Below are 72089 nucleotides of genomic sequence, written 5' to 3'. Positions count from 1 at the left end.
AATCCTCCTGCCTCAGACTTCCAAACCTCTGGGATTACAAGCATGCATAGCCATGCTCAGCTTTAGCCGGGTTTATGACTCTTTCATCAGGATTCTTAGTTACAAATAGAAGCATTTATTTTGATTAGTTTAAGCTAAAAAGGAATTTTCAAAAGTGCTTTATCTTATGGAATTTCCGTAAGTGCCAGAGAGCCATTCTTAGCTCTCCTGTCAGATAAAAAGCCCAAACAAACTGCAGATATTTATATAGAGAAAACACCACCAGTCCCCTCCACATGCTCAGCACTTACCAGACACAAGACTGGATCACCAAACTTGTTATTGTCACTACCTGCAGAACTGGGCACAAGTGTTTGCTAGATTCTGCAGAATTAATATGTGCATCTTCCTATCAACCTCCGTGGATACCTCTTCCTTCAGAATCTGTTTCACATGAAAGCCAAATACGTTTAGCAAAGCATGAAACAACTACAAGCAGTCATCAGTGGTCACAGAGTCACATTTTAGCACGACTTCAAAGGTGTCATAGACCTCCTATTTATTTTTCTGAATAAACATTGATCTCATGAAGAGTGAAGTACTCAAGGATGTGGGCCGGTAATGACCCACCGGCTAGGTACACTGTCATTAGCCATGATGAAAATGCCTCTGGATTTCCATGTCACTGCATATTGCCTGCCTTGCAAGGTATTACTCCACAGAAAAGAGAATTCAACCTCCATGTCTTGATCGGTCCAATCTCTATCAAGCAGACGGGGAGCCTGCTGAGCCAGCCTTGGGTTTCAATGCTGGCTTGGCAAGGGGGTGGACTCATTGGGATAACAATTCAAGTTAAAGATGAGTGCAGTGTACTTTAAGCAATAGCACCTGTCAGTCATAGAATGAGGATAAAAATAGTGTGACAAGAATGACCTTCAGAAGAAGATCCAGAGCACTTGATTTTAATGTCACTAGTCTTACAGAAAGTCCCCAGTTAGTTTTCTTTCCATGATTGTGTGATGTAAATTCATACAGTTACTCCCTGCAGGAAAACAAGTCAGATGGCTATGCCAGGCTTTTACTCAAAAAAAAAAAAAAAAAAAAGGCAAAACCTGGAAAACCCCAAGAACATGGATTAACAAACCCTGAGTGTGGAGGAAGTGGAATTGTGGGAAAATCATTTATCCTCTCTTGAGCCTCATTTTCCTCAACATTAAAAGAAAGAAACTGTGAAATATGCCATATGGTTGTTGTGAGGACTAAACTGAATGAATATGTTCAGAGGACATAAGACTGGCCCATCGTAGGCAATAAATTATGGATAGCTAGAATTATTAACTGTAAGCATGAGATATTTTTCAAATTAGTTTATATTTCTAATGACCTTAATTTGTTCTGTGTACTAGTTTTCTATGCATTCTCCACAGAGGTAGCATAGGCATTATTCCAGTCATTTAACAGGTATGAAAACTCAGAAAAAAATAAATCATTTGATTTAACTAAGAGGAGTAAAAAAGGAGCTTCCATTCTATGTTACATTTATACTCTTTCTTCTAATGGAGGGTAGTGGTGGCCTGCATGAAGGACAAGAGTTGTATGGTAAATGACATGAAGTAAACTTACAGGGGAAAGAAGGTAATTTTTAAACCCAGAGTCTTTCAGATGCATGATTCTTCTTTATAAAATCTTAGAGTATTAAAAGTATCCATTTTGGCTACCTATGGCATTCCTTTATCAAATGAGATAAAGCATTTCAAAGTCTTTTTTGAATTGTTCATGATGTCAATCTATAACAGATGTCATTTGTCCCTTATAACCATGCTTATCTTTTTTTTTAATGCAATAGAATTTCTGGCTAATCACGTGGCCACACAGAGACAGGTTTCATATCCCAGTTTTGCCTGAAATCAGGTAAACCTTGTGATAGAGGTCTGCCCGTGCACCAGATAAGAAAAGGCCTGTGTCTTCAGAGGAGGGAGTCAGCCTCCTGTTTTCTGTATCACCCATCAGTAGAGCAGAATCAGCCTTGGGACCATCAGAAGAAATATGCCCTTGAGGATGGCTGAGCAATAGCATAGGCAGGCTGCCTAGGTCTCTAGGAGGGTTGAAGCCAAATAAACTTAGAACTCTATATGAAAGGAAAACAAACTTGTGTCCCATTCAGATCATTTTAGCAGCTAAAATGATCCCTTAATGAAGCACGATGCAGCTTGCTTTTTCTCCCTACTACTCCTCTGTGCACAGCTGTATTATAGAATCCGAGAATATTGTCCGGGGTGGATAACCAGCCAGGTCGCAGTCTTTTCACCTCCACCCCACGTTGGTCAAGTGGAGAAGCTGAGACCATGGCCTAGCAGATGTCAGCATTTAAAAATAAATGTCCTAGTTTACAATTTAACATAACATAAATTTCACCTGAAATGTGCTTAGGTTTCTGTTTTTGCTTGCCTCTCCATTAAGTAACTAAGGAAATATCAATATAAACATATATTATTGATAATATGAATGTTTTATCTCTATTACTTATTTTATTTACAATTTTCTTCTAAGAATTTAATTTTAAAACTATTTAAGGACGTGGGTATCCATGAAAAATTATTTGACTCTAGTTTTAGGAGAGCATGTGTCCTATGTTCTAATTATTGCTTTGATAAATGCACATGCACATGTTTATCCATATTTGTAGAGATATGTGTGTATCTATTCAAAAATATATGGAAGCACAAATATTAACTTCTTAGTTACATCCTCTGGGATAAGAATTAAAAAGGAGATGGGAAGATATCTGACTTTTTAAAAAATTTACTCATGTATTAGTTAATTTTTCAAAAAATATTTTCAAGATTTTATGACTTAAATACAAAGAAAATACATTTGAATTATTTGAAAAATCCTCTAATATATAGAAATTTAATAAGAATGACCCAAAAGGGACAGTGCTATATTCAAGACATCAAGAGCAAGAATAGTGCAGGTAATTCCTGGTCTACTGATGAACCCTCAGGCCAAAGGTGGGCAAGGGGGTCGTCTCGGTGCACAAGTCCCAAAGCAAGAAAGGGTGGAGGAGATGACGGAGAAGGAGAAGGAGAAGACAGAGGAAGAATGGAAGAAAGACTTGGAAAGAAGACAAGGAGGAGGAGATAGAGAAGGAGAAAAAACAAGGAGGTTTAGGGCAGAACAATAAAGGCTAATCTGAATTTTACTAATCTCAAATATAACGAATATTTACAAATAAAAAAAAAAGTAAGTCTAACCTCACTAGCCAGTATCTGAATTTTTCAATTAGTGAACAAAATGACGAACTGTGTTCTGGATATGATTAAAAGTTGTATCTGTCATGTGAGAAATTCTAAAAGTATAGAACTTTATTTATATAACATAGAGCATTAGAGCTTTAGTTTATTCAGTAATTTAATGTACCAAAGCAATCTTTCACTGTTTTGGTAGAATTAAAGTAATCATAAAAAAAAAATTAGTAAATGCTCAAGTATAAAAAGCATGGCTAAAACAAAGGCCTAGCAAATAAACCTATGAATCTCATAGTTTGTATATTGATTCAGGGTAAAAAATACAACTTCTCTTCTGGTTGAATTGACCATTGAGAATTATGAGGAAATTAATACATAATGGATTAGTCATAAAATGAATGTATTTATATATTTTGCAAGCTTATAAAGAGCAAAGCTTTTTCCCCTTTTTAATCACTGTGGAGGGACTGGGGTTGTGGCTCAGAGGTAGAGCACTTGCCTAGCATGTGTGAGGCCCTGGGTTGAATCCTCATCACCACATAAACATAAAATAAGTAATCACTATGGATCAGGAGGAAAACAAAATTTAAATGATCAGTGATATTTATAACAAAACTTTAATATCCAGATATTCTGCTTTCAAAGAAGGTTCTGGAAAGTCTGAGGAACTAGAAAACATATAGGAATAAAACACAGAGGTGCAATGCTGATGTTAATCCAGAATAGTCTCTGCTTTGTTACGAGTTATTTTTTCCCATTTATATTTAAGTTCCTTTGAATCAGGTAGGGAAGAAAGGTCAGTTTCTAGTAGGAAACAGCACAGAAACTTCAGCACTGAGAAAGCTGAATTACAGCTGAGTGGTTAAAATCATTAACCTCCAAGGCAACCCGGGATATGTAAAGTCTATTGTTTCAACACTCAAGCTACAAATCTAGAGAAATGAATAGTTTCCATCATACAATAAAATGACTTTTAGTGTATAATTCAGCTGTAGGAGGAAAACCAAGGTTTCATTCTGAATAAGGGACAATTGAATGAAAATTGCCATGCAAAGCTAGGTAAAGATTCTTTGTCTTTCTTCTTGTACATTTATCTTTATATATAGATCCAGTTGAGTAATATAATTGATATTTTAATAACATGTTTTCTATTTTTGTCTTAGAAGAAGAAATATTTTAAAAAGCGAGAATGAAGAAGTATCCATTGCTCAGTTATTTTTCTGTCAGCTTTATCTGAAATGAGAAATGCTCTGATGTGACCCATTACCAACATCTGGTGCCAATTATCTCATATTACAGCCTTAATATCCCTGGATACAATAACCAATCTTTGTACCATTGTAGTGTAAATACAGTTTTTATTAAAGATTCTATAAATGTGTGTGCATGGAAATTTGTCTTATATAGAGGTGGAGTGGAATATTTGGTTAACTTAATTATCGAGAGCATATTCAGAAGCTTGTGCAATGCAGATAACACGTGGTATACAAAAGAAAGGACTGAAGAACATAAATATTGCAAAATAAATAGTAATGATAAAATGGATTAAATAGTTGGATAATGAATGTTTGTTTGAAATATTGTCATGTTTAAGGTTTTTTATTTTCTCAATATATATCATTTAGGTTTTTTTGTGGAAAATGATATGTTTAGGCAAGATATGTTTGACAATTCTTACATGTCATCATCCTATATTAACTATGGAATTAATAGTATTATCAAAAGTGGGAATAATCTACTAAAGGAAATATGAACTTTATCATGACTCATAGTAGAACACATATTCATTCATTTATTTATGCACTTTGATATATCATACATAGATGGGATGTAATTTCTCATTTTTCTGAGTATACATGTTGCAGAATCATATTGCTCATGAAATCACATACATACATACAGTAATAATGTCTGTTTCATTCTACTGTCTTTTCTATCCCCATATCCCTTCCTCTTCCCTCCAATTACTTCCTTCTACCTAATCTAAGGTAACACTATTTTCCCTAGTGCCCCCCGCCTTATTGTGAATTAGCATCCATATATTAGAGAAAACATTCAACCTTTGGTTTTATGGAATTGGTTTATTTTGCTTAGCATGATATTCTCCAACTCCAACCACTTACTGGCAAATGTCATAATTTTACTCTTCTTTCAAGCTGAGTAATATTCAATTGAGTATAGGTGCCACATTTTCTTAATCCATTCATCTATTGAAGGAAACCTACCTTGGTTCCATAGTCTAGCTATTGTGAATTGAGCTGCTGTAAAAGTTGATGTGGCTGTGTCACTATAATATGCTGATTTTAAATCCTTTGGGTATAAACCACGGAGTGGAATAGAAAACCCTGTGATTGAGGGGAATAACCAAGATACTGTGTTAGAAACAAATTCTGAAAGGGGTCGGGATCATTTTCAAAATCTCACTAAGAAGCTCAGGGAGTTGCTCATTGGGAAGGGGATTTATTAGATGTGAACTACAGGATAAGAAAAAGACTATGAGTCCAGAAAAAGAAAACAACAACAAAAAAATATAAGACCTGAATCTGGGCATGAGCTTCCTTGACACAAGGAAGACAGCACAGACAGCCTCACCTGGGACTGGTGGAGGCTGATTTGAAAAAAAAGGTGGGCAGGACAAGCACACCTTGAAGTGTCCTGGATTAATTCTATGTCTCAGAAGTTACTGCCAGAAGCCTGGGGGTAGACCTGCAGTCCTGCAGCCTAGAACTGGAAGGTGCCACAATCCTTTCCCCACAGTCCCATTTGCCATTTTGGGATTTGTGAGTGGCAATCTGTACCACAAAGCAATTTTCTGAAGAAGAAGAAGAAGAAAAAAAAATTGAGTCAGAGCCCGAGATGCTATTCATGAGCCAGTTAAAATCTCCACCATGATCCCTGTGCCTGTTTGGCAGGGTCAGGGCTTTGTGGAAGATTCGATTTGTTAGAGACCATCAAGAACCCTCAATTACTTTGTACATTAGAGTTGTCCTAAGTGTAAATCTGCCGTACTACAATACTCGGATTCAATCATTATTCCATCTATTTCAGTTCACTGACTGCCCATGTGTAATTAGTACACATTTAAAAATACATGTTTATTAAGCTATGGGCACTGCTATTAATGAAATCCTCTGAAACGAAAAGTGTTCTGAACCTGAGTAAGAAACTGTGGATTCTGTGGCAGAGGCTGTCACTACCACCAACTGGCTCTGTAACCTGGGGCAAGTCATTTAATTTCTCTGGGCATTAATTTTCTCTGAAAAAAAAAATGAGGAGACCAGACTAAATCATTGCTAAGGTCAATTTTGATTTCTGATGTCTGTCATGTGAGTGCTAAAATGAGGCCTGCTGAGATGATGGTGGCTAGATTTGCATTAATCAAGAAACAAGGATAATAAGTGGAGAACCATTTAGTGGGTCCAGGCCATTTGCCTGGTACAAAGTAAGCCATTTTGTATAGGTTATTTCTAACCATCCAAATAAACTCATGGAGAAACAGGTTCAGAGAGGCCGCGATTTGCTCGGTGCTACACAGCTGATAAGTGACAGAGGCAAGCTTACAGGTCACGTTTTCCCTGATGCATCTGAATCAGATACTGTGGTGCTTATCATTCCTCTGTTTATATTATTTTATTTGAAGAGTATGCCTTACAGGAATTGTTTAAACCCTAGATAGCCTTCAAGTTCCTGAAGCTATTTTGAGGAACTGCCCCTCAACTCCTAAAGAAATCACTTCAACCATCTACGTAGCATTTATTTTCAAATCTCATGTTTTTCTAATCTTCTGTAAATATCTCCTGTGCACCCACAGAAGACATAAATGCTCTGAAGGAGTGCTTGGAGAGTGTGTGGTGCCACCGGGATTGGAACTCAGGAGAACAGGCAAGAGTTAAAGTCGCAGGAAGTCTCACTCCCTTTTCCTGATAGCACAGCAACCACCTCACCCCAGACCTGGCCCTGAACAGCATAGAGGGGCCAGCTGCTGGGATGATCTGAAGTTCAGCAGCATCAGCTCTCAGCTGTGATGCCTACTGAAGTCTGGCTTTCCAGCGAGACCCTGTGTAGTACCTGGAGAATCAGCCCTAGTGGAGATAGAACTGAAGTCCATAAAGGCAGATCAGAGGTAGGGAGAGTGGGAACACCTTCTCTGGGAGCATGAACTTTCACTGAAATAACAGGTCACTGAAGAGATGAAACAAGGAGAACTGAGCAGGTATCTGCTGATGCAATGGTTCCCTGGAGCTCAACCCTAAAGGTGGAGTGTTATAGATGGAAAGTTTTCTAAAGCAACTTCTGTGGGTTCTCTCAGGCCTTGATGTGTGTGTGTGTGTTAGTCTGCTCGGACTCCGGTAACAGAGTGCCAGAGACTGGGCAGCTTGAGTAACAGAAATGTATTTTCTCATGGTTCTGGAGTCAAGAAGCCCAAGGCCAAGGTGTGGGCAGTTTGCCTTCCCCTGAGGCCTCCCTCTTTGGCTTACCAATGGCGTCCGTCTTGCTCTATGTCCACATACACTCCTTTTTCTGTGCTCATGCATACCTCCTGTCCCTGTGCATGTCCAAATTTTCTTTTCTTGTAAGGACACCAGTCAGATTGGATTAGTACCCAATATAATGGCCTCATTTAAACTTAAAGTTAAAGGTCCTGTCTCCAAGTACATTCCAAGACAACGGTGTTAGGGCTTCATATATAAATTGGGGAGGTGTCATGATTCATCCTGTATCACTGTAGATCTGGAGAATGGCAAGCTCTCAAGCAGGCATGCGTGTCCATAATGGCTGGCAGACAGCTATCCACATAAATAGGAAAGCACTTACTTCTTCACACTTCAAAATTTAATTCATACATCTAGGCAAACAATGAACTTTTGCTGAATCAACATCATTGATTGAATGATTAAATTTATTTACTGTCTTGGACAGTCACCATCAAAATCTGTAAGCAACAAAACTTAAAGTTTAGTTAGTGAGGTGGCTGAAATGAAAATCAATAAATCACCACCATCTTTTTATTTAAAAATGAATACTTAATTAAACAATTGAACTCAAACAATTTTATAAGTTGAAGGGTTGATGCTTATGTATAAAAACCACTCCTTTTTTAGTATGTATGTAGAACTGAACATTTTTCTTACTTTTTCTTTTATAATAGCATTTTCAGGCCTGATTTGTAAATTTAACTATGAATTGAATATTTATTACCATTAATCCTATAAGATAATCAGCTTTGGACCTCTGATTTCAGGTTTTCATGAAATAAATATGTTGCACTCGGTTTACCTGCTCCAAAGTTCTCTGCATCCTGCATACACACCCTAATTATTTGTTTAAACCATTACACAAATGATAGAAAGTGGTCAGTTTTTATCTATTTGTTGCATTTTTATCACTATACATCTCTTCATTAGCCAAAAACTTTGGGCCTTTTGCCTTGGCTTTCCTGCTCTATGATTCCCTGATCTCTTTTGCACATAGCAATGAAAAGAAAACAAAAACTAATCTTATAGATGTTCTCACCATCCACCACCACTTTTGTCTCAAGTCTGTCCAATTGGATATTATTTTCCAGTTGACTCTTAAAAAATAAAATGATGCATCATCACTTATCAATTACTAGCAGGAAAAACTGATTGGTTATTACTTGGAATTCAAAGTGAAGGTTTTACGTTTGGCAACAAGCAGCAGCTGAGCTCATGGTAGAAGCAAAGTTCTGCAAGGCACAATTTTGGAAAAGCATATATTTCTATTTGTTAAATTTATTTTTATGTTTTATTACTGAAAAGATTCGAAGCAGATTATAAATTATGAGATTAAACAGGATTCTTGTTTATCAAAAAGGCTGTGTCAGATTTAAAAGATACAAAAGACATAAATTCATGGATAGAAATAACCATTACAACCTTTCATGTTATAAATAAGGAAACTACAGCCTGTGTAGTGATGGAAAAGTTGAAAGCAGAAACAGAAATATGTTTCATCTTTATTTTTAAAATTTTATTTTAATTGAATGTAATTATTTTTAATTTATTTACTAGATTTTTATATTTTTTTGCAGTGCTCTACCACTAAGCTACATCCCCAGCCCTTTATAGATTTTATTCTGAGACAGGCTACCATTATGTTGCCTAGGTTAAGCTTGAACTTGAATCCTCCTATCTCAGCCTCATGAGTCACTGGGATTACAGGCTTGTGCCATCATGCACAGCCAGAGAAACGATCTTGTAGGGACTTTCATTTTTTAGGTTCAAACAATATTTTGGAGATATGTTTCAGGCAGGATGGTTGGGGAACTGGTGCCTTTGTCTGCAGGTAACATGCATAAACGAAACGTAAGTAGCTCCACAGGGGAGAGTGCTGAGGACCCGTGGTAGGTTCTGAAGCAAGGGAAGAATGAGTTTTGTGTACTGGAAGATGGGAGTCAGTTCAGAAATGGTACCAAGTTTAATATGACTATTATAGTTTGGATCTTGAATGCCACTTAAAGGTTCATATGTTGAAGGCTTGATCCCCAAGCTCATGATGCTTTGGGAGGTGGTATAACCTTTAGTATGTGGAGTCTACTAGAAAGAAATTAGGTCACTGGGGTTGGGCTCCTGAAGGGGCTGGTCCCTTCCTGTTTCTCTCTTTCAAGCTGCCACCATACAAACAGGTTCCCTATGCCACATGCTCCTGACATGATTTACTGGGCCATCACAGGTCCAAAGCAACAGGCTTAGTGACCAAATCCTCTGAAACTGTGAGTCAAAATAAAAACTTTCTTCTTTGTAAGTTAATTCATCTTAGGTGTTTGTTACAGTAAGGGAAAACTGCCTAACACAATAACTTAACTGCATAGTTTTTGACATGCCAGTTGACATATTTAACTAATGATGGGATAGTAGGGCTAAAGACACCTGTGAAATAATGATTGCCTTTGAATCAGTTGTGAATTAACTTGAATCTGAATACAGACTAATATGACCACAATGAAGAGAAGTGAAGCCGCAAAATGTGATGAAGAAAAAGGACTTGTATTGCACAGTCCCATATTAACTTCTAAGAATTGTCTCAAGTATCAAAATCAGTCATATCAAAATTTCAAAGGAGGCAAGAATCATTAAAAAAGACAATAGGAAAAAGTTGTCATCGAAGAGGATAAAGAGTGTCAAAGATTAAAACATTCCAAGCTTGGTATTCATAATTGTGTGTGTGTGTGTGTGTGTGTGTGTGTGTGTGTGTGCGTGCGTGCACGTGTGGAAAATAAATGAACCAAGCCAACTCTATGTTCAAGAATTATTGCACAAAAATGATTTAAAAATAATAAAAAGTGGCAGTCCTCTTATAAAAGAAAATGGAATATATATTTAAATTGCTCATGCAGAATGATGTTAAATGCCTCTGACCTTTAGTACTTCCTGAATACAGCAGGACTCTCAGTCCAGATCTGAACTCTCTTCTACATGACTTCACATATTTGCAGGGAGGAGGGCCAGGAGCAGTGGGGAATCTGTCTGCTTTCTCACATACTTTGTACCAAAGTTGCCGCAGTCTGGCTGGGCACAAATCACGGAGCTGCCACAAAGCACTTGTATGTTCAAACAGGAAACTTTATTGCCTGAACTCCACCAGCACTCCAGGAACACTCCCTGGGGGAAATCCCTGTGAGAACTCCAAAGTAGCGGAGTGTCTCCAAAGGACAGCAGGGGTCTATATACAATTGAATCAATCCAGCATCATCTTAATGGCTTGCCTCTCAACCATTACTTCTGGCAAAATGCCAGGGGCCATTCCGACTGGCTGTGGCTCTCAACACAAAGTTATTTGCCACCATAGAAAAACTCCTTTTTCGCTGGAAACACAATTCTTGGTTGGAACCCATTTTCTTTCAGTGTTTGAAATACGTTATTCCAGGATCTTCTAGCTTTCAGAGTCTGTGTTGAAAGATCAGCTGTTATCCTGATTGACTTACCCCTAAATGTGATCTGCTTCCTTTCTCTTGTAGCTTTTAAAATTCTCTCCTTATTCTGTATGTTGGGCATCTTCATTATAATGTGTCTAGGTGTGGGTCTCTTATGATTTTGCACATTCGGCCTCCTGTAGGCTTCTAGGATTTGGGATTCTGTCTCATTCTTCAAGTCTGGGAAGTTTTCTCGTATTATTTCATTGAATAGATTGCTCATTCCTTTGGTTTGAAACTCTGTCCCTTCCTGTATCCCAATGACTCTTAAATTTGGTCTCTTGATGTTATCCCATATTTCTTGGATGTTCTGCTCATGGTTTCTTAACAGTCTTGCTGAGCTGTCTATGTTCTTTTCAAGTTGAAATACTTTATCTTCATTGTCTGATGTTCTATCTTCTAAGTGTTCTACTCTGCTGGTAGTATTCTCAATTGAGTTTTTAAGTTGGTTTATTGCTTCCTGCATTTCTAGGATTTCTGTTTGTTTGTTTTTTATAACCTCTATCTCCCTGTATAGTTGGTCTTTTGCTTCTTGGATTTGTTTATGTAATTCATTGTTGAAGTGATCTTTCTGACACTTCTCAGAGGAGGACATACAATCAATCAACAAGTACATGAAAAAATGCTCACCATCTCTAGCAGTCAGAGAAATGCAAATCAAAACCACCCTAAGATACCATCTCACTCCAGTTAGATTGGCAGCCATTATGAAGTCAAACAACAACAAGTGCTGGCGAGGATGTGGGGAAAAGGGTACACTTGTACATTGCTGGTGGGACTGCAAATTGGTGCAGCCAATTTGGAAAGCAGTATGGAGATTTCTTGGAAAGCTGGGAATGGAGCCACCATCTGACCCAGCTATTCCCCTTCTCGGTCTATTCCTTAAAGACCTAAAAAGAGCATGCTACAGGGACACTGCTACATAGATGTTCATAGCAGCACAATTCACAATAGCAAGACTGTGGAACCAACCTAGATGCCCTTCAATAGATGAATGGATAAAAAAAATGTGGCATTTATACACAATGGAGTATTACTCTGCATTAAAAAATGACAAAATCATAGAATTTACAGGGAAATGGATGGCATTAGAGCAGATTATGCTAAGTGAAGCTAGCCAATCCCTAAAAAACAAATGCCAAATGTTTTCTTTGATATAAGGAGAGTAACTAAGAACAGAGTAGGGTCGAAGAGCATGAGAAGAAGATTAACATTAAACAGGGATGAGAGGTGGGAGGGAAAGGGAGAGAGAAGGGAAATTGCATGGAAATGGAAGGAGACTCTCAGAGTTATACAAAAGTACATACAAGAGGAAGTGAGGGGAAAGGGAAAAATAATACAAGGGGGACAAATGAATGTCAGTAGAGGGGGCAGAGAGAGAAGAGGGGAGGGGAGGGGAGGGGGGATAGTAGAGGATAGGAACGGCAGCAGAACACAACAGACACTAGTATGGCAATATGTAAATCAATGGATGTGTAACTGATGTGATTCTGCAATCTGTATATGGGGTAAAAATGGGAGCTCATAACCCACTTGAATCAAAGTGTGAAATATGATATATCAAGAATTATGTAATGTTTTGAACAGCCAACAATAAAAAATTAAAAAAAATAAAAATTAAAAAAAAAAAAAAAAGAAAAACTCCTTTTTCCCTTCCCAGTGGTGTGGATGGCGAGGAGAAAGGGTATTACCCCACGGTGATCATTTTTACTTTGTCATGGTGCTAAGCAGTCTACCCCAGAGGACCTGGAGATGGTGGGAAGCCTCAAATTCCAGTCATTTGAAATGGGAAGACAACTGTGGTGCTTTGCTGCCTTTTCTCTTTTCCTAATCTCTACCCTGTGTTTTTCAGTTCCAACAGTATGAACAGCAAAGCAAACTGAAACATCGTGAGTAACAAGGACACATCTCATCCACGTATGTCCGCACGAGTGAGTCATTAATCACATGTCACTTCTGAAAAGGGAGTTGAATCTGGGAGACTTCCTGAAAAGGAACTTACTGAATTGGGGTCAGAGAAATTACATGGTTTTTATCGCATGTTTTCAGTGACTGCCCCAAAGTGGTGAGATTTGGCAGTTCACCTGTATGAAAAACATTCTGAGACTGTTACCTCACTTCTATTGGTAGCAGACACTGTTTTGTGGAAAGCAGTGGCAGAATCCCAAGAATTACTTGATAATGCTCAGTATTTGGTGAAATTATGTTCCCTAAAAAGTCTATGTTAGAATTCTAACTTCTGATACCTGTGAAAATAATCTGTTTTAGTCAGCATTTTTTTTTTTTTTTTTGCTCCTGACCAAAAGACCTGACAAGAACAACGTAGAGGAATAAATGTTTTGGGGTCTCAGTCCATAGACTGACTCCATTGCTCTGGGCCCAAGGTGAGGCAGAACATCATGGCAGAAAGCCCTGGAGGAGGAAAGCAGCTTGGGACATGGTAATTAGAAGAGAGAGATCTTGACTCACTTCACCTGAATCGTACTGTGGTGACCTTCCTCCTTCAGTCATATACTACCTGTCTACATACCAACCAGTGAATCCATAGCAGTGGATAAATGCACCAATTAGGTTAAGGCTCTCATAACCTGATCATCTCACCTATGAACTTTATTGCACTATCTGACACATGAGCTTTGGGAGAAAGCTATATCTAAACCATAATATAACCTTATTTGGCGATAGGTCTTTGAAGGCAATCGAGGTAGGGTCACATTAGATTAGGGTGGACTTTAAATCCAGAGACTGATAGCTTCAAAAAGAAGAGAGACTTTGAAAATGCAGACACACTCACAGGGAAGACAGCCAGGAGGAGACGGAGTGAGGTACTGGAGCGATATAGCTATAAGCTGAGGAATGCAGAGGGTGTCTGGCCACCAGCAGGAGTGCGGAAAGGGAGAGGAAGAATTCTTCTCAGGAACTTTCAGAAGACTCATGACCCTGCTCCATTTGAGATTTCTATAGCTTCCACAATGCGAAACAATCATGTTGCTTTAAGTCATCTAATTGGTGGTAATTTTTGCAGTGATGCTAAGAAACTTATACATACTTTGAACTACAATTTTTCTCTGATTATAAATTTTCTGTTCATTGTTATATATGTTTATTTTAATTTCCACATGGTGAAACATTCAATTTTCAGGTTCTTTTTTTTTTGTGGGGGGAGTACCAGGGATTGTACCCAGGGGCGCTTGACCACTAAGCTACATTCCCAGGCCTGTTTTGTATTTTATTTAGAGACAGGGTCTCACTGAGTTGCTACACACCTCGCCATTGCTGAGGCTGGTTTTGAACTCACTATCCAGAAGCTGGAATTATAGGAGTGTACCACTGCACCCGACTCAGGATTTTTTAGTTAGAGGATATTGAGATATTTTTAGAACTACTTATAATCTTAGGGACTTCTGAACACAATGTGTGAATTCAAAGAGGAAGAAACGTTTTATCTTCCTAATGAAATCAGTGTCAATTGGGTGAAGACAGAGATCGTCCTTCCCACCTGCAGTCTGGCCTTAGCTTTTTCTGAAAGCACCCATGTACTAAACCATGAGCCCTGTTATCTTCTTGTGAATCCTAGAGGGAGGTGTTGATAATGACTGATGATGGTGATGGTGATCCAGTGATGGTAACCACTATAAACAGGTATATTCATAGCTTAAATATTTTTAATCATAATTTGCTAACATTTACCTATGTATTTCATTAATACATAAATGAAATATTGACTGAAGAATTGTCATAGGTCCTAAAAAGTTGTGCACAGAAAAATATGCCCATTTCCCCTAGCACACTGGAGCTGAGAGATGATCAATGCCTTGCTTGTGTGTATGTTTTGGTGCTGGGGATTGAACCCAGGGCTTTGCGTAGGCTAGGCAGGTGCTCTGCCCCTGAACTACACCCTAGTCCCAAATGTTTTCATTAAATTTTCTAAATTTTCATGCAATTTGTTACTGGCAATATATAGCATATACAGGATCAGTTGCCAAAAAGAAAGAAAGAGAAGAAGGGAGGAATGATGAAAGGAAGGGAGTTTTGCTGGGCTAGAAACTGAAGCATATGCTGGAACCTCATGTTTTGTGACTGAGTAACTGGATCAACAATCAAGCCTCTGAAGAGGTAGTGGGAAAGGAAGAAAAAAAGTGGTGGAGGGAGGTCATGAGTACCCCGTGACACACCTCATGGATGCCTCCCCCATGAAAGTATTGCCCCTGCCTACTCAGGTCAGCCCATGAGGACCTGCTGTTCTAAACAAATGATGTGTCCCTGGCAGAATGACTCTAATCCAGGGTTCAACTTCTCTTTTTTAGGTTATCTGAATAATTTAATAATATCTATTTTTTTTTCTATCCCCAGGTTCTCCAGCTTTGTTTAATTTAGTAACATTTTCGTGTCATCAATTCAATCCCACCCATAGGAAGTAACCAATAGGAGGTACAGATCTCAAATTCTTTGTCACTTTTCTCTTGTGCTATTTCTTTTGTGGATCATGACAATGATGCTAACAAAGTCGTGATACCTGACGGCCCCGCTTTCTGTATTACCAACGCGGCCACTGAGCTTAACCTTTGTTCCTAGGTGGCTAGAGACTATTGTTCCCATTGCACCAGGCAGACCTTTGATCTCTCTATTCTAAATTTATCCTTGGATTGGCTTGCTCTGTGCTTTGAAAGCTTATATCTGGGATAATTCCTCACAAGTTTATAACTAACCCAATTTAGACACTGACCACATACCATAAGCATGATAGAAGTCCAATCAGGGCATCCATAAACCTTCTGCATAGTGTCAGGATACCAGAGAATGGGTGAGTTGCTTTGTCTGCCAGAGCCTCAGTTTTCTCATCTGTCCAATGGTCATCTCTCCATGATAAGGTATCTGGGAGGTTCAAACAGTGTAAGTACTAACATTGCTTAGAACAGCGTGTGTGGCAAAAAGGAAATTACATATCAACTGTATAAATCATATAAACCTTCCAAAAAGAGAACAATCTTATTTCAGTAAATGATGTTCAGTTTTTCACATACATAATCTCACCCAAATGTGGCAAGAAATATCGAAGGGAAAATGGCAGGAGTGATTGAACTCATTTTATAGATGAAAGAGAGAGTTTTGAAAAGTTTAAATAACAGGCACCAAACCTGGGAAGGGTCAGGGCTAAGATTTGAATCTAGGTTTTTCTCAAAAATTTTTTTGGAAGCTTCTTTTGTGTGCTTCAGAGAAGCCAATAGGTACTAAGGCATTATCTTACTCAGTCTCTCCACTGTAAAACAAGGTACAGGTGATTGTGTGTGTGTATGAGCAAGAGGTGGTGGGGGTGTTTAAGAGCTCAACTAAATTAGAGGCAAGGGAAATAAGTGCCACAGAAAATCTAGTAGTTCATGAAGCTTGGAATGACACACTCCTGTTGTTCATTTCTTGTTGCTATTGTCTTATTTTATTTTTCCAATATCATAAATTCATAGAGTGATTGGCGGCCAGTGTTCAAGAGCATGGGAACAATGGTGCTCAGGGCAGCAGTTCCAAGTCTTTCTGGAGAGAGCAGTCTTGTGTTGTTTTTGCTTTAAGAGTTAGAAAATGTCCAATGTCACCATTTGATCGAATGAAATGAAACCATGAAATAAAGCAGGATGTACACCTCATATTTTGATGGCATTGGAATGACCCTTTCTGGTTTTATCATAAACTGATACATTGTTTCCATGTTTCCAGCTGCACAAAATGCAAGAACACAAAGGCAGTGCTCAGACTGATGGGGTGAGCCATGCGTTAGTCAATTCATGCAGGGCGTTCAATCCTTCCTCTCTTCCTGCACCATTGCCAGGAGCCATAGCCATCACACTTAAAAAATATCAGGAAAATGTACTGAAAAAAATATTCCAAGCCTGTTTTAATGTGTGGATTTAGTGTCTTTTATATTTTACTTTTTTATTTTTATAGGAACTCACTGTCAGCAGAGAGCTATCAGGTCCCAGTGTTTTATCTATAGCACCGGTGAAAGCTCCGCCTGTCTCCTTCTGGCTTGTGAGAGCATCTTTCCTTTGGGTTGGTGGCTGGTGCCAGAACGAGAGGAAATATCATGCCCTCTGAGAGTCAAGAGCAGCTGGTGCAGTGGCCCTGGCGTTTATGGGATATTATAGGCATAAAGACACATTGGAACTGGTTGGGGAAAGAACTTAATGCTTCTTTCTTTTATCTTTATAATCCACTTTCCTAGCAAGGATTATCTTGCCGTTTATACTAAATTTAGCAAATGTAGGCTTAAAAAAAATAAATAAATAAAATCCATGTTGCCACAAGGTGCTCTGAGAATGCAGTGTATGTACTGGGTAGATAAACTGCCTTTTATCCCAAGAAACAATAAAGACATTTTTTTAAAAAGCCTTGCTCCAGTTGTTTGGTTGTGTTTTATTTTTGAACAATGAAAGCTGCTTTTGTGAGAATTAACCAGAGGGAGTTGTGCATCTGGAGAGCGGTAAGCACGTTTGTTTCTGTTTGGGAGAAAACCGGCATTACTGCCAAAAAATTATCCATCTGTACTATGATCCAAATTTGTCAAGCTGGGAGACTCATGAAGAGGAATTTGCTACCAGAAATTTGCATTCCGTGGCATTTTCACTATTTCTTTTCAATGACATCTTTTATTTTGGGCAGAATTTCTATAATGTCTATTGAGTGATGAGCCACAGAGACTGGATACAATAAAAGTAGGGTCCTGCTGTCATAAGGGTGACGTTTTCCCCTAAAAAACTCTGGTGTCAGGCCAATTTTGCAAGTCACAGAAATTATTCCTCAGTGTTCTGTGTGCTGCTCTTCTATACTCTCATCCTTCCTATTCTTCTGTCCGATTATTTTTCCTCCTAATCATATAGAATGGATCACTTTGCTGCATAATCCTCACCCCCTCAATGAATGGCTATTATAGGGTGGCTATTATAGGGTGTTCCCATCTGCATTAATTAAATGATTAATTTGGCAAACAATTGAGGAGCATCTATGGCCCACAGACCTGGGAAGTCACTGAAACTGTAAAGATGAATCCATACCTACTTAATACAGTAGGATATGTGCTTAATAGAGGAAAAAGGAGGCCTAAATCTTCATCACGCCAGATTAGGCCCCAACTTCCTTAACAAGACTCCTAAAGTGCAAGAAATAAAATCAAGAATCAATAAATGGGATGGATTCAAACTAAAAATCTTCTTCTCAGCAAAAGAAACAATCAACAAGGTAAAGAGAGAGCCTACATTTGGGGAACAAATTTTTGCCACATGCACATCAGATAGAGCGCTAATCTCCAGGATATATATATATATATAAAACTTAACACCAAAAAAAAACTCCAAACAAATAAAAACAAAACAAAACAAAATAACCCAATTGATAAATGGGGTAAGGAGCTGAACAGATACTTCTCAGAAGAAGATATACATTCGGTCAAAAATATATAAAAAAAATGTTCAACATCTCCAGTAAATTAGAGAAATACAAATCAAAACTACTCTAAGATTTCATTGTAGGCCAGTCAGAATGTCAGTTATTAAGCATACAAACAACAATAAGTGTTGGTGAGGATGTGTGGGTGGGGGAGGCACACTCATCCATTGCTGGTGGAACTGCAAATTTTTGCAACCAATCTGGAAAGCAGTATGGAGATTATTTAGAAAACTTGGAATGGAACCACCATTTGACCCAGCTGTCCCACTCCTCAGTCTATACCTGAAGAACTTAAAAGCAGCATACTACAGGGACACAGCCATATGTTTATAGCAGCTCAATTCACAATAGCTAAATTGTGGAATCAACCTAAATGAATGGATAAAGAAACTGTGGTATATATACACAATGTAATATTACTCAACATTAAAAGAGAAGAAAATTATGGCATTTGCAGGTAAATGGATGGAGTTGGAGAACATCATGCTAAGTGAAGTAAAGCAATCCCCCAAAACCAAAAGTTGAATGTTCTCTTTGATAAGTGGATGCTGATCCATAATGGGTGGGGAGACACATGGGAAAGATGGAGGAACTTTGATTGGGAAAAGGGGAAGGAGTGGAGGAGACATGGAGGCAGGAAAGATGGTGGAAGGAGATGGGCAACATTATCCTAGGTATATGCATGACTGCACATATGGTGCAACTCTACATTGTGAACAACCAGAGAAATGAAAAATTGTGCTGCAATTGTGTACAATGAATCAAAATGGATTCTGCTGTCATATATAACTAATTTGAATAAATAATAAATAAATTTTAAAAAATTTAAAAATACAGCAGTGTGGATTTCTACTTTAAATATGTTGTATAAATGAAAATTATTAAATATAATGATATATGGTTGAACTTAAAGAAAAAAAAGCTATTAACCACTGTAATGAGAGCACATAATACCAGTGCAGTGAGCCAGCACTGAGGTCAAGGTGGGCTTGGGTTGTCCAACACAGGTTCAAACTTTATGGGGGGCCCGAACACCGATATTTATTTATTTATTTATATTTGTTCTTTTTAGATAAACATGACGGTAGAGTGTATTTTGACAGATAATATATACATGGGGTAAAATTTATACTAATTAGGAGCCAATGCTTGTGGCTGTACCTGATGTGGAGTTTCACTGGTGGTGCATTCATATATGAACACAGGAAAGTTATGTCTGATTCATTCTATTATCTTTCCTATTTCCATCCCCCCTCCCTTCTGTTCATTCCCTTTCATCTAATCCAATGAGTTTCTATTTTCCAAGCATCCCCTCCCCCATATTGTGAGTTAGCATCTACATATCAGAAATAATATTCAGCCTTTGGTTTTTTGGGACTGGCTTATTTCACTTACCAGTGGAACATGGATTTTAGTATCCAGATAAGGGTGTAAGAAGAGGTCCTCATGCCTAGGAAGGCATGAAGCCTCTGTATAAACTCAGGAACTATATGATGCCCTCCTCATTGTCCTACAAAATGGCACAGAAGCACTTGATCTACCTACAGCTCTGGCAGAAAGAGAGGTCTGTCCGAAGTTGGTCCCTAAACTTGCCCACTCGCAGCTTGGAGACTAAACTTTTAACTCAAAGTGTGTTGAGAGCATTTTTTGCTCCTCTCAGGGTCAAATTTAAAGACCATGTGTACGCTTGCATTAAAAAACAGACTATTCTCCCAAAAAAAGATGATGGGCACTGGAAATTCATACCATGAAAGTTGCCAAAATTACCATAATAAATGAACATCGGTTAAGTCAATAGATGCAACAAAGAAAAGCAGTAGGGATTTGACCATGAAACTTGATAAACATGTGTTCCTGAAACATTTATAATATTTGGACTAATTTTATAATTTATTTCAAAAAAATTCTTTTAAGATTCTTAGTTCTCAATTCTACACATGTCTATCTCTGGGCTCACCTTGAACTTCAGAAAAATATTCAGTTCAATGAACTTGAAGGGTAAGATTTCATACTTGCTCTGTTCACATTCCCTCAATAAGTATCTATGGGGAGCTATGTTGTATCAAGCACTGCTCAGCACGCTAAAGACACAGCATAAAAAATATACTCTAGTGTGGCTACAGATATAAAGCTTAGTGAGGTAGAAAGACAAATATATAGAAACTTATAATCCAGTGTGATATATTAATGATGTAAATAACATGGCATACACTGTTTTGAGTTAACCTAACTTTTCATAATCTAGAAACATGTTGAGCTTACCTGCTCAAGTTTTTCAGTTTATTGTATTAGGGGAAAAAATCCTAAGCCATCTGAATAAAACAAGAATTTGCCTTAATAGAAATTGCAGATCAAGTTATCCTTGAATTAGTCTCTCCTAAAACCCTTACTTCCAGAATACTTGTCCATGGCTATAGAATTCTTTCTTTTTTAATTTGTTGTTTTAGACATATATGAGAGCAAGGTGTATTTGTACATAATATTCATACATGGGGTGCAACGCATTATAATTTTGATCCCATTCTTGTGGTTGAACATGATGTGGAGTTACACTGGTTGTGTATTCATATATGAGAAGAGGAAAATTATATCTGATTCATTCTACTGTCTTTCCTATTCCAATCCCCCTCCGTTTCCTTCATTCCTCTTTGTCTAATCTGATGAACTTCTATACTTCCCCTCCCCACCCTCTCTTATTATGGGTTAGCACCCACATATCAGAAAGAACATTTGGCCTTTGTTTTTTTGGGGATTGACTTATTTCACTTGTTTTTCAGTGTTTTCCAGTTCCATCCATTTGTCTGCAAATGCCATCATTTCATTCTTCTTTATGGCTGAATAATATTCCATTGAGGAGCAGTGTGAAGAAGAGGCGAGAATGACCCCCGGACCGACCAAAGCCACGCCCAGCTGCATCCCAGCGTCCAGTGCCTGCATCCCGCTGCCGTCGCCACCATGCCCAAGAGAAAGGCTGAAGGGGATGCTAAAGGAGATAAAGCCAAGGTGAAAGACGAACCACAGAGAAGATCTGCAAGGTTGTCTGCCAAACCTGCTCTTCCAAAGCTAGAGCCCAAGCCTAAAAAGGCCCCTGCAAAGAAGGGAGAGAAGGTACCCAAAGGGAAAAGCTGACACTGGCAAGGATGGGAATAACCCTGCAGAAAATGGAGATGCCAAAACAGACCAGGCACAGAAAGCTGAAGGTGCTGGAGATGCCAAGTGAAGTGTGTGCGTTTTTGATAACTGTGTACTTCTGGTGACTGTACAGTTTGAAATACTATTTTTTATCAATTTTTATAAAAATGCAGAATTTTGTTTTACTTTTTTTTTTAAGCTATGTTGTTAGCACACAGAACACTTCATTGTTGTTTTGCGGGGGAAGGAGCATATGTCACTAGTAGAATGTCTCTAAAGCTGGATTGCTGTGGGGGAAGACACCTTTCCCTTCTAGTTTTGAGAGACTTCCTCTTTGTTCCCAAGGGGAAGGGATTCCCTGATGTTGGCACACATAGCCACCTTGGCACAAATGCCTTGTGGTATGGAAAAACTCAAACTCATCTGTATGTCCTCCTGTCCCTCTCTGCCATCGGCATAGACTTAATTCCCCTAAACTCAGACCTATTGGGACCTGATTCCCAACGATTGGTTTTACCAGTGTGTGGGGCAATCTGGACTTTCCAGTGATGTCATTGAGAATAATGTCCCTCAGAAGAGCAGAAGTTCCTTTTCTAGATTGTGGATCTTCAGATTAATAATTTTTGCCATTTTCCTTTCATTTCCTGAAAGTCAGGGTCGGCTTGTGAAAAGTTGTTAAACAACATGCTAAATGTGAAATGTCAACCCTCACTCTAAACTTTCCCTATTCAGAGCATCAAATGAAGACTTCATTGGGTTTTATAGTGGCTTTCTGATTTTGGTAGTCCATTCAAGAAGGGAGTTTGAAAGTTGTTGTATACTGTTAACGATTGTCTGCCCATGTCCTGCCTGAAATACCATGATTGTTTATGAAAAGTATCTTTAATAAAGCTGGATACAGTTTGAAAAAAAATATTCCATTGAGTATATAGACTATATTTTCTTTATCCATTCATTATTCTGTTAAAGCATATCTAGGTTGGTTCCACAGTTTGGCTATTATGAATTGAGGTGCTATAAACATCGATGTGGCTGCATCACTGTAGTGTGCTGATTTTAAGTCCTTTGGGTATAAAGAACTGAACAGGAACTTCACAGAAGAAGAAATAAGAACGGTCAAAAAATATATAAAAAAACATGTTTAACATATCTAGCAATTACAGGAATACAAATCAAAACTACACTAAGACTCCATCTCACACCAGTCAGAATGGCAATTATCAAGAATACAAGTAATAATAGATGTTTTGAGCATGTGGGGAAGAAGGTTCACTCATACATTGCTGGTGGGACTACAAATTGGTGCAACCCTCTGGAAAGCGGTATGGAGATTCCATAGAAAACTTAGAATGAACCCACCATTTTACCCAGGTATCCCACTCGCCAGCTTATACCCAAATGACTACAGAATTCTTGGTAAACAAAATAGAATGACCCAAATTCTTATGCATCTAAGTTTTCAGATTCATTAGCAATTATCGGAAAGGTAACTTTATATATACAGGAGCTGAGAAGATAAACCACCGTGCTAACCAAGTGAGAAAAAGTTAATAAAAAGCTCATTGCCGTAGCGCCAGAGATAAACCAAAATAAAGAATAGGAAGCTTAGATTATAAAAGGATATGATTCCAAAGTAAGTATAATTCCAAAACCAAAATCAAGTGTTAAAAACTATTCTGGAACAGGAAAATGTATTCTCTAAAGTAAATTTAACAATAAGCAGGGATCTGTACTTCTTGGGATGGTGCCATATTACTCAGTCAAAAGGAGAACATTACTAAAGGAGGGAAATGGAAGCCAAAAAGACACTGGCTGTTCTTTTCTTCCTCAAACTGGAAGGATGTGAGACAATACTGTGGCAAGAGCAGCAAGGGCTCACATAGATGAACCTGCATCAGATAGCTCCAAGGTCACGTTTCTAAAATGTGATCCTTGCCAATTCGCAGCTTGATGATGTTGCATCTGCATATTTCATATTGAAACAGATCTTGTCTGTGATAAAAGGTTTATCTTTTAAAAAGTATCTTGTGTTGTAAATTCTTGCTGACATCCAAACTATCAATGAACATTCATTGTGTTTGCTATCCTTTGTTGTACTAAAAATGCCACAAATAGATATCAAAGTCTTCTGTGAACATTACCCACACATTCATGAAATCTGAGATGAGATAATGGAAAGCATGAGTGACCCAATAAACAGCAATAAAAGATTCAAAATAAATGGACATTTTTCCCCAGAGGAGGGTGGGGGGGTATTAGGAAATATTTATAGTCTATTTGTGACCTATATATTATCATCTCATGTTTTATTTATTGTAAAATCAAAAGACTGAAAATTATCAAGTTTGTAATGGGAATTCTAATGGAATTTCACAGTCAAGATAAAGTAGCTCTCTCAAAAACTTTTTTTTTTATCAGTAGGATAAATAATCTGGGTCAAATTACCAGCTAATAAGAACCAAAATTCAAAAGTTGGTTTCCTCATTACATAGAAAGGAGAAATCAACCACTACTATAACCTATGATAATATTATTGGAGAGTAAGCTGAGTTTTTAAATTGTCAACTGTAGGGAGAATTAAAATAAGCTATATACTTTTCAAATCAACAGAAAGTAAAAATTAAATAGGTAAAAGGAAGAACATAAGGATAGAAAAAAAAATTAAAGACCAATGACTTGAAAAGCTGAACATAACCCAATAATCTCCACCATCTTCAATGTCATAGGGAAGCACGTTCAAATAATTCCTCATCGACAATTTTTTAAAAACTTATCTTAAATGTGTGTTTGCAGTTGTGGGTGTTTTTGGAGTTCAGAGAGCAGAATAGTTTTTGGGGCCTTATAAATGTTATTATACAAAGGTTTGAGGAGGTAATTATCTCACAATATTGAAAAGTAGAGAAAAAAAATGTGGAGCTGTAATGGGTTATTACATTCAAATTAAACTCAAATTATCTCATTATGATTTAACTTGTACAATGACTCAATGAGTTTGCTTATTTTGTAGCTGGATTGGTTAGCCATTGTATTATTTCTTGTAATCATAATATTTTTTTCAATTTTATCAAGTCTGCCATTATAAAATCATATTGAGCATACTCCTCTGTGCAGACATTAGAATTGCCAGGGCCGACTTACTAAGTGCCAAGGAGTCTGATTTCATCTTTCAGTGAAAAATGACAATGAGGTGGATGCAAAAGCAAATGAGAGTCCAGATGACTGACTAGATTATAACATGCATGAAAGAGTCTGCTTCCAACCTGCAGGAAGGGAAACTAGAAGCTGCATTGAACTGAGGCTGGGAACTGAGCTCTCTCCTTTTGTGAAACCTTCCCTAGTACCTGTTACTCTTGTCCTGGGGTCCTTGCACATCCTGTTCCCTGTGTCTGTGAGGTGCTCTGCCCCCCTCCCCGCCCCTTCCAGCTTCCTGACCTTGCCACTTCTCCAGGTCTCAGGCAAGGTCAAAAACCAATTCCTTAGGGAAGTTGGCCTTGACCACACTGAGGTCTATTTTCCCCGTTAGGCTCTCACAACATGACTTCATCTCTCTGATGAAAATCTACTTTATTTCATTGTATTTAAGACACCGTGGGTGGTGAGACATACTGAATGTGTGACACCATTTAACTATAGCATAATGTTCCATAGGATTCTGAATTTTTACTCCTATTGAAAGTAAAGTTCTTTCAGAAATATTTAAACACAGGATTTTACCATATTTCACTCTTGTGCACATATGAGAAATATGAAAAATTTGAAATGAAATTAAGATATTCCTAAAATGTACACATTCAGAATCCAAGTTTTCTTAGCTCCTTTCAACTCGGAGAAGTCAATATCTGTCGATCCATACAGCATTGTCTTTCAAGCTATAAAAAGCATTGGTAATGAAGTGCTTCTTAAAAGTTTGCTTCAAGCTCTCAGTCACTTGCTTTCTTCAGAAAGTTAGCTTTTAGCTTATTCTTTGCTGGAAGGTGTACATCAGTATTTTACTGATGCTACTAGGTTTTGATTTAAGGCTTTCTGGTACAATTAGAACTATATCCTTCTTCCTTAAAGTCTCCAATGAACCAATAAGAATAAACCATAATGTTAAAAAATGAGTAGATAATAATTATCATGCCTTAGCTAAATGAAATGTTTCCACTGATTATAAGAACAACCCAATATCTAAAGAATTATACTACATATTTCAGATTGATAAAACGATGTATATGAGTGCTAATGTGCCAAGACCTGATTTTAACATGTTATAGACATCAATTCATTAAATTGTCATAAAAATTATGAGAGATTTAAATATTATTCCCATTTCAACTGGGAGAAAATAGAAATATATATGACACTAAATAACTTGCTGAAATGTATATACCCACAAAGTGGCTGAACTACGTACATTTGCCTATCACCTAAAACTAAGACAAAGTGATTTCTGTTCACTGTTTTAAAACATTCTTTCTGCTCCCAGAATAGAACTCTAGCAGACTACCAAGCACACTGCTCCCATGTAACCCCAGCACATACCACATCTTGACACAATCTAAAGGCTCCAAAGACATTTAGTATCAAATGAATATGAATACTCTTCACAACACCTAGCCACCCTGTTTCTTCCCTGTTCTTTCCTACTGACTCTGGGTTTTCTAATTTGGCTTTAAGTCTAAAGAGAATAGATGATCTCATGCATATATTATCTGATGGACATTCAAGATGTTTTTACCTTGAAATTATCTTCCTTAATAATTAAAAAAGCCAACTATTAGTGATTCATATATTTACCTGATTTTTTTTTTTGCCTTTAAGATCCCACTTTTAAAATATACTATATGAGAAGTATGATACATTAAATAATGTTGTGTGAGTCTGGCTTATCTCCACTACTGATAAAGAGTAAGGACTGATTTAACACAGGATTCATGATGCCCTCGATGGGAATCAGTATGAATTCAGGGAATCTACAGGAGTGAAAATCAAATTTCGCCAAACCTAGATCATATTAACTTTTTTTATTATTTTATTTTTATTTTTAATTTTTTATTGTTGGTTGTTCAAAACATTACATAGTTCTTTTTTTTGACAATTTTATTGGCATTTTATTTTTTTTATTTATTTTTTTATTGTTGGTTGTTCAAAACATTACATAGTTCTTGACATATCATATTTCACACTTTGATTCAAGTGGGTTATGAACTCCCATTTTTACCCCATATACAGATTGCAGAATCATATCAGTTACACATCCATTGATTTACATGTTGCCATACTAGTGTCTGTTGTATTCTGCTGCCTTTCCTATCCTCTACTATCCCCCCTCCCCTCCCCTCCCCTCCCCCCTTCTCTCTCTACCCCCTCTACTGTCAATCATTTCTCCCCCTTGTATTATTTTCCCCTTTTCCCTCACTTCCTCTTGTATGAAATTTTGTATAACCCTGAGGGTCTCCTTCCATTTCCATGCAAGTTCCCTTCTCTCTCCCTTTCCCTCCCACCTCTCATCCCTGTTTAATGTTAATCTTCTTCTCATGCTCTTCGTCCCTACTCTGTTCCCAGTTACTCTCCTTATATCAAAGAAGACATTTGGCATTTGTTTTTTAGGGATTGGCTAGCTTCACTTAGCATAATCTGCTCTAATGCCATCCATTTCCCTGCAAATTCTATGATTTTGTCATTTTTTAATGCAGAGTAATACTCCATTGTGTATAAATGCCACATTTTTTTATCCATTCATCTATTGAAGGGCATCTAGTTTGGTTCCACAGTCTTGTTATTGTGAATTGTGCTGCTATGAACATCGATGTAGCAGTGTCCCTGTAGCATGCTCTTTTTAGGTCTTTAGGGAATAGACCTAGAAGGGGAATAGCTGGGTCAAATGGTGGTTCCATTCCCAGCTTTCCAAGAAATCTCCATACTGCTTTCCAAATTGGCTGCATCAATTTGCAGTCCCACCAGCAATGTACAAGTGTACCCTTTTCCCCACATCCTCGCCAGCACTTGTTGTTTGACTTCATAATGGCTGCCAATCTTACTGTAGTGAGATGGTATCTCAGGGTAGTTTTGATTTGCATTTCTCTGACTGCTAGAGATGGTGAGCATTTTTTCATGTACTTGTTGATTGATTGTATGTCCCCCTCTGAGAAGTGTCTGTTCAGGTCCTTGGCCCAATTGTTGATTGGGTTATTTGTTATCTTATTGTCTAATTTTTTGAGTTCTTTGTATACTCTGGTTATTAGGGCTCTATCTGAAGTGTGAGGAGTAAAGATTTGTTCCCAGGATGTAGGCTCCCTATTTACCTCTCTTATTGTTTCTTTTGCTGAGAAAAAAACTTTTTAGTTTAAGTAAGTCCCATTTGTTGATTCTAGTTATTAACTTTTGTGCTATGGGTGTCCTATTGAGGAATTTGGAGCCTGACCCCACAGTATGTAGATCGTAGCCAACTTTTTCTTCTATCAGACGGCGTGTCTCTGATTTGATATCAAGCTCCTTGATCCATTTTGAATTAACTTTTGTGCATGGCGAGAGAAAGGGATTCAGTTTCATTTTGTTGCATATGGATTTCCAGTTTTCCCAGCACCATTTGTTGAAGATGCTATCCTTCCTCCATTGCATGCTCTAAACGTCAAAGAAAGCAGGCAGGGAGACTGAGCCAGCTTCATGCAGCCTTCTTGTTGGGTACTGACCACTCCTTACCCCACAGACTGCCCTTTCCTACTTCATCTGACTTTATCAATTAATAACCATTTGATCATGTACAACCTATGAAGCTTTGATTAGCCAGGTTTAGCCTCGGTGGCAAATCAGTCCATTTACAATGGCTTGAAAGAAGGAAAGATACATAACAAAGAATATTTTACCCTAATATGGACAGAGCATAGATACATTATGTCTAATGCTATTGCACAAATGGAAAATTTACAGTCACCGAGTGGTTTTTCTTTCTTTCTTTTTTTTGTAAAGACCAATGTCACGCCAAATTGCAACTTTGATGACATACCCATGTATGTACACCAGTGGGCCTATATGCATTCGGGGTACTGAAAGATGTGCTTTAATTGTGCACAGACGTCCTGGAACAATCTTTTGTTTCTTTATTTACCTCTATTATGAAGTCTGGGCAGACTTAGCCATTAACATTTTCTGCTTTCTCGAGGAAAAGATAATTTACCCACTTAAAGATATTAGGCTCCTGTGTATTGTTTTTCTCCATTTGGTACCCTCCATTGCTCCTTGGAACACTGGAGCACACGCATCAGGGACAATGACGCTCACCTAACAGCTGAACCGCAGCACTCGCTGTAATGCTGAGCAGCTCTTAGCTCCACCAGCTCCCAGCCCAGGCAGTGTGGAACTAGTCCCCAAGCAGAGGCCAGCTCCTTCCACAGCCACATCTGTTCTTGGCTCCCACGGGGGCATCAGCTGTGAAGCGTGACCCTGCCGAACACACACACAGACCCCAACTTGGGCCTTCTTACCCCGCAAATCTCACACCCTCAAATTCCAGCATTGGAAATTCTGATACTCAGACATTAAAATCCTGTGGAACAAAACTAAAAATTATAATAGTATCCTTTTTTTCTTCCATTGAAGGTATTTATTTACCTTTGACAGAAATAATAAAAAGAGGTTAGTTGCGACTTTTCTGAGAAAAAAAAAAACAGCAGATTTTAATTTTTCCTGATAGGTAGTAAAGAAATGGAATATTTTTTAAAAAATTAATTTATTTCTTTTAATTAGGTTTATATGACAGCAAAATGCATTTCGATTCCTTGTACACAATTGCAGCACGACTTTCCATTTCTGTGGTTGTACAGGATGTAGGTCATACCATATGTGCAGTTCTACATGTACCTAGGGTAATGATGGAATCTTTAATAAAATGAAGATGATAAGAATGCAAAGATCATCTGCTCTGGAGAAGCTGTGACTCTACGTCAATTATTTTATTTTTTTCCCTACGGCTTGCCTTTATCCTCATGGTCAAACATATCATGTTTTATTTTTACTGTGTATGTTTTAAAAATATTTGATGGTCAAGGATCAAAGGATGGTATGATCCCCCTGAAATATGTAAAGATAATCCAGTAAGTCATAAATCACAACAAACTAAATCATGAAGACAGGATAGAAAATGTTCTTTAGAAACAATGGAATCATCAGGTTTCTAGTGGTTGTTTGGACTCCCTCAGGGTGGATCCTATGGTACCCAGGGTAAGCACTCATGGATTTGTATTCTGTCTGGGCTCCCTCACCACCATAATCTTACTCAGGCCTTTAAAAATTACAACAGTATTACATTAGCAGATTGGGGGGGTGGATAATAGGGAACAGGTACATCTTTGGGTGTGAATAAAAAATCTGTTTTTGTTCTCTCATTCAATATTGTCAATGCTTTATGAGCTTAACATGACTCACATCTGTGTATAGTCTCCTTTTACTCTCAATGATTGTCTTGACTGCTAAACTAGGCACCCTCTGTCAGTTACAGAAGCCAGCAAGAACAAAGTATGCAGTAAATATCTGCTGAATAAATGAATGATTGACAGCAGGAATTACAGGATTTTCCCCGCACTTAGATGAGACATTTACCTGAGGATTGTCTATTATTTTAGTGCCAAAATGTGGTAGATATATAATTTGTTGTGTTTTAAACTGTGAGTTTTTAACTGTTATGTAATAACAAGCTAGGACCCTACAAAGACAGAGAGATGTATTCACTCTGGTAAGATTAACCCTAGTTTTACCCCGGGTCTTTCACTCAATTCCTCTCTCACTAATCAGGCAAGTGAGCTGAGAGCTGGCCTCTATTTCACACCACACTGGGCTGAATTAGTGCTGAGTTAATGTTGGCATGCTTTTTTTTTTTATTTTTTGGGAAAAGGTATCAGTCAAGAGATGAAACAGAAACAGAATACTGCAGGGTCCTCTCCTATCCTTTCTCTTTGAGCCCTTTCAATTTTCCTTTTCTTGGAGAAATTGCAGTACCCATCACCTTGTGCAGACCCACTAAAAAGAGCCAACTTCAGCCAGAAAAAACATGGCAGCTGACTGTCTCTCCTCTTGCCTGTCAAGAATCAGTGACGTTTTTCCTTAGGCATTATGGATCTGCTTTCTGCCTGTGTGTCTCCTCCCCGCTCCACATTTTAATAGTAGAAATTAGGTAGAAATCTCAGTGTTTATATTAACTTCATCATTACCTCTCAGAGGAGCTTGGGATACGTCAACTAACGTATAAAGGGACCACAGACATCTTTGGGGACAAGATATAATATTAATTACTGGCATGTGCTTCCTGTTATTTTTGTAATACCCACATCCAGCGCTTGAAATGCACGTCCTCGAGAGCCTGGAGGGGCTGTGCTCAGCCTGCAAGCAGGAATTTGGCTGAACTTGCCACCCTCAAAATGTCAAAAGCCTTTCAGCAAAGACAGGGCATTCTGTGTGCAGAGTCCCCTGCACGGGGTTACCTGTGGACATGAGCTGGACAAGGTGATGTGCCAGTGAGGTGACCCAGGTCCCAATGTCCCTCCAAGTTGGGTGTAGACCCGGATCTGAGATCCAAGGGGGCTTCAGGGTGTGCAAGGTGGCATCGATGATGATAACGCCCCCTCCCTCCAGATAGTGCTAGCCTGCAATGCAATTTCTTTCTTTTTGTGGTGCTGGTAGGCTTTATGCATGCAAGGCAAGCACTCTATCAACGGAACTATATCCCCAGCCCCTGCAATGCAATTTCCACAAGGTACCGACCGGTGAGATCTCAAAACCAAACCAAACCAAACCAAAAAATTCTGGCAAAACGGAGAAGCAGCTAGCAAAGCTGCAGAACAGCAGCCAGTTTTTTTTCTCTCAAATAAGCCAGTGAAGCTTTAAATCATGGCAGTACTTGCTGTTTCCTTTTTCTTGTTTGTTTTCTGTTCACATTTGCCCCAAATGTCCATGGCAGCAGGAAAGGTGTGGTTGGAGAGCACAAGCCAGGCTCTCTAGCTGCTTCTCAATCTTCATGGCCCTGAAGAAATCTCTGCTCCTGTGTTCTGAAAATGGCAAGAGCCAGTGCATTGGATAGCCCAACAATATAGCAGTAAAACCAAGATTCAAGGGTTGTTAATCTCAAACGTATTATGGGATTGCAGAGCAACTAAGGTACTAAGTGTCTCCGTTTTAATTACCAGGGTTGGCAGAGGGATCCAATTACGTTGCTGTGTCCCCAACATAACCCTCTCCCTTTGTTCGTCGCTTGCTTATTCTAAGCGTGCTTTGATCACCTTTTGTTTATCTGTTTTGTACCACGCAGGCCTCATGCTCTGATTTGAGGAGCATTTTTCGAGGTTACATTGCTATTGGAAAAGCTGCTCATCAGCCTCCTGCACACAGGAAATATTTCCTGTTAAGGATATCTCTCTATATTTTTTTATCATTCTCTAGTGGAACTGAAGCAATGAGGATAACTGGCTCTCCCTATGTGCCAGACCACTCTTTCAGTCTGACGGCGATAGGTGTGGGCTGCACGCACCACCTAACACAGCTTCTGACATCCCTGGAGAATTTCAGGAGGAGGCGTCAATTTCCATTCCACGGGAATTCTTGGTGCCATGACAAATGAGCCCCAATACCTTCTGCTTCTAAACATATTCCACACTGCAGTATCTACATGCTACCAGGTCCAAGTAGAAGTAAAACTCAATAAATGGTCACTTCAAATGATCATTGTCATTTACAGTCAGGCAGAGACGTTGTTGGCATGCATGGAATCAGTCACTAAGTTCTCCTCCCCTGCCCCCCATTATCTCTGGAATCCTGTCTTTATTCTGGTCCTGGCTGCTGTGGCTGCTTTACCCTCATTGTTCTTCCCTAAGTATTTCAGTAATTTCCTGAGGAATCTCTGCTTCCACTCTCTCCCATTTATCCCCAGAAAACACAGATATGGCCATCTCGGTCTCCTCCTTAAAGATCTTACAAATTTCCTTGCTGCTTACAAAGTGTCTTTCACCCTCAAATTGTCATTCCAAATGTCCCTGACCTCGTCCTGATCATGCCCGGCTGCCTATGGGCTTATTTTATAGTACTCTACAGTTCCATAAACTCCATTGCTGATGCTTCCTGAATATGCCACATTTTTCTCTTACCTATTTTTCACTCCCTACTGTATGATTAGCAAGGACTTAAGTCTTGCCTCAATTTTCAGACACATTTTTATCTACTGTTTCAGTATGAAGCCCAATTAATACTATTGGCCCATTCACTATCAATACATTGAAGGGGGCCACAGAAGAAGAGAAGGAGAAAAACTGCACTATTAGGAATCTTCTGGTCAGGGTCACATAGAAGGCGTGGTGAGTCCCGGATGTAACTGTGCAGAAGCCCTGTGGATCCTCCTCCAACTTAGTAACCCAAGGGGAGAAGAAGGGACACCGAGTTAGACTCACACTCCCTGGCCTTGGAGAGGGGCAAAGCTCCCTGCCAACCATGATGATGCCCTAAATGACCAAGCTCGCTGTCTATGGTGTAACCTGACCACAAGAAGAGGACAGAGAAGAGGGGAATGGAGGGGAGACAGAGGAAGAAGCGAGGGGAGAAAAGAAGGTTTCTCCAACTTTTGTTGCTCTGACCCAAGAGGTGCCAGTTCTCCAAGACTGGGCACAGTTCACAGTTGACAATGATTCATGGCATGTTGCTACAGCACCTCTGATTAATTGCTCTCCTTAGAGACTTTCTGTTTTTCTTCCTTCATGCATAAGCTTCATAAAAGCAAATTACTTTGATTCAGTTCTTAAAACGCAGTTACTTGGTTTGGTCTTTGTATATAAAAATCCCCTTCCTTTAGCTGTTCTTCAATTCTGTCATTGCTATCCACAGAGACACAGGTTGAAGTAGCAGCTTCTACCCACAAGACAATCTTCTCCAAGTGTGTGGCTGTGTCTCACAAGAGGTAAGATGTGGTTGGGAAGGCATTTTTTTTTTCATTCTGAATAGAGTGATGGCTTAATACTAGTGGATGAAAACAAGAAATTCATATGGGATCAACTAGCTGTGTCTCACAAATGGCAAAGAAAATTAACTAGCAGTTTTGAATAAGGACTGCCCATTCTGTGTTAATGTGCTAGAGAAAGGTTTATTGAAGAATGAGTAGTGTTTAAACAGAACAAAATTGATGAAGTCCAGATACAGAATGCATAGATAATTTCTTAGTGGAGGGTGTGGGCAATAGATTATCTAGAACGGGTCAAAAAATTTGGAATACAATAAAATAAGACTGTAAAAAAAGGCTTATTATTTTTGTTTATGTTGCTGTGTGTAGTGCTTATTTTTACCTTTGCTGAATATGGTGCACACCTGTAATTCCAGCTACTAACGAGGCTGAGGCAGGAGGATTGCAAATTAGAGGCCAAACTGGGCAATTTAGTGAGACCCTGTTTCCAAATATAAGTAAAAAAGGATAAAAATGTAGCTCAATTGTAGAGTGTTTGCCTAACATGGGTATAGCTCTGGTTTTAGTTTCCAGTGATATACTAATACTGCTACTATTACTACTAATAATAATAGAAAAAGATTTAGCTTTAGTAATGAAAGGTTTAAAGAAGTGAATAAAACTGGGTGTTAGCTAATGAACAAATATTAGCCATTAAAAGGTAAGAGGAACCACCATTTGACCCAGCTAACCCACTCCTAGATTTATACCCAAAGGACTTAAAATCAGAATACTATAGCCACATCAATGTTTATAGCATTGCAATTCACAATAGCTAAACTATGGAACCAACCTAGGTGCCCTTCAATAGATGAATGGATAAAGAAAATGTGAGATTTTATATACATATATATATATAATATACATTTTTATATATATAATATACATATTTTATATATATATATATAATATACATATTTTATATATATAATATACATATTATATATATATATATATATATATATATATATATATATATATATATATATATATATATAATGGAATATTAGTCATACATATAATGGAATATTACTCAGCCTTAAAGAAGAATGGAATCTTAGCATTTGCTGGTAAATGGATGGAGCTGGAGAATATCATACTAAGTGAAATAAGCCAATCACAAAAATTTAAAAACTAAAAGTTTTCTCTGATATGTGGAGGGTAATTCACATGAGGTGGGATAGAGAAGCATAGAGTTACTTTAGGTAGAGGGGAATGAAAGGAGGGGAGGGGGTCTGGGTATAGGAGGGATAGTAGAATAAATCAAACATCATTACCCTATGTAAATATATAGTTATATGACTGGTGGGATTCTACCTCATGTATAAACAGAAGAATGAGAAATTATACTCTGTTATATATTGATGTATCAAAGTATATTATACTGTCATGTATGACTAATTAGAAGAAGTTTAAAGAAAAAAAAGGTAAGAGAAGAAAGTTGTAGCTGGGTGCAGTGGTACACACCTGTAATCCCAGAGACTCAGGAGGCTGAGACAGGAGCATTGTAAGTTCAAAGACAGCCGCAGCAATATAGCAAGGCCCCAAGCAATTTAGCAGGACCCTGTCTCAAAATAAAAAGGGGATGTGGCTCAGTTGGTTAAGTGCCCCTGAGTTTAATCCCCAGTATCAAAAGAAAGAAAGTTTTAAAATGATAAAATCTCCATTTTATTTTATTGAGATATCCATCTATTGTGGGATAGCTACATCAAACTAATTGCCATATGATTTCTCTCTTATACTTATCATATTTTAAAATGTTTTAAGAATGCAGAATCTGCTCTTTTCTATATGCTCAGGCAATGACTTCCTGAGCAAAGTTTCTATAGCTCAGGAAATAATAGCAAATATTGACAAATGGGAAGGCATCAAATTTAGGAGCTTCTGCACAGAAAAGGAAACAATTAACAGAGTGAAGAGATAACCTACAGAATAGGAGAAAATCCTTTTCAGCTCCTCTTATGGATTGATATCTAGAATACATAAAGAACTCAAAAACCCTAGGACCAAAAATCCAAATACCCAACCAATAAATGGGCAATTGAAGTGAACAGATACTTCTTAAGAGAAAAAAGTAAAATGGCTTATAAATATACAAAACTTCTCAACATCTTTATCCATTAGGGATATGTTAAGTCAAAACTCCACTGAGATTCAAGCTCACCCAAGTCAGATTCAAGCTCACCATTAGATGTATAAATAACAATAGGTGAGGATGCAGGGGAAAGATGCCCTTATACTCTGTTGGTGGGAGTGCAGTTTATTCATCCACTATGGGAATCAGGATGGAAATTCCTTAAAGAACTAAAAATAAAACTACCATGTGACCCAGTTATCACATTTCTTAGTAGATATCCAAAAATTCAAAATCAGAATACTGTTGAGGCACCTGCATACCCATGTTTATTGCAGCACAATTACAATAGTCAAATTGTGGAATCAACCCAGGTGCCCAACAACAATTGAATGGATAAAGAAAATGTGATATATACACACAGTGGAGTATTACTGTGCCCTAAAGAAGAAAAAAAGCCATGTCATTTGGAGGAAAATTAGTGAAACTGGGGATCATCATTTTATCCAAAATAAGTCAGAAACAGAAAGATAAGGATTGCATGTTTTGTTTCATATGTGATAACTAGGTGGGCGGGGAGAGAGAAATGTGAAAGGGATCTGGAGGAGGAGGAAGATAAGGGTTAGTGGTGTAAATTATCAAAATATGTCATATGCATGTGCAAATATTTCACAATGTAACTCATTCTGTACAATGAATATGTACTAATAGCATCAATTTAAAAAAATTCTCTTAGACATTTTTAAGTATATGATACATTGTTAACTGAAGTCACCGTGTTTTGCAGTAACTCTCTTGAACTTATTCTTTCAAACTGAAACTTTTATGTCCTTTGAGCATTTTAGGATGAGCATAAAAAATAATTGGAAAGGAAGCAACATAACATAGATATTACGCCAAAGACTGTGGTATTAGTAATAGTGAAATCTGACATATAAAGTACAAAAAAAAATCTTAGCTGAAATTTAGATAGTGAATGAATCTTCAGGGTTAGCAGGTAGATTGTATTATTTTATGTATTTATTATGTGTTTGTTTTCTTGTTTATCAGGGTATCCACCAACACACTGTAATTTGCCCCCCACTAATTATAATCAGCTCATCTTTTACGTGAGATATGTCATTTTTTTCTTCTTAGAACATTGTGCCCTCAAGTCACATTTGTTATGCTTCTGATACCATCACAAACCCTTTGGAATACAGACTGCTATTGAATTGGATTCCCATTTGGATTTCTTCCAGAGCCATTGCTTTGCGAGCAGCACGAGAAATAACAAAATTGGCATGGGCTGGTTTAACTCCATGGCTAACTGTCGCTTCCTGTTCATGATAAGTGTGTAAAATCGTCGAAAATGCAATCTACAATGTCATTTTTCTATGCAGACAGATTACATTATATATAATTTAGCATTTATCTTCAGTTATACTCCAAAGCTTCACACATTTCAGTAAACATCTCTCTTACGGCTTATGGTAGATAATTGATAACAATCGAGGATTGAAAATAAAGACGCAGAAATGATAATACTTCGTTGCTAGCTAGCACACAATAGCCAACCTTGGATTTTCCTCTTTTATAGTGATTGCACTTTTCTGACAAAGGCAATAATGTGATTTAGGGATTTGACATTCTTTTTATATTGCTATGATATCAAATAAGGGTAAGCATCTTGGAAACTAATATCACTTAAAGGAAAACAGGACCATTAAAAGCAGTATCAGAGCATTTTTGAGAGTAATCTGTCAGAATACTCTCATGCAACTCCTTCAGATTTCATTCACTTAAAGCAGCATTTGGGAATTATGCTTCTAAAGAAATATCAGAATTTGCCCCACCACACTCCACTGGAAAACTCATTTCGATGAAGTTTGATGTTCAAAAAAGTTTCAAAATGTGTTTACTCTATATAACCTAGATTTCAGCTGAGATGCCCCGTGCATCTGGATTTAGATTAAATTACCTGGCTTGCTTTCCTAGATGGAGTGCTGCTCACCCTGGAATCCAGAGCACTTTTTAACGCACGCAGACTTGGGGTTGCTAGAAGGTAGTACTTCACGAGGGCACTTGCGCTGTGGTGATTTACTTCCTCTTTTCTGACTTCGAGCCTCCTCTTCTGGTGAACTTGTACAGTCAGGAGGTCACCTGGCTGCCCTGCAGCTGTCACCCTGCATTCTGTACTTGAATCACCAACATGGAGCAAAGTCTCTTTTCTCAATTCCCCTCCAAGCCTCTCTTGCTCAAGGATATCAAGTTCAAGACTTAACATGAGATTGTGAATGATAGAAGGAAATTGTTTTAAGGTGTTTCATAACGATAATCAAAAGAGAAATGGCAACCACCACTGTGTTTAAAAGTCTTTGCCCTTGTGATTTAGGGACTTCTTCCTTTCACTCCAGTTGATTCACTATTCCCTTCACACCACCAGACTTACAACTGCCCAAGGAAACAAAGACCTTCATTTTATTGTGCAGAGTAACGTCATCCCCTGGTTTACCTTTTCAGTAACCAAATACATATGATTTATTCTTGAAAATAATGGCCCATGGACTCCATTTCTCAAGTTTTGCCTCATTCCACAAACCTTGGCCAGTGGAAGGAAGCTGCAAAGAGAAGTATTTGTCCACTGATTATAGCACTGCTCAGAAAGGAAAGAAGACTTACTATTTTAATTTGGGTTTTTAATACTGTTTTTCTGTTATATGTACATGAATTTGTATATCATCCTACATAATAAGAACAGTTAACGGGAGTGACATGCATTAGTCAGTGGACTCATGACAAAGCTGTCCCTTCTGCCCATCAAGTTGAAAGTCTTCAATTGACAGTGAAGTTGAAATTATTTGTTCAATAAGTTGCATTTCCATGAATCTTAATTGTCGTATATTAATTGGTGTAGTGACTTACAATGAATATAGCTGGTGAAAATTTCGCTGTCACAGAGGCCTGCGTTTGAATCATAGCAACAGAATAGAAGCACAAAAATGCAGAAGACAATTTCAAATAGTGCTAAGTGCCCAGACTCAATTAAAAATTATGGGGTAGAAGAAGTGGCATTTGGGTATGATTCACAGTGAGAAGTAACAGAAGTTCATTAAGCAGAAACAGGTGTATTTAAGAATAGAGAGAGGACGAGTGCAGGTAAAATATGTGACCATGTTGGGGAAGGACTTGGGTGGAGAGAAGCAGGTCAAGAAGGAGAACCCAGATCAGGTAAGATCACAGGTTCACAAGGAATTTCTATTTTATGTTTCCTTTAACAGTGAGTTCTTGGAGAGTTCTGAGCAGGGGTGATATAATCTGATTTACTTTTTTTTTTTTCTTTTTTGGTACTAGGATTGATACTAGGGATTGAACCCAGGGACGCTTAGCCACCAAGCCACATCCCGAACCCTTTTTATTATATTTTGTTTGGAGACAGAGTCTTGCTGAGTTGCTCAGAGCCTCACTGAGTTGTTCAGGGCCTTGGTAAGTTGCTAGGCAAGTTTTGAACTCGAGATCCTCCTGCCTCTGTCTCCTGAGCCTCTCTGATTACAGGTGTGCCTAGCCTGATTTACATTTTTTGAAATCATTTTGTGTAAAAAAAAAAAAAAATGACCTGTAATGAGGGAAACTGGGAATATGGTACCAGTCGTGTCTATTAAACTATTTTGGTTTGTAATATAATGAACTAGGGAATAGTGATTAGAAACATAGCCAATTAAGGTTCTAAATTGTATGTCTGATTGTATATGTCATTAGCAATACTGATAACTCACATTTCTGATGTGATATAGTTTTCTAAAGAATATTCTTTTAATGTACTTCATAAGCATGTTTTTAAAACAAATACAGGTAATGGCATATATTTTTCATAATTGATAATTTTTTAAAGTTAATGGAACAGTTACAGTGAGAAGGCAGAAACTTCAAAATTTTAACTATGAATCACAAGACTAGCCTCTTTATGTAACTTTAGAAGAATTTAGCATTTATTAAATTTCACAAAGTCTTCTACTCTGCAACTGAGAAAGCTGGTGAGGTATTAGAGGAAAAACATTGAACTCAGTGTTAAGATTCTGGTTTCTAAACATAGAACTGCTGTTAAATGTGCAATATGAGGGATTAACGGATCACTTGGAATATTTTTAGCTCAAGTATCCTATAATCTATGTCTATGTACTTGAAATGATACAGACAGAACTAAAGAGCCTAGTCAACTGTGTTATCTGTCTTGTTTAGAAGAACTGTTAGCAGTTTCTAAAATTCAACAGAAACTATATTTCAGAAGGTGGTATGGTATTGACCTTAAAAACTTTTTTGAGTCTTCTAACTTCTGGGAAGATGGGTAGATATTTCTCCACCTTATTATTTCTACTAAGTTCAACTAATAACCCTGGACATTCCATAAAAAAAAATAAACATAAGACAACTGAAAGAGTAGAGAAAGGAAGAACAGAGGAACAAATCTAATTGAACTTTCTTATGTGAATACATAAATATACCACCACAACGAATCTCATCATCATGTACCACAAGACACGTAACAAAAAGAAACAAGATATAAAGATAAATATCAGAAAGATCAGTAGAGTAGATGGAAGGGAACAGGAAGAGGAGGAGAGGAGGGAAAGGGGAAATACTAAGGACTGAATTTGAGCAAATTATACTCCTTGCTTTTTTAGTTAGGTCAAAAAGAATTCTAATGTTATATATAACTAAAAAGAAACAATCAAAAATGTTGATCACCACTATTTACTGGAAAAACTGAATATTATAGATTTTTTTTTAAAGGGGGAGAGAGAGAGAGAGAGAGAGAGAGAGAGAGAATTTTAATATTTTATTTTTTAGTTTTCGGTGGACACAACATCTTTGTATGTGGTGCTGAGGATCGAACACAGGCCACAGGCATGCCAGGCGAGCGTGCTACCGCTTGAGCCACATCCCCAGCCGTAATATTATAGATCTTAACAGTAAACATAATATAAATATTTTTAAGTAAATCCTTTAATTTTGAACTTAATTAATCCTAAAAATTGGTTGAAAACTTTTTAAATAGAAATTGCTAGTAATGGGATAATGAAATCAAAACCCTTCCTTGGCAGAATTCTGACCATCCCAAATTGGGATTCCTGAAAAAGTAATTTGATTAAGTCATGGAACTGAATTTTGTGTCAGATTATCAGTCTTTCATCTTAGAATGAAAATAAAAGTTTTGTTTATTTACTAAAATCAGGTTGTTGGAACTCTTACTCCTTTGAATTGAAGTAATTCTTCAACTCGGCTTTTGCCATATGTGAGAGAAAACAACAAAAGGACAATTCTAAAAATCAAAGAATTATTGACTAAGTAATTGTTAAAATCACAAGACTTTCCTAACTCTGGTTTTCTTTGCTGTTCTTCATGGAGATTTTTTATCTCATGTCCTGGTCTTCTGAATCTAAATTCAATTTCTTCTCCTAAGTAATTTATGTTTCTATAGAACTGACTTCTCTGGGGTATAATATTTTGATTGTTTTCTATCACCTCTCTTAAATTTTTTATGAGAGAAGGTGAAAGAGAGGAGAACATGACAAGCAATTAGAAAATCTTAGAATAATGAAATTATTATGTAAACTTTAACCCGCGATCACCCTACTTGGCCTCCATCTTCACCAAAGGAAAAAATTTTTTTAATCCACTATACAGAGAAGCAAGTAGGGTAAGATGCTAAAGCAATCTGCAAACAACAGCAAAGCACATTGCAAGCAGGTAAATAAAGCCAAATGAATGTTTGAATGGGTATTATTAGGTGTTAAAGTGGAGAATATAATCTGGGCTTCTTTCTTAATATTTGTACTTCCACTGAATTTATTGTTGATTACATTAAATATAAATAACTCATGATGCCCTTAAATTCTTTTTATGGGCAAGGATTCGCATTTGTTATTAAAATTCCAAATTTTTCGCTTTTATTCTTTTCCACCAAACTATGTGCTACTTAGTGACAGGACAAAGAGAAAAATCGTAACCCCATAGGGATCAGGAAACCATTCGCTTAAACTACTCTATTTATTCACTTAAATATCTGATACTTAATCCAGGCCTTGCCTTGAAATGTCATCTTTTCATTCTTCCAGTAATTATGTTTCAAACAAACATGAAATGTTTTCTATTTCTACACCTTGATGTATCCATTTACATGAGCTTCTGGGTTTAAAATCATATTAGTCTTATAAAACTTTTATTTTTGTTGGTTAACGTATACATTTTACACTTAGGAACAGGTGTAAACTCTGACATCTGGAACATCCATCAGAAAAGAATGTCCCCGAGGCACTCACATAAGAGGATCTCAATACACATGCACACAATAGCATTTCAAACAGATAGGTGCCCTTCTATCAGGGCACCAAATAAGAAAAATAGAAAGCATGAGCACAGAGCACATGACATAAAATGAAATACATATGTAGGGACTGACCATCATTTGCAGGGGTTAGGGCCCAATTCCATGGTGAAACTCAAGTCCATTTGACAATGGAAGATTTAACATTTAACAGCTAAGCACATAAAAAGGAATTCATAACAGAAAAACCTACATCAATTGGAGTGACCTTTCTCAGAGATATCTTTTACAGATTTTTCCTCCAGGCTGTGTCTTTTCTTTCTTGTTCTACCCTAGACCTTTTTCAATAGAGACTCTTTTCTTTCTTTCTTCATAGAAGGCCCTTATGTTACCCTCTCTGTCTTAGGAGCCAGTCACCATCGTGGAAGACTTTGAGGTGATATTTTTTGCCCTGGTGTGGAAGATTTTTGGCGTTCCAGGATCTTTTGTATTGCATGGGACCCCTTCTTTTGGAAAGTTCGCTCAAATTGCGATGCTAAGGAAAAGTAATGTAAAAGATGGCCACCGTTGAATCTGTGAAAGTTCTCGAAACCTTGTTTTGTCATTTTTCTGTATTCGATCCCATTCGTAAAGGAAACTAAGAGACTCCTTTTTCTAGCTTTAACCCATGCACCCAAAGTCAAAACTTCAGAAGAGAGTCACAAATTTTATCTTGCAAGACCCAACAAGTGATGGGAACACCCTCATTATTCTAATAAGTTTGATTAATATTCACTTATGAATGAATTAAATATTATAGAAATAGTAAATCCTTATTATGTTTTATTCTTGTTGAGATCTTTATTTGCTAGGCAATAAGAAAAGATTTTGTTGGTGGTGGTATTGTATTTTAGTCATTATAGCTATACATAACGTTGGGGTCCTATATCTAAACCTTAAGTTGTATTTTAAAGAATAACCTTAAAGAGGTTTTTAACCTTAAAGAATACAGTTTTTGGAAAATGGTAAAAGAAAATATAATATTTGGGAAGTTTAATGACCAGTTCCCTCCTTTATGTATGCACTCAGAGGGTGTCAACCTTCATGTTCAGAGTGAGAACCGAATCTCAGGGAACATAAAAGGAGGGGATTCTGAAATTATTAAATTTCATGTCTTAGTAACTCAAACATTATAGGATTTCTAGGCAACTTTTTGAAAGCAATGTCATTTCTGAGCTCAGGTTTTAAGTTCTTACTGAGACAACAGCATCCTCAAAGTATATTTTGCACAGAAGGCGTAAATATGGCAAGTCATTGCCCACAGGTAATGGCTTTGAAATTATGTAAGAATGACCAGTCCACTCATATTCAAGCATTTAGCTGTTCACACAGGCTTTGGAGTAAAGAGCTTGAAAAATATAAGGCCCATTATGGCAAAGATGTAGCTGAGAACTGCCTGCGTGGGAGCATCGTTGTGATGAGTCACAAAGCCCTCTGGGTTCTTCAGTCTCCCCAAAGTCCTTGCAAATGGTCAATGTGGTTATTTTCAGGAATAACACTGATTCATGTAAGAGACCTCAGTCCTTGACCTTGGTGTCATGCTGCCCAAAATGACATTTAGAGCTAATGCTTCCCTGGTCTCTCTAGTAGAAAGGTGAATAGATCCAAGTGCAAACTACAAAACAGCAGGCACAATTCTAGTGAAAAAAAACTTATTTGGATCCAATTCACTTACTGCTGTTTATGATGATGAAGAAGATAGCTTGGTCTCAGATGGAAGGTTTTTAATGGAATACAGGCATGTGAATGGTGAAGGGGTTCTAGCCTGAGAGACCAAGTTGAGTTTAAACTAGGATTCAAGTGTGTTTAAGAGTCTGGTGAGTCTAAATGTCTACTGGGATCTTCTTGCATTAAGAACTAGAGAATCTATTAGCAAAGAACAAAGCCTTCTGGAAAAAGAAAGTGAGCATGCGTGTACACACACACACACACTTGCTTTGAGTTGCGAGAAAAAATGGAAAATTTGGGATATGGGTCAGCTGTTACCTCTTGCCTCTCTTCCCTTAAAGAAATGTAGCAAAGAACTGTTGGAAAGTGTGTAAATAAAAAAGAGCTAATTCCCTGCCAGGCGTGGTGGCCCATGCCTGTAGTCCCAGAAACTTGGGAAGGCCGAGGCCGGAGGATCTCAAGTTCAAAGCCAGCCTCAGCAAAAGAGAGAGGCTAAGCAGCTCAGTGAGACCCTGTCTCTGAATAAAATACAAAATAGGGCTGGGGATGTGGCTCAGTGGTCGAGTGTCCCTGACTTCAATCCCCCTCTCCCCAAAAAGCTAATCCCCTAAACTCTCTGTAAAATATGGAAAACACACACACACACACACACACATACACACACACACATACATACACACACACACACCATAGCCTGGTAGTCTATGCAGTCCTGTGTAGAACTTTCCAAAATTTAGATAATTGTTTACCTCTGTGGTCACAGTACTAAAGCAGTAAACCATGTACCAGGAAGGACAAGAAAAGAACTAAGTCAGGGCTATTAGAAGACACAGCAGCTGAAGGGACGATTTTCAGCTACCCACATTAGTCATTCTCATGTCCTCTTGAGAAACTTGAGGGAAGATGAAACTTCTGAAATTTTATGGTTAGAGGCAAATTCAGAAAAATACTACTTCATACAGCCATCAAGCCATTTTCTTTATTCCTAGACTATTTTAATTAAAGAAATATGGGTTTCAGATACAGGCTGTTTGGGAATTTTCTCCTCCTTTATATTATTTTTATAACCCTCTCATTTTGGAAAGCCTGGGGTAATAGCCTGAGGAAGTTTTTGATAGAAGGCACTATTTAGAACACATGCTTGAACAATTCTGCACTGTCAGTAAGAACTGGCTGGAGATGCAGTCTGACTTTAGGATTCTTTAAGGTTTTTCTCTCTAATCAATATATGGTAGCTAGTGATGATTGTTTTACCTGTTCGATGTTCTTGAATACAGGTGGCAACTCAGGAGAGAGAAGCAGTAGAAGGACCTTAGGGCAGCATGGGACGTCTTATGTTTCTGCATGATGTCATAAGACCAGGTGTGGACCCTTGGACTTTTGTCTGTACAAGCCATTAAAATCAGGGGTTAAGAGGTGTTGACCAAGGCGAAGGTTATTTATTTCTTTCCTTGACTTCTCAGTTGCCTATGTTGGTTATCTGAAAGGAAATAAAAATACCAGAATTTAGATTTTGTCTTCCTCAAAGAATATTCTTATTTTTTCCCCCTCAAAGACACAGGATACCAAATATCTAATTTATGTAGCATTGTTTAAACATTAAATAGAAAAAAGTGGCCAAACATGACTGAACATCATGCTAATTGCATTAAGATCAGAAATAAATACTCAACGAGGGCCCTCTTGAATTTTTCTGTTTCATGATGAAGAAATAACACACTGACATTCCCCGCTAGCTGTCTTCAAATGAATACCTTTAACCAAACTACCCATGATTCAGTTAAAAATCATCCCAATTACAAGAAAAGTATCTCCCTAGTAGAATGGCTTTCACTAATGTGTTGAATTATTTCACTGTTTAAATGAAAAACACCATGTTTTCAACAGAACTTTAAGCATCTATTACAGCTGCACTTTAGTGAATGTTGAATTATTGTTGAATGAGTTTCCTATCAATAAATTTATTTTGGCTAGGTGTGGTGGCTCATGCCTGTAATCCCATGGCTTGGAAGGATAAGGCAAGAGGATGTCAAATTTGAGGCCAGCTCCAGCAACTTAACCAGGCCCTAATCAATTTAGCAGAACCCTGTCTCAAAATTTTAAAAAATAATCAAAAGGATTGGGGATGGGGCTCAGTGGTCAAACAGTCCTGAGCTCAATCCCGTGTTCCCTCTCCAAAAAAAAAAAATAATAATAATTTTCTCTAACATCAGAAGTATACTTTCTTTTAAACCTCTCAGTCTGCCATGCGACCAGTGCTGGCTTCATTAAAGAAGGTAAACGCTAGGGAGTTTTAAATTAAAGAGACAAGACTCTAATTACCTTTAAAACCAGCTCCAGGACGGCTTCTCATAGGGAGAGAAAGAACAAGCCAGGGAGTGGACTTTCATTGGGGAACAAAAAAATTCCAGGGAATATTCTATCCAATGAAGGTTAAGGGGGGGCAGCATCCCAAGGTCAGGGGTGATGATTGGGTCTTCAGAGCAGTGGTCAGACACGCCTCTGCACGGACAAAGCCCTAGGACCTGGAGAAGGGTGGGGAAAGCTCTTACACAGCTGTGTCTAAGTGCCTCTCACCCAGCCAGGGAGGTAACTCAAATCACGTGCGAGGATGGCCTCTCACATCTCAGTTCCCCACCCCACCACCAAAAAAGAGAGAAATTTCAAAACTCTTTTCTTTCCAGAAAAGAATGAAATGTTTGCAAATAATTATGTTTAGAAAAGAAAGAAAGTGACATTGATTTGTTAAATCAATGAAAAAAATAAGTCCCATTTTTAACGTGTGCTGTTAGAGCTAAATTTTCTTATACTCCTTTTAAATGAATGAGAGGAGAGATAATTGAGGTTGGGAATATAATGCGCTGAGAAATGCTCACGTAAAGAACACACCACCTCTGAGATTCTAGAAGTCTCTCATAGAGCTTAAAGATCTTGGGAAATATAGGATGGTATAATTCAATTTTATTCCCAGTGTGAAATAATTGTGATTAAATATAGTTTTATTATCTCTTAATAAAGCTCTAACTTCTCCTACAGCACTTGGATTTACGGCTAATCTGGAAAAACTATTCAGCTTAGAAAAGGGTGAATTCATTGTTTAAGAAAGCTCATTCTATTTACCAACAATGCAAACATATTTTTTACCCTCTTCAGAAGATATGACCAGTAGCAAGAGTTTATTTACTTTTCAATTTTGATTAAATTCACACAAGTGCATTGGGTGAAAATTGATTTTCGTTTCCCTTTTGTTAAACTGATAATCTTCCATACCCCCTGCACAAGGATCAAATGTGTGACTTCTTGTATGTGCGAAAATCATCCCTGACAGCCCTCTGAAAGTATATTGAGCACAAAAACATACACACAAAAAATGGTTCTTTGTATTACTATCATGTCACTCTTTATGTAACAATTGACACTGATAACACAATTGAGAAAAATGAAATAAGTATGGGGAAATTCTGAACTACCATCTTCTGAGGGTTAGAAACAGTATTTTTAGTTCATCATTTTTCATACTTTGTTTTCAGACATATATGAACATGTGTGTGTTTATAAAGGGATTATATGTATGCATGTATATCTACAAAGAGTTAAAAATGTACCATATCTTCATCCCGTGTCAAGCTGGTACCATCTCAGCAGAGTCTTGTACAGGAATAAATAGAGAGAGAGGGTTCTTGCTAACACACCATGTAGGCTCAGCATATAGACTTCCTGTTTGGCAGGAATGAAAAGACAAGAGTGGAAGCAGGGTTGAGTCTACCCTTGTAAAAGAGGGTGAGGAGTGTGAGGATATGACGTCAGACAACCAGACACTCACTTCCAGAATCTCCTACCTCCAGAGAGTGGGGGCAAGTGCTGAGATCATTTATAATGGATATAGTGGAGTAGTTATGTGACCAGTGAATGTCAGAGATAGCAGATGGCCCCAAACTCGTGTTCTAAGCTAACATTTGTCAGGATTTTTTCTCTTCCTGCCTAAGCCTGTTTTTCAAGTCTTCCTTTGTAGTCCATAGTGTGCCTTCCAGGAACTTAGTTAACTAGAGTGGCTTCTATCACTCAGCCAAGATCCCATTCACATGGTACCTGACCCCCATGTGTTCTGGGAATTAACTCAGGATAGTTTAGGTCTGACATAGAAAAATAAAGGGCTTATGTAAGGTATGTTTCTAGAATTGGCAGCCTCTAAATGCATTACTTGTATAAACACATTTGATAGATATTTAGTTGGAAACTTGAAATTGCTTGTCTTTGATTATTTTTGATATTCACTTGTGATTTCATAGAGTTCACCTTAATAATAGAAATATTATTAATATTCCTATTATTAATAATATCATTAATAATAAGAATTATTAATGTTATTAATTAATATTATTAATTATTATCAATAATAGGAATATTTTACTGTGTTGAATAAATCATTGTAGGATACATTTTTGCCTTAGAAATTGAAGATTTTTTTTTCCATTCTGATATTCTTGTCTCGAAAAAGATACATGAATTCTGTGATTACCTTCAAAGTATAAGAATGTCACCTGGGATCCAGATGGAGCCTTTAATAATTAGAAAAGAAATAGACTTTGACTATGAAATATTTGGAAGGAATCATGATGCCTGTAATTCACCTACAGAACACACTTCCAATGAGAGCACTAATTTCAGCTTGTGTCCTTAAGCAGGACTGCTCCCTCTAAAGAAACTCTGGAAATATCTGATTAAACAGGTAGATGTGACTCATTTTCCAAACAATTTAGAACAAAATATCAAGAAAGCAGTGATTATTACTTTTCACCATCAAGGGAGCTGATATTAATGTGCCTTTGATACATGCTATCTTAGTCCTCACATAAAACTACTGGAAATATTGCTCTGCCCACTTAACACATGAAGTACTAAATCCTAGGAAGGTCAAATAATCTTCATGAGATGACAGAGTGCAGAGGCACAGCTAGGGTCCTAACCTAGCTCCCTCTAGCTCCAAAGTCCATGAGTATGAACATGGTTATTTGAATATAACTGGCTACTTGGATATTTTCCACAGAGGCGAAAGATTTTGATTTTCTTTTAATCCTTTGATGATAGTGTTTCTATCTCTACACTGTGGTTTATCCTAGGCTCTTTCATTTTCCTTCTTCACTATGCTCTGTCTTCTTTTGAAGAACAGACACTGCTGATCTGTCTGCTGAACCCATGATGGCCGTCTAGCTGTGACATGTGGCCAAATTTTTTCCTAGCTATCAGTCAAACTGCTTGCATATTGCCTCTGGTGTGGGGGCAGAGAGAGGATGTACATAACACAAAACTGTTTGTTTTCCAAGTAATGGCACTATGTCCATGGCTTCGTGATTCCTAAGCCTCTGATTTCTTCCCTCCACACATGCCAACACAATACCCCAAACACTCCAATTAGGCTTTGATTAATTAAACCAAGACTTGTTACATTGAAATAAATAAGCCAGTTCACAGCCAGGTTATATTTGCTAGGTTCTAGCCAAGTCTACTGTGGCTTCTAGAGCTTATCAATTCGTATCTCAAAAAGATAAGGTCAGGTGAAAATATCCATGACAATGTAAGTAGTTTTCTGTTTCCATGGTCCTTACAGAAACTGTAGGAGATACTGCATTCTCAGTCCCTATCCCTATCCTTATATTTGAAACCCAAGTTTGCAGTCCTTGAATAGTAGGTATTTGTCTTAAAAAATGTTTACATTTGTCTGATAGATGAATTGATCTTAAAAGAATTTTAACCAAAATATTGTCTGATGTAGGGACAGATAGTTTGTTATGACCTTTGTAATGTAGACAATATCATTGCTTAGAAAGGATGTGATGAGCGACCCACTGGCAGAACAGGCCCAGCAACCTGCGGAGGGGCAGAGCTGCCCCCCCCCCCGCGCCTGAAAGGTAGGGGGAACTTCGACCACCAAAGGAACAGGCACAGTGGCCCACAGAGGGGCAGAGCCGCCAACCACGCCCGCAAGGTAGGCGGACCTGCGACCCACCAGCAGAACAGGCCCAGCTGCCTGCGGAGGGGCAGAGCCGCCCCCCCCCCCCCGCGCCTGAAAGGTAGGGGGAACTTCGACCACCAAAGGAACAGGCACAGTGGCCCACAGAGGGGCAGAGCCGCCAACCACGCCCGCAAGGTAGGCGGACCTGCGACCCACCAGCAGAACAGGCCCAGCTGCCTGCGGAGGGGCAGAGCCGCCCCCCCCCCCCCGCGCCTGAAAGGTAGGGGGAACTTCGACCACCAAAGGAACAGGCACAGTGGCCCACAGAGGGGCAGAGCCGCCAACCACGCCCGCAAGGTAGGCGGACCTGCGACCCACCAGCAGAACAGGCCCAGCGGCCTGCGGAGGGGCAGAGCTGCCAACCATGCCTGCAAGGTAGGGGAACCTGCGACCCACTGCCAGAACAGGCCCAGCGGGCCGCCAGCGGTAGACACATCGCCCCGGTTGGGGGAGGGACAGAGCCTCCACCAGCACCTGCAAGGTAGACAGACCTGCAACCGACAGACAGAACAGGCCCAGCGGCCCGCGGAGGGGCAAAGCCGCCGCCCGTGCCTGCAAGGTAGGCGGACCTGCGACCCACCGGCAGAGCAGGCCCAGCGGCTTGCAGAGGGGCAGAGCCGCAAGGTAGGCGGACCTGCTACTGACCGGCAGAACAGGCCCAGCGGCCTGCCGGCGTGGTAGGCACATTGCCCCAATTGGAGGAGGCGCAGAGCCGCCACCCGCGCCTGCGAGGGAGACTTTGCAACTATACAAGAGCAATATAAATATATAGGGGGAAAATTCAATAACACAACAGATTCACCAAGCAGAAAGAAACGCGAACAGTATGAAGAGACAAGGAAAGAAAGGACCACAAGCAATGCAGGTCAACTCAACGTTAGAAGAGGTAATATCTGCAGCAGATGGAATGTCAGATAAAGAATTCAGGATATACATGCTTCAGATGATCTGGAGTCTCAAGGAAGACATTAGACAGCAAAATCAGACAATGAAAGATCACATCGACAATGAATTACACAAACAAATCCAGGCAGCAAAAGATCAACTATACAGGGAGATAGAGGTTATAAAAAACAAACAAACAGAAATCCTAGAAATGCAGGAAGCAATAAACCAACTTAAAAACTCAATTGAGAATACTACCAGCAGAGTAGAACACTTAGAAGATAGAACATCAGACAATGAAGACAAAGTATTTCACCTTGAAAAGAACACAGACAGCTCAGCAAGACTGTTAAGAAACCATAAGCAGAACATCCAAGAAATATGGGATAACATTAAGAGACCAAACTTAAGAGTCATTGGGATACAGGAAGGCATAGAGGTCCAAACCAAAGGAATGAGCAATCTATTCAATGAAATAATACGAGAAAACTTCCCAGACTTGAAGAATGAGACAGAATCCCAAATCCTAGAAGCCTACAGGACGCCGAATGTGCAAAAATCATAAGAGATCCACACCTAGACACATTGTAATGAAGATGCCCAACATACAGAATAAGGAGAGAATTTTAAAAGCTACAAGAGAAAGGAAGCAGATTACATTTAGTGGTAAGCCAATCAGGATAACAGCTGATCTTTCAACACAGACTCTGAAAGCTAGAAGATCCTGGAACAACATATTTCAAACACTGAGAGAAAATGGGTTCCAACCAAGAATTGTGTATCCAGCGAAATTAAGCTTCAGGATGGAAGATGAAATTAAAACCTTCCATGATAAACAAAAGTTAAAAGAATTTGCAGCTAGAAAACCATCTCTCCAAAAAATCCTCGGCAAAACATTACAGGAAGAGGAAATGGAAAATAACAATGAAAACCAACAGTGGGAGGTAGGACAGTAAAGGGGGGGAAATAATCAAAGAGGAAAACAAACCATGTTTAGTAACATAAATAAACAAATATGGCTGGAAGAACAACCCACATCTCAATAATAACCCTAAATGTTAATGCCTTAAACTCACCAATTAAGAGACACAGGCTAGTAGAATGGATCACAAAACAAGACCCAACAATATGCTGCCTACAGGAGATGCATTTGATAGGAAAAGACATACATAGGCTGAAGGTGAAAGGTTGGGAAAAATCATATCACTCAAATGGACTTCGGAAACAAGCAGGAGTGTCCATACTCATATCAAATAAAATAGATTTCAAGCCAAAGTTAATCAAAAGGGATAAAGAGGGACACTACATACTGCTCAAGGGAACCATACACCAACAAGACATAACAATCATAAATATATATGCCCCAAACAATGGTGCAGCTATGTTCATCAAACAAACTCTTCTCAAGTTCAAGAGTCTAATAGACCACCATACAATAATCATGGGAGACTTCAACACACCTCTCTCACCACTGGACAGATCTTCCAAACAAAAGTTGAATAAGGAAACTATAGAACTCAATAACACAATTAATAACCTAGACTTAATCGACATATATAGAATATACCACCCAACATCAAGCAGTTACACTTTTTTCTCAGCAGCACATGGATCCTTCTCAAAAATAGATCATATACTATGTCACAGGGCAACTCTTAGACAATATAAAGGAGTAGAGATAATACCATGCATCTTATCTGATCATAATGGAATGAAACTGAAAATCAATGATAAAAGAAGGAAGGAAAAATCATGCATCACTTGGAGAATGAACAATAGGTTACTGAGTGATCAATGGGTTATAGAAGATATCAAGGAGGAAATTAAAAAATTCTTAGAGATAAATGAAAACACAGAGACAACACATCAGAATCTATGGGACACATTGAAAGCAGTTCTAAGAGGAAAATTCATTGCTTGGAGTTCATTCCTTAAAAAAAGAAAAAAACAACAAATAAATAATCTCATACTTCATCTCAAAATCCTAGAAAAAGAAGAGCAAAACAACAGCAAAAGAAGTAGAAGGCAAGAAATAATTAAAATCAGAACTGAAATTAATGAAATCGAAACAAAAGAAACAATTGAAAAAAATGATAAAACTAAAAGTTGGTTCTTTGAAAAAAATAAATAAAATCAACCGACCCTTAGCCATGCTAAGGAAGAGAAGAAGAGAGAGAATTCAAATTACTAGCATACAGGATGAAAAAGGCAATATCACAACAGACACTTCAGAAATACAGAAGATAATCAGAAATTATTTTGAATCCTTATACTCCAATAAATTAGAAGATAGTGAAGGCATCGATAAATTTCTTAAGTCATTGATCTGCCCAGATTGAGTCAGGAGGATATAGACAACCTAAACAGACCAATATCAATTGAGGAAATAGAAGAAACCATCAAAAGACTACCAACTTAGAAAAGCCCAGGACCGGATGGGTATACAGCAGAGTTTTACAAAACCTTTAAAGAGGAACTAATACCAATACTTTTCAAGCTATTTCAGGAAATAGAAAAAGAGGGAGAACTTCCAAATTCATTCTATGAGGCCAACATCACCCTGATTCCAAAACCAGACAAAGACACTTCAAAGAAAGAAAACTACAGACCAATATCTCTAATGAACCTAGATGCAAAAATCCTCAATAAAATTCTGGCGAATCGGATACAAAAACATATCAAAAAAATTGTGCACCATGATCAAGTAGGATTCATCCCTGGGATGCAAGGATGGTTCAATATACGGAAATCAATAAATGTTATTCACCACATCAATAGACTTAAAAATAAGAACCATATGATCATCTCGATAGATGCGGAAAAAGCATTCGACAAAGTACAGCATCCCTTTATGTTCAAAACTCTAGAAAAACTAGGGATAACAGGAACATACCTCAATATTGTAAAAGCAATCTATGCTAAGCCTCAGGCTAGCATCATTCTCAATGGAGAAAAATTGAAGGCATTCCCTCTAAAATCTGGAACAAGACAGGGATGCCCTCTCTCACCACTTCTGTTCAACATAGTTCTCGAAACACTGGCCAGAGAAATTAGACAGATGAAAGAAATTAAAGGCATAAAAATAGGAAAAGAAGAACTTAAATTATCACTATTTGCAGGTGACATGATTCTATACCTAGCAGACCCAAAAGGGTCTACAAAGAAACTATTAGAGCTAATAAATGAATTCAGCAAAGTGGCAGGATATAAAATCAACATGCATAAATCAAAGGCATTCCTGTATATCAGTGACAAATCATCTAAAATGGAAATGAGGACAACCACTCCATTCACAATATCCTAAAAAAAAAATAAAATACTTGGGAATCAACCTAACAAAAGAGGTGAAAGACTTATACAATGAAAACTACAGAACCCTAAAGAGAGAAATAGAAGAAGATCTTAGAAGATGGAAAAATATACCCTGTTCATGGATAGGCAGAACTAACATCATCAAAATGGCGATATTACCAAAAGTTCTCTATAGGTTTAATGCAATGCCAATCAAAATCCCAACGGCATTTCTTGTAGAAATAGAGAAAGCAATCATGAAATTCATATGGAAAAATAAAAGACCCAGAATAGCAAAAAGAACTCTAATCAGGAAGTGTGAATCAGGCAGTATAGCGATACCAGACCTCAAACTATACTACAGAGCAATAGTAACAAAAACAGCATGGTACTGGTACCAAAACAGGCGGGTGGACCAATGGTACAGAATAGAGGACACAGAAACCAATCCACAAAACTACAACTATCTTATATTTGATAAAGGGGCTAAAAGCATGAAATGGCGGAAGGATAGCATCTTCAACAAATGGTGCTGGGAAAACTGGAAATCCATATGCAACAAAATGAAACTGAATCCCTTTCTCTCGCCATGCACAAAAGTTAACTCAAAATGGATCAAGGAGCTTGATATCAAATCAGAGACTCTGCACCTGATAGAAGAAAAAGTTGGCTACGATCTACATACTGTGGGGTCGGGCTCCAAATTCCTCAATAGGACACCCATAGCACAACAGTTAATAACTAGAATCAACAAATGGGACTTACTCAAACTAAAAAGTTTTTTCTCAGCAAAAGAAACAATAAGAGAGGTAAATAGGGAGCATACATACTAGGAACAAATCTTTACTCCTCACACTTCAGATAGAGCCCTAATGTCCAGAGTATACAAAGAACTCAAAAAATTAAACAATAAGAAAATGAATAACCCAATCAACAAATGGGCCAAGGATCTGAACAGACACTTCTCAGAGGAGGACATACAATCAATCAATAAGTACATGAAAAAATGCTCACCATCTCTAACAGTCAGAGAAATGCAAATCAAAACCACCCTAAGATACCATCTCACTACAGTAAGATTGGCAGCCATTAGGAAGTCAAACAACAACAAGTGCTGGCGAGGATGTGGGGAAAAGTGTACACTTGAACATTGCTGGTGGGACTGCAAATTGGTGCAGCCAATTTGGAAAGCAGTATGGAGATTTCTTGGAAAGCTGGGAATGGAACCACCATTTGACCCAGCTATTCCCCTTCTCGGTCTATTCCCTAAAGACCTAAAAAGAGCATGCTACAGGGACACTGCTACATCGATGTTCATAGCAGCACAATTCACAATAGCAAGACTGTGGAACCAACCTAGAAGCCCTTCAATAGATGAATGGATAAAAAAAAATGTGGCATTTATATACAATGGAGTATTACTCTGCATTAAAAAATAACAAAATCATAGAATTTGCAGGGAAATGGATGGCATTAGAGCAGATTATGCTAAGTGAAGCTAGCCAATCCTTAAAAAACAAATGCCAAATGTTTTCTTTGATATAAGGAGAGTAACTAAGAACAGAGTTGGGAGGAAGAGCACGAGAAGAAGATTAACATTAAACAGGGGTGAGAGGTGGGAGGGAAAAGGAAAGAGAAGGGAAATTGCATGGAAATGGAAGGAGACCCTCATGGTTATACAAAATTACATACAAGAGGAAGTGAGGGGAAAGGGGAAAAAAAAACAAGGGGGAGAAATGAATTACAGTAGATGGGGTAGAGAGAGAAGATGGGAGGGGAGGGGATGGGGGATAGTAGAGGATAGAAAAGGCAGCAGAATACAACAGACACTAGTATAGGAATATGTAAAACAGTGGATGTGTAACTGATGTGATTCTGCAATCTGTATCCGGGGTAAAAATGGGAGTTCATAACCCACTTGAATCAAAGAGTGAAATATGATTTGTCAAGAACTATGTAATGTTTTGAAGAACCAACAATAAAAATTAAAGAAAAAAAATAGATAAAAAAAGAAAGTATGTGATGATAAGGTCCTCGTCCCCATAATAATCTCTGGCCTTTAGGAAAACCCAAACTTGTGTTAGCTCTTTGATGGGACAGGAAAAGTAAGGTGGAGGGATATAAAGGAAGAATGCTACAGTGTACCACTGAGTAAGAATTCCTCTCTGTTATTCACCTGAATACCACAATATAATATCAGTTCAGAAAATATATTTCAGGAGGGGTTTCCAGGATACAGAATGACAATCTACTCATGCAAATTAGTTGTATTATCTAATAGCTGCTAAAGCATCTCCAAAATAAAAATATTCTGTAGGATGATTGTTTTGGTATTATCTTAATTTACTTCTTTGTGTATAAAAAGAATTGGGGGTGAATAAATGAAAGCATAATACACAAAATCCAAAGGGCTCCTTAGAACCTTATTCTGGTTCTTGTCCAATCAGAAAAGATCAGTTGCACATAACTTTTTATCATGCCCACTTGCAATACAAACCTTTACATTTAGGTCATGTTTAGCAAGGTTCTCTTCTTCACTCTGTGTGGGCATGTGTGTGCGTATTTGTGTTTGTGAGAGAAAGAGGAGAGAGAGAGAGAGAAGAAATTATAGAGATAAAGGGCATTGGTATCACTCATTAAGGCTCCACTCTCAGGATCTCATCCCCTCCCCCAGATCCCACCTTCTAACACCATCACCTTGGAGGTTAGCATCTTAACATGAACCATTTGGGAGAACAGAAACATTGAGCCCTTAGTGCTTAAACACATATCCACACAACTTGTACACTGCTACGAATCTGTCCATCATCTTCTTTTTTTTTTTAATTCCTTACCATCAGTCTGGATGACAGAAATGAAGAGTGCAGTTCACAAGAATATACTTTTATTTAGTCCACAAATATTAACTGATTACCTCTGACATTTTCCTAGGCATTTTTGATATTAAAAACAAGGTAATCAGGGCTGGGTTTGTGGCTCAGTGTAGAGTGCTTGCCTAGCATCATGAGGGCACTGGGTTTGATCCTCTGCACCACATAAAAATAAAATAAAGATATTGTGTCCACCTAAAACTAAAAAAAAAAATATTAAAAAAACACAAGGTAATCATCTGTGGTGACATATACCTATAGTCTCAGCAACTGAGACAGGAGGATTGCAAGTTCAAAGTCAGTCTTAGCAACTTGGGGAGGCCCTAAGCAACTTAGGAAGACCCTGTCTCAAAATTTAAAAAAAAGATTAAAAAAAGAAATGAGCTGAGTATGTGGCTCAGTGGTTAAGCGCCCCTGGATTCAATCCCTGGTACCAAACAAACAAAAACAAACAAGGTAATGGAAAGGAGATTACAGTTTATTAGGGAATATAGTAATCAAATAATTACATAAATATAATTCAAGCTCTCATGAATCCTATAAAGAAAAATAGCATGGAATTATGGAATCATACAGGAGCTAGTACAGGGGGTCAGAGTCAATTTTCCCCAGAGCCGTATTTGAGCTGACATATGAAGGTTTTTCGGCTCTCCAGGAGTTAACTAAGCAAAAGAGCTGGAAGATGGGAGAAACTCTGCTAGACAGACAGCGTGGATAAAGACCTGATGTGTTTCCAGCATTTGAAAGAAAGCCAAGGTATCTGGAGAGCACAGATTAAGAGGAAGGGGTTCCGGATGGTAGTGGATAAGTGAGATGCTGAAACCATCTTTTGGAGTTCCCTGAAGGAAGGCAAAGAACAGAGGTCTTCGAACACAGCCGTGGGAAACTCTGAAGAAGAAGAGGTGCCAGGTTTAAAGAGGATTACTCTGTTCTAATGTAGGACAAGAAATCATAAGGGAGTGAGAGAGAAAATCAGAGATTGTTAGGAGTTGAAATTTTGCCCCATGTTGGGCGAGGTGGACAGGATATAGGAAAAACTAGCTCTCCACTCCAGCTCACAATGAAGGTGAGCCTCTGAACTAGTAGCTGTGTCTCTTCTCAACCCGTTCAAGGCCTATGTGGCAGAGAGGCCTGCATGAACCCCTGTGGTATGGAAACGGCCTCTCTTGACATGATGGTGACGCAAAGGAACCCAAAAGGCACTGGTAGCTGGAGCCCTGTAGTTCTGTGGAGTTTAGAGCAAAGGTAACATGATTTAGAATTCAGATTTATCCCTTCAATCACATGGGACTGCCGCAGTCTGGCTGCTGCAGCAAAATAACCGGGGGGTGACGAATAACTTGTGTAGATTGATACAGCAGGAGTGGGAGCCGTTTATTGCAGGACAGGAGCAGTATTTATACATTCCACACAGCTTATCTAATTAGCATAAACTAGATACATCAGTCAACCAATCAGGAATCTCTACACTTAATGGCTCGGTTTTGTTACTTCTCAAACCACTCCCTCTGACATTTAGCCAGGCACCATCCAGACTTGTTTACGAACTCTAACATTCCCCTGGCAAAATGCCAGGTGTTATTTTGACTTGTTTACAGACTCTAACATTTCCCCCTTTTGTTTAATTTAAATAAGGAGCATAGTGGGTTTTACAGAAACACCATAAATAACCTGCTACAAACAGAAAGGGAGGATACAAAATGCCACAATACCAAGCCACTTGTTGGCTCCATGCAAGAAGCCCTTGGAAAAATTATATCAGCAATGACACCATTTGCAAAGATACTGAGTTACAATTTGTTATAGATTACAGTTTGTTGTCTCAGTCCAGGTAAAGCAGTGTCTCAATAGATTAACTCACAGTCCAGGTAAATCACAGTCCAGGTAAGTTCTGTAGGCAGCTAGCTTAAATCACAGTCCAGGTAAGTTCTGCAGGCATCTAGCTTAAATCACAGTCCAGGTAAGTTCTGCAGGCAGCTAGCTTAAGTTGTAGCAGCAGAAACAGCAATAGCTCCGAAGTCTCCTCCAGTTTTCAGCAACACTGGAAATTCTTCCACCTTGGTCTTTACCGGCACTGGGACGAAGGCAGGAACTCCGGATGGCTAAAGAAAATCCTGTAGCATTCAACTAAGAAAACAACCTTCTGAACAATTTAGTACATTATCTCAAGGTTTTTCACATTTGAAATAAGCATTAATAGTGTTATTACTCATTAGCTTCCAGGTGTGGGAGAACCATTGTAGTTTAGTTATTGGCATTGAAAATGACCAAACATCAGGGACACCAGTAGCGTCTTCTGCTGGCTGTAGAGCCTGGGCAGCCCCAGATGGCCCTGGGGAGTGTCCCGGACTCAAACTGCTACTGGGCACAGGGAGCAAGAGCCTGCGAGACTGTGCCTCCAGGTCAGGTCTAGATTTGGGCTCGCGGCAGTGGAAGAGCCAGCTGTCGCCACTTGGAAAATTCTTGCTGCGCCATGACCAGCTTGCACAATCGGCAGCCGCCTCTCCGCTTCACGCACCCTCCGGTAACGAAAAGTATTTAGTAATAGCCTTTTGCTGCAACTTTTTTCCTGATAATCCTTCTTCTTCTGAACTTTCTTTTTCTTTCTGACTAGAGTTCCTGGGCTTCCATCAACACATGCCCTAACTATTCTTGGTTCCACTGGGGTGCCTTCTTCCCTTAGTAATTTACTTCTCACCCCTTCCATATTTTCATCACAAAGACAATACAATACACTGAGACAAAACAAGACACAAACATACTGTATCAATCTTCTCCATTTTCTCGAAATGGTCATTTTTCCTCCCGTCCTATCTATGGACGGGCAGCTTTTTTTCGTCACTTACCCCCAAGTGTCCCGGGGCTCCCGGTACGGGCCACCATCTGCCGCAATCCGGCTGCAGCAAAATAACCGGGGGGTGACGAATAACTTGTAAACGTTGATACAGCAGGAGTGGGAGCCGTTTATTGCAGGACAGGAGCAGTATTTATACATTCCACACAGCTTATCTAATTAGCATAAACCAATCAGGAATCTCTACACTTAATGGCTCAGTTTTGTTACTTCTCAAACCACTCCCTCTGACATTTAGCCAGGCACCATCCAGACTTGTTTACGAACTCTAACATTCCCCTGGCAAGGTGTTATTTTGACTTGTTTACAGACTCTAACATGGGACATGACAAAATGCCAGGTGTTATTTTGACTTGTTTACAGACTCTAACATGGGACCATCTATGAACTATTTGACCTGTTCAAGACTTGAATTACTTAGCCTGTTGTTGGTTGGGCTTGAAATATACACCACCACCTTGTGCAAAGGGTCTCCTCAAGGATTAACAGGAGGTCCTTAGTGCACAAGAGGTGATAGGTGACACCCTATGTGTCTACTACAGTCACTGAAATAATCAGAAGTTCCACCCACGGCATTTTTAGGTCTGTTAATAGTACTTCCTTATAAACCACATCATTAAAATGTATCATATATTTTTGACTCAAATTATTTACCATTTTCAAGCAATTTCAATTATTCCAATTATGTGAAAAATGGCAACCAAGGTAGAAATTAAATCTTATTCCTCTACTTAACAAAAACATCTAGCATATGAGAATTATGCTGGACAATGACTTGATTGATAATTGTAATACATTCATATAATTTTAAAGTATTTAATCTAGTAAAAGTGATTTCATTACTATTAAATGCTGAATTCTCTTGTTACCTCCTTTACCAAAAAGAAGAAAAAGGAAAAAAAAAATAGTGTAGACTCTAATATAATAGAAGTCAGACTCTATAGAAGGAAGCAGTTTCATATTTTTGTTTCAGAATTTCTTCTTATTTTGCCCATTGAGATAAACATGGTAGCTGTTAGAAGTGGGGAGAGATAGAAGTTTGTCAATACTCTAATAGTATCCATCCAGTAAGAGAAAGCCAGAATTCCAATAAGCACTGAGTGCCTATGTCTTCTCCATCCTACCACATTGCCTTCTGGGCCTTCTGGAGCAGCTACCAAGAAGAGGAGAATCTTGAATTCCCTCTGCACACTCTCTCTGTGAGCCTCACTAAATCTGGAATCTTAGAACATGGCTGAGAACTTCTCCTCAACGCAAAAGCTTCATCAAGGTCCTCACATCCTCAATAGAATTCAAAAGCAAACAAAAATTCAGGACCACAAATAGTATACAAAAATTCTGAAAATAAGCAAACATCAATAATTTTTCACCCCTTCATTCTTCTTTCATGTATTTATCTCAGGGTAAAGTGCTCTCACAAGGAGTTACTAGGAAATATTTAACCATGATGCCTAAATATCTGCTAACCAAGCAGTAGGAGTAATGTATATGATCCTTAATGACAGGCATGTTTCCCCCCTAGCTGCTGTTTAAAGCCACATAAGACCTAGTTATTGTGGAATATACTAATAACAGACTCCCTTTTTTTTCCTTTGGCCCATATAGACCTATTTGGGAAAATGTGACATTTATCCAGATGTTTAGTCAAATGCATGCTAATTAAGCTGTATATGCTTATAAAGAAAACAAAGTAGTTTAGACCAAAAATTACTTGAAATCTTGTCTGGAAGAGAGACTTGCCAGATTGACTTAAATAATATTCTGAGACTTGATTAAAACATTGTTTTCTACAATTTAAAAATTTTAATGACGGGCAGAGAATATAGCTCAGTGGTAGAGTGAAGTTCTAGCTTGTGTAAGGCCTTGGGTGTACTGGAAAAAAAATAGAAATCACAATATTTCTAAGCCTTAACTCTATATGTTACTGTATCTGTGCGAAGAAGTAATTTGTTTTTTATTTCTGAAACAGAAACTACTTTTAAGTGTTGATTAATGCAAATTTTAATTTACAAAATGACAGTATAGGAGGTGTCAAGCAGAAAGAGAGGTTAATTTAAAAGTGCCTTCATGAGTTCTTCCCTTAGGATCCCAAATTACAAGATCCCAGTGACAATGACTCGTGGTGTTCCAGGCACAAGGAGGGTTCTATTCTCAGAGGCTACTGGTTAGAGAAATTACCAACTCTTCTGCAAAGTTCTTCTCCTTCACCTTTAATAATAAACCTCATGAGTTTGTAAGTCAGGAAAATCTTTAAACACAATTTCTGTATCTCGTTCATTTATGTACAAGCCTCACAAATGACCTGGCTATATAACATAGCATAACATGGCCAGGTGACATCTAACTATCAACATGTAGAACACAAAAAGCCTACAGAACAACAAAAGTAAGAGGTTGTTTTTTCTTTAATCAGGAGTTATTTTCTTCTCCAACTTTGCTGTCACAGAAAAGAATCAACTTAGGAAAATTCACTGGAATCATCCAGTAAATGTTTTAACAGAGACAAAATAGAATCGTTTAAAAGTCATTGTATTCTTGCTTGACAATAGACTGTTTGGAAATTTTCAAATATCTTATAAGAAGGAGAAAAGTGTATCTCTTTAAATGCATGTAGTACAATAATGCTTTTAGTGGAAAAAAAAAATCTACACTATCCCAGGAAATCAATCTTTGCTCCTTGTATGGAAGATGATGTGTTTGTAGATGACACCTTAATGCTGTCCATTCTGAGGCACAGTGGGAGAACGCAGTTACCAGTAACTATTCTCTCCCCTGGCATTCTTTTGGTGGCCTGGCAGACAGACTGTGACATCACTGGTGGAGCTGTGGATATAATGTAAAGGTCATCTCTAGCATTGATCTGAGGTCGGGGAAGATTCTGAGCACTATGAGACATTCTTCAAGTGCTTTACACATACTGGGCCATAGAATCCACTTACAAATGTGTTTTCATTGTACTTCTAGTCAATGATAGAATTAGATGGATTTGCACTTTGATGTAGAGTTAAGAGGAAAACTGTTAGTACTACTAACCCTTTTATGCACACACGAAAATCTGTATTTTCTTATCAGGAAAATGCAAAATAATATTTTTTGCACTTGCTTTAAAATAAGCAATATATATGCGTACACAGAGACACAGACACACACCACACACACACACAGACACACACACACACACACACACACATATATATATATATATATATATATATATATATATATATATATATAATCTGAACAATGCCATGTGTCATAGCTCCTATACTCTCAAAAAAAGATTCACTTAAAAAAAAACAATTTGATAATAGCTTTACATAGTAAACTGGAGTGGTGGGATAATATAGTTAGGATACTAAGTAAATAAATCAGAAAGGAAATTCAAAGAAGCATTAAATTCTGACTTACAATGTTTTTAAGGTCAGGCTCATCAATTCAAACAGTATTGAAGTGTTTGAAGTTGATTCGAAACTGTGAGGAGAGTTCAAAGCAAATATTCTCCTTTTTGTTTGGATGATGGCTTCGTCTGGTTCAATCTGTCAATAATCCAAACCTACTAAGAGCTAATTCAAAATAGTTTCCATGTATTCATTGAGTAATCCTAAGTATTTGGAGTCTTTAAAACAATTGTTTCTTGGAAACTCATTCTTCTTCATGTTAAATTGGAGGCTTTTTGAACTAGATCATAGAAAAGGATTAGAAATTTGAAAATTGGAGGGTAGGTGGATAAAAATTATACCAGCTATGAGAACTATGGGAACTTTTGATGTCGCCTTTTGTGCGAACAGTGGCCTCTGTACATTCAGTACTCATTTTGGAGAGCAGCAGATATTTGATGGTGGTTCCCACTTGTATTAGAAAGGGTAGAGAACAGGTAGGGCCGCACCTGATGCTTAGAGTGTGTTCTTCCTGTTTCAACTTGGCACCCGCTCCTTCTTCTTCCCAGCAGGGGTTAAGTGTAACATTTGTTCTCCACTCAGACTTATATCATCTCCCTGGATTTGGATATCTGACCACCAACAACCTGTCTTTCAATGGCTCCTCCCATGGAAATAGGTGGTACCCACAGCTGCTGAGCCTCACTTTGACTGGCATTTTCTGTCTGTTTCAATCCAGACAGGACAAAGGTTTCTAGTCTGAAAAATCAGAGACTGAGAAATAACTTTTAAGCGATGCAAGGAGTGAAGTAGTTTGCAACTTTCATTTTATGAAAGAATGTGCCATTTAGCACACTATGAAATATATATCCAGAGATGAAGTCTGAAACATAGGCAAAGTAGTCCAACGAAGGTCACTAAAGAAAATAGAGATTCCTAATCAACAATTTGATAAGAGCAAATATGTTCATTCAATGTACGTTGTCAATGATGGCTGTAAAAGAAAAAATAAAATATATACATATATATTTAAGAAATATACTAGTGGATATAAAAATCTCTAAGTGTAATTTTAAGAACTGGATGGACATTGGAGCATATATGGAAAAATCAGACCCTAGAATCCAGTCAACATTTTATTGCTTAAAATATAAAATATTAAAAAGCAGATTTTGTAACCGTATGGTTCATGGCTTATCTTTTCTTAGTTTAAGGAAATTATCTTCATTAAAACTTTTTACTAAATTAACATTTGTATTTGAATGAAGGCCTACATGTTCTTGCCTACCATACTTAACCCTATGTATTCACTGTTGGCCAGGTTAGAAGGCTTAGGTGTGTGAACTATCATCCAATCTCAGGAGCTGAACCCACACAGATGTGGTCCCTCTTCCCCTCCTACTTTCCTCTTCCAGAGGGCGCTACAACAGGGGCAATCACAGGCTCATTGTCAGGGATACCAGTACACATCACACACAATTATTATAAGCCTTTATTATTGCTTCAGTTCTCTTAAAATCTATAATTAAAAGGTTAGGTTCATTGATAAAGAAAATGTGATACATATATAAAACGGAATATTACTCAACCATAAAAAATAATGAAATAATGGCTCCAGTTAATGGATAGAACTGAAGACTGTCAGTCTAAGCGAAATAAGCCAGTCCCAAACAACCAAAGGCTGAATGTTCTCTCTGATATGCAGATGCCAACACACAATAAGGAAGGGGGGTGTGGGAGGGAAGAATAGAAGTACTTTAGATCAGACAAAGGGGAATGAAGGGAAAGGAGGGAGAATGATAATAGGGAAGACAGTAGAATGAATCTGATCTTACATTTCTATGTTCATATATGAATACCTATCAGTTAAACTCCACATGATGTACAGCCAAAAGAATGGGAAGTTATACTCTATGTATGTATAATGTGTCAAAATACACTCTATTGTCATATATAACTTAAAAAAGTATAGATGTGTAAATGTAAAAAGTAAAAATATGAAAAGCAATAAAGAATACAAATACAAAAAAAAGTTAGGTTAAAATCACCAGTAAATATATTCCTGAGTGTGTATTATCTATTAGCGATTTTATTGAAGTTAAAGGGAATTTTAGAAAATGTAGACTTTTTAATGGAGGGTAGAAAGGAAAATAGTTTCACGTATGATGAATAATAATAAGTAGCTTGACTTGAACTGTTTCTAAGTTCTAGGTCCCTGGCACACTTATTTGTCAACATCATGCTATCGAGTGATAGAGAGATTTTACCTTTGTACAGTTGCCCCCAAACAGGTGATCATAAGTTCAGGCACAAACCTGAGAACTCAAAGCCTCTTTCCTCTTTTTTTTTTAACCAGTTTTTTGAAGGCTGTTTGGCATACCACGAAACCACCTGTTTCAAGTATACATTTCAATGATTTTCATATTTTACTGAGTGATTCAATCATCACCATATATCAGTTCTAGAATATTATGCTCCAAAAAAGATCCCTCATGTTTATTTTCATTTAACTCTCCTTTCTGCCATGAGCCCTGGGCAACCACTGATCTACTTTTTGTTTATAAAGTGATCTTTCCTGAACATTTCCTGTAAATATGGTATTACACTATGTGGTCTCTTGGGTCTGACCTCTTCCACTAGGTGTAGTGTTTGAAGTCCACCCATGTAGCATCCAGAGTTCTTTCTTTCTTTTTTTTTTTATATTTTTGCTGAACACTATTCTGTTGTTTGGTGTATTATTTTGTTTTTCTACTTCTTATTTAATAGAAATTTAGTACCCCCCCACACACTTTTTGTAACCTAAGTGCCCCTCAACAGATGAATGGATAAAGAAAATATGGTATATATACACAAGGGGATATTACTCAGCCTTAAAGAAGCATGAAATGATGGCATTTGTTGGTAAATGGATGGGGCTGGAGAATAGCATGTGGTGTGAAATCCCCCCAAAACAACAGCCAAATGTTTTCTTTGATATGTGGATGCTAATTCACAATAATGGGGAGGGGGTGACTAGGGAAGAATAGAGGTACTTCAGATTAGGTAGAGGGGAGTGAAGGGAGGAGAGAAGGTATGGGCGTAGAAAGGATAGTAGAATGAATTGGACATTATTATCCTATGTGCATATGTGAGTACCCGACTTGTGTAACTCTTTATCACGTACAACCAGAACAATGAGAAGTTATAATCTATTTATGTGTGATGTGTCAGAATGCATTCTACCATCATGTGTAACTAATTAGAACAAGTTAAAAAACTAATACTGCTATGAAGATTTGCAAGTAAGTCTTTGGATAAAAATGTTCTAATATCTTTTGGGTAGATATCTAAGTTTGGAATTGTTGGGTCATGTGATTATTTTGTCTTTAACTTTTTGAGGACTGATAAATTGTTCTTCAGAAGGGTTTCTCTACCTTATGTTGACTCCAGTACCTTAGGAATGTTTATTCTTTTCTACAGAGTCCACAACATTTTTTACCATCTATTTTATTAACTGTAATCACTCTAGTGGGTGTGAAATGGTATGTCATTATGGCTTTAATTTGCATTTATCTAATAACTGATGATATAGAGTATATTTTTGTATGCTCAGTAGTCACTCATGTATCTTTGTTGGTGATATTCTTTGTTCACTTTGATTGGGTTGTTTGTCTTCTTATTGTCTTTGGAGAGGTCTTTATAAAAACTGAATACAAGACTTGAATTGAATACATGTTTTGCAAATATTTACCCCCAATTCATTACTTCTTTTTCTTTTTCTTTGGGAGCAGGGGTTACTGAGGATTGAACTCAAGGGCACTTGACCAATGAGCCACTTCTCCAGCCCTATTTTATATTTTATTTAGAGACAGGGCCTCACTGAGTTGCGTAGTGCCTCATTTTTTATGAGGTTGGCTTTGAACTTGCAATCCTCTTGTCTCAGCCTCCCAAACTGCTGGGATTACTGCTTGTGACAATCCTACCCATCGTCTTTTTCTTTGTTGTGGTCTATTTTGAAGTGCAAATGTATTTCTTATGTCTGTCATCAACGTTTTTCTTTTACTTACCTTGTTTTTGGTGATATATAAATGGAAATGTAAATATGTATTATTCACACAGTAAATATATGCACACACATTAGAAATCTTTGATTAATTCAAATTGAAAATTAATGCAAATTGAAAATTATCTTAATTTCTAAAATTTGCATTTTGTTAACATTGTACATTTTTATCATTGTGGGTTTATGAGCCTGTACTTATTGAATCAATAAATCCTTCAAGAATCACATACAGTCTTTTACTTTTTAATCATCTCAGTATGATTAAAGAAATATTAAGAATTTTTAAACACATAGATACTTCCCACTACTTAGTTTGGATATAAGGTGTCCCCCGCCAAAAGCTCATGAGTTAATGCAGGAATATTCAGAATCAAAATGCTTAGATTATGAGACTTCAATCTGATCCATGGATTAATCCATTTGCTGGTTTAAAATTTTGAGAGGCCTAATGAACTAGGTGGTAACTCTAGGCAGTAGGGTCTGGATGGAGAAAAGAGGACACTGGGTATGTGCCCTTAGGGTTTATATATGTCCTTGGCTGCTGGTGCTCTCTCTGCCCTGGCTGCCAAGAGTGGATCAGACTTACTCAGCCACCCTTTCACCATGATGCTCAGCCTCCTCTCAGGCCCAGAGCAATGGAGTTGGCTGACCATGCACCGAACCTCTGAAACTGTGAGCCCCAAGAAAGCCTTTTCTTCTCTTAATTGCTCGTCTGGTGTTTTGATCACAGCAACACAAACCTACCCAACACACACACACACACACACACACATTCTTGATTTATTTAATGTTTTAAAGTTCTGAAGTAAAACAGAGTTTGCATTTTTAAAATAATCATAGCTAATAGATTGGGGATGTAGTTCAGTGGTAGAGTATTTGCCTAGTATCTACTACATGTGAGATCCTGAGTTCAACACTCAGAATGGCAAAAATGATGATGATGATGATGATAATAATAAAAATAATAATATATTTTTTTTAAAAATTAGATCATAGTTGAAACAATGTGTTAATATTTGTTGTCATTTTTTAACTCACAGGGTATAGAGGGAACATTTTGTAATAACATTATCTCTTTCACTGCTTGATCCAGTGTAAATCCAGGGTTTTAATAATCATCTAATAATACAGAAATTCAAAACTGTTTCTGCTAAAAATGAGATATGTTCATAGACAGTAGTCTTTTCCGGAAATTGTTGCTTGTTTTTTGTCTAGCTCTCTATTTCCTTTGAATCCTCTTACTTAAAAGTTTACATGTTCGGTAGGGGAAAGACATCCTCAAATGGTACTAAGAGAACACATTGATTATAAAATTGAGTCCTCCTTTACTCTGCTGGGTTGATTTGCCTGGGTTCCTTGGATATAATGTGGACCACTGGACCCTTAGGGGCACTTTCCTAGGTAACTGCATGGGCAAAGGTGAATTACCCATAATCATAGTTTACTGGCTCAAACAAAACACTATTTGTGAGCATCAAGACCAAAACTTCCAACAGTTTTAAGGACTTAAAAGAGGCATGTGATAAATGGGATTTAAAAGTAAATTAATCCCACAAACAGTTCTCTGTGGCCTACACCCCCACTGTAAATATTTCTAGATCTATCAATCTATATACACATATCTATATATATTCTATTATATATCTTTATACCTGGATCGAGTCACTATGTCAACATGCAGCAGATTCCCCGCACTTTCTTCCTTGTACTTGGAGTTACAGCTTTTATGGTAAGAAAAGCCAAAGATACTGGGTCTCACTTTTTCTATCACAACAATAAAGTAAACGTTATAACACAAATATTCCCATTAAAACTTTAGAAGAGAAGCTGGGGTTGTAGCTCAGTGGTGAGGTGCTTGCCTAGCACGTGTGAGACCCTGGGTTCGATCCTTAGTACCACAAAAAAATAATTAAACAAAATAAAGGTATTGCGTCCATCAACAACTAAAAAAAATCTTTGATATTATATATATAAAAACAACTTGGAAGAGGAAGAGTCATGGATTCTATTCATTTCAAATTCTTTACTTTATAGGCTAGAAAGACTGTTGGTATGGAGAAAGATGACAGATTATTGAAAACTCAATCAGGGAACAGTTCTAATGCTGCTGTTATTCCTGGTGGGAACAAAAAATGCAACCTCCTGCCTCAAAGAACAACACCCCATCTTTAGCTCGTCATCGTGCCATCCCACAGGACATCACAGTGAGACCTATACTGACTCCATCCAGATGGCATGATTTGAAGAATAGGAATTATCATTTAAACGTGGGATTATGGGCCACCATACCCTGATGAATATGTGATATTTAAATGTATTACATTTAAATTTATCCATTTTTTTCTCTTCTTTTGTACAAAGGATGTGTTGCCCAATATTACTTATGTGGCTTGGTTATAAGCTATCTTGAAAGAGCCATGATAGAACCAGAAGAAAATAAATGCCACCCAAACACTGGACTCACAGGAGAGTGATCATGTGTTTTCATGTAGCCACTGGACAGAAGCGTGGGTTGTCTCCCTTTGAGAAGGAGAAACCCTTTTGAGGTAATAGGTGAAAAAGAATTATGTATAGAGATCCACTGTCCAATCATATGTTTAGGAACAAAACTGTATCAAGAGATTTTAATCTTACTGAATACTTTTTGTTGTTGTTTCCTTGTGGGGGGTACCAGGGATTGAACCCAGGGGAACTCAACCACTGAGCCACATCCCCAGCCCTATTTTGGATTCTGTTTAGGAATAGGGTCTCTTGCTGAGGCTGGCTTTGAATTTGTGATCCTCCCTGCCTCAGCCTCCTGAGCCACTGGGATTACAGGTGTGTGCCACCACACCCAGCTCTTCTACCTATTTTTAGTAACAGGTTGCATAAATCATTAAGGTGAGAAAAATTCTCAAACAGATTCCTCGTCCTCAAAGTGTTATTACTGATCAGTGATGTACAGAATCAAAGAAAATATGATTGAAATGACCCATGTTGAGAAACCAGATAGAAAAGCCACATGTGGCTGCTGACAGGTATAAAGACATCTCTGTCCTGGTGTCTATACCTATTTTGCTCAGATTTTGTGAGTTACCCTCGAGTATTTCCAATAGATTTCTTCTCTTTCTCATTCTCTCTTCAGATTCTCAGTGTCAAAAGTTAGACCACTAAGTTAGACAGAAATAGAGCTGGAAGCAAAAGATTCTGAGGAATGTAAATATTTGGAGTTAGTTATTAGATGAACCAGAAAGTACTGAGACTCCTAACCCTGTTCACAGATATAGAAGTTGCTTTCAATGGGAAAAAATCCTAAAGGAACCACAAGCAGGGGCTGACTGGTACCTGGGCTTCCCAAGATGAAATCTAGGGAACAGTGGATGTTGTTGTTAAAGAGGATGATGAAAGGCAGACCCACTGAGTAGAATGGCAACATCCTAACAAGATTAGGGAAGAAAAATCTCAGGTCTATGTGCTTTGAGACACAGGAGGAAACTGGGTGTCACATGAGTGCACAGAACAGTCACTACCCGTGGCCATCATTGAATATGCTGAAGATTAATTCCAAAGAAGCATCTTGCATTTTCCTAAATTTTAATATTAGTTGAATTTACAATCTCTCAAGATCTTTTCTGTAAAAGATGGGATAGTGATTAAGATGGTGATCTCATTTGGGCATGAAATTTCCTGGGTTTGCAAGTTCTATCTCTACCACAAATTCTAAGATTTAACTTGCTCATGGAATACAATAATATTATGAAAAATATTATTTAATGGCTAGGTATAATTTGAAGATGGGGTTAGATAATTCACATAAAAAAACCTCTATATTAAGCCTAGATGACATTCAGCAGATGCTAACTACTAATTCAAGTGAAATCTTCAATTTCAAGGAGATGATAAAGAATTGGTAATTCAGCATTATAGATTTATCAGACCCTGTACTAGACACTCTACATACTTAAAGACATTGTAAGCACATTTTTTACAATTGGGACCCTTCCAATTATTCTGGGTAGGCCTGAGTAAAACATGCAAAAACTTAAATGACAACATAGGAGATAAACAGAAGGCCAGTGTCATGAGGCTAAAAGTCATTTGAGTTTTATGAGATCCCTCAGATAGCATGCCGTGGGTATACACTGTCACATTTTTCTTAGATGCCTTCTTTATCAAATGACTTTATTTGATTTCCTATATTCAAACAGTTGTGCAGATTTCTATGTAGTATTTCTAACTTATGTTCTATAGCAGGGATTCGTCAAACCTAAATATTTGTTACAGAATTTCACATTTTGGGTTTTGACATTTATTTTCGATTTCTGAAGCCAATAGCTGAATCTTTAACATCTAAAAGACAATACAGTAATCCAAGCGGAAAATGCTTTGAAAGCTCTTTGTGGTTGGCAATAGGCTTTATTAATGACAACTCTTCCCACATGATGGATGTACTCGCCATAATACCTATGGGCTTATACTGTTACTATTAGTATTTCCTTCAGCAATTCCCTAAGTGACCATGTATAATTTAATACACCTAGCCTCTCCAAACATGCTGTCGTGTGGATTTGTCAAGTAGTGCTGCTTTTCTTAATGAGAAAAGTGTCCTCTTAAATCAAATGTAAATTACTTTTTTGAAAATAATTTAACTACAGTTATAACTCACTTTAAAGGGTATGATCATTGTGATGTATTTGTTACCAAAGGATGCTCACTGAACCACATTTCCCATTTTGTTTTGCACTATTCTATTAGAGATGAGTTCTTATAGGAAGAAAATTTGACCCAAGGTGAATAAATATCACAACTCAGAAATGCAGACTATTTTGATGACATACTGATAGAGAAAACAGTCTGCTAACACAGTACACAAAAAAATTGTGAATTTTTCTGCACTCTTATTGATAAATTATGAAAATAATACCTTAATCATATAGGCCTTTCCAAGAACAATGAAGCATGACTTTAAATGCTATAAATTCCATTTACTGTACCACGTGTCCATTGCCCT

At 37.9% G+C, this 72089-nt stretch overlaps 1 pseudogene; it reads left to right on the top strand.

The window, feature by feature from the left end:
- Nucleotides 1–21536: 21536 nt before the first annotated feature.
- Nucleotides 21537–21876, top strand: LOC139706793 (non-histone chromosomal protein HMG-17 pseudogene; annotated as a pseudogene).
- The last annotated feature ends 50213 nt before the right edge of the window (nucleotides 21877–72089 follow it).

The sequence above is a fragment of the Marmota flaviventris genome, chromosome 8, assembly GCF_047511675.1.
Source record: "Marmota flaviventris isolate mMarFla1 chromosome 8, mMarFla1.hap1, whole genome shotgun sequence".
Lineage (NCBI taxonomy): Eukaryota > Metazoa > Chordata > Mammalia > Rodentia > Sciuridae > Marmota > Marmota flaviventris.
This window is presented reverse-complemented; position numbering and strand designations above follow the sequence as displayed.